At 38.6% G+C, this 72,089-nt stretch overlaps 2 protein-coding genes across 8 annotated transcripts; both read right to left on the minus strand.

Annotated features, from left to right (window-relative positions):
• Positions 1-7,850: 7,850 nt before the first annotated feature.
• Positions 7,851-13,387, minus strand: SNRPE (small nuclear ribonucleoprotein polypeptide E). Its single transcript, XM_072648136.1, has 5 exons — positions 12,638-13,387; positions 12,222-12,248; positions 10,788-10,850; positions 9,563-9,641; positions 7,851-8,717 (listed from the first exon to the last, which is right to left on the minus strand). Exons 1-5 carry the CDS (start codon positions 12,689-12,691, stop codon positions 8,662-8,664), a joined length of 279 nt encoding a protein of 92 aa, XP_072504237.1. The 5' UTR covers positions 12,692-13,387; the 3' UTR covers positions 7,851-8,661.
• A 6,867-nt stretch (positions 13,388-20,254) lies between these two features.
• Positions 20,255-57,788, minus strand: ZC3H11A (zinc finger CCCH-type containing 11A). 7 transcript variants are annotated; one of them, XM_072648134.1, is made up of 19 exons: positions 57,683-57,788; positions 53,464-53,517; positions 52,149-52,206; positions 48,749-48,946; positions 47,219-47,338; positions 44,694-44,817; positions 38,661-38,864; positions 38,410-38,526; positions 37,963-38,043; positions 36,593-36,703; positions 29,377-29,436; positions 27,761-27,859; positions 27,153-27,221; positions 26,111-26,614; positions 25,900-25,979; positions 25,133-25,472; positions 23,145-23,311; positions 22,731-22,798; positions 20,255-22,344 (listed from the first exon to the last, which is right to left on the minus strand). In XM_072648134.1, exons 4-19 carry the CDS (start codon positions 48,800-48,802, stop codon positions 22,086-22,088), a joined length of 2,457 nt encoding a protein of 818 aa, XP_072504235.1. In that variant the 5' UTR covers positions 48,803-48,946; positions 52,149-52,206; positions 53,464-53,517; positions 57,683-57,788; the 3' UTR covers positions 20,255-22,085. The 7 variants fall into 7 exon arrangements, with proteins under 7 accessions (XP_072504235.1, XP_072504232.1, XP_072504231.1 ...); XM_072648131.1 differs by having other exon boundaries at positions 26,111-26,617; XM_072648130.1 differs by having other exon boundaries at positions 26,111-26,617; positions 53,453-53,517.
• Between the last annotated feature and the right edge of the window lie 14,301 nt (positions 57,789-72,089).

Below are 72,089 nucleotides of genomic sequence, written 5' to 3' on the forward strand. Positions count from 1 at the left end.
TAACATCCCCAGTTGATAAATGGTCAAAGGATACGAACAGGCAATTTTCAGAGGAAGAAATTAAAAGATAGATATAGTCATGAAAAAATGCTCTAAATCACTTTTGATTAGAGAGATGCAAATCAAAACAACTCTGAGATACCACATAACACCTATCAGATTGGCAAACATGACATAACAGGAAGATGATAAATGTTGGACAGGATGTGGGAGAGTTGGAACACTAATAACACTGTTGGTGGAGCTGTGAGCTGATCCAACCATTCTGGACAGCAATGTGGAACTATGTCCAAAGGGCTACAAAAATGTGCATACCCTTTGACCAGCAATATTGCTTCTAGGACTGTATCCCCAAGAAATCATAAAAATGGGAAAGGGTCCCACATGTACAAAAATATTTATAGCAGCATTCTTTGTGGTGGCCAAAAACTGGAAATCAAGAGGATGCCTATCAATTGGGGAATGACTGAATAAATTATGGTATATGAATGTAATGGAATACTATTGTGCTATAAGAAATGATGAACAGGAAGACTTCAGAGAGGCCTGGCAAGACTTATATGATCTGTTGCTGAGTGAAAGGAGCAGAACCAGAACTTTGTGCACAGCAACGACCACACTGTGTGAGAATTTTTTCTGGTAGACTTGGAACTTCGTTGCAATGCAAGGATTTAAAAAAAAATTCCCAGTGGTCTTCTAAGGCAAAATGCCTTCCACATCCAGAGAAAGAACTATGGAATTCAATTGCAGAATGTAGGAGATCATTTGTGTGTGTGTGTGTGTGTGTGTGTGTGTGTGTGTGTGTGTGTGTGTGTGTGTGTGAGAGAGAGAGAGAAAGAGAGAGACAGAGAGACAGAGACAGAGAGACAGAGACAGAGACAGAGAAAGTAAGTTATGAAGAACTTTGAATGCCAACCAGAGGACTTTATATTTGGTCCTGGAAGTAATAGGGAGTCAGTGGAGTTTTTTTTTTTAGGGGGGGGGGGGGGCGGGGATAACATAGTTAGACCTGTACTTTAAGAATATCATAGGCAGTTGAGTGGAAGATAGACTTTAGTGGAGAGGGTTCTTGGGCAGACCAACCAAAAGTCTATTCAGATAGCACAGAAGTAAAGAGCTGAGCATCTGTACCACGGTGGTGAGTTATTGAGAGATCTTAGCAAAAAATCTCCCCAATGGAAACGCTATACAATAAGTAGAGTCCAGGTATGCTGGCTAACTACTGATAAATAATGAATAAGGCAAAATGCTACGAGAAAACATTTGGGTTGGCATCATGTGCTACCTTGCTTTCTTTCAGAAATACAATTATCCCCCTTGCAGTGCTGGAGTTTTCCTGCTCACTGTCAAGCATTTCTATTCCTTTGTGTTGGCCATCTACTTAGGCTACTGCTTCTGAGACAGGGTCAGGTGGGAGCTAGACTCTCTCCATGTGTTTGGATGCTTGTAATTATTAACAGGGACATGTTTCTGACTTCTGCAGTCTTGCAAGCACACAGTGGTCTGGCCTTCATCAACCTCTTTATCTACATGGCTTTTAGCCTCTTCATTGCTCTTATAACTGGCTCCTATAAAACCATCAAACAATCCAAATGTGAAGTGGGGCCCTGGGGAGCCAGGACTACACAAGTTTAGTATTAGCATAGACTTATCACAGGGACCACCTGAAGGAACACACATTTTAGTCAACTTAAATACGTGCAATTTTGTTTACTAAAAAAATTTTTTAAAGAGCAAAACCATGAATGAATGAATGAAAATGGCATGTGACACACAAAATCTGAAGCCATATTTAAAAGTGTGCATTTGTGCTTTTCAGAGGACCTTAGAGATCATCTAGCTTAACCCCTTTATTTAAAAATAAAGGAAACACTGAGGACCAGACAGATGAAGAGTCGATTCCAACAGAAGACCTCCAGATAGTCAAGAGTGATCTGAGATTGGGACTCTTGCTATCCTGGGTTCCTCCTATCACTGGTTCATTAGGAATCAAAAGTCAGTCCTATCATTTGTTCACATGCATTTCCCTTCTCTCTAAAGGGCTGTCTCTGAACATAGACTTAAGAGTTATTCAGAAAAAATATGATCTGTTTACATAATGCTCATATTCTAAAGTGGCAGTAAACCTTAGTGCCTTGGAGAACACTTACTTCTACACACTTCAGTGGATTTCTGATCTCATTCATGACTAAACCCTTCAAAAAAGACAACCTATCCCTATCTGACTCCTTATTATCTTTGTTCATATTCTCCTATAAATGTTCCACAGGGCATCTGCTCAGTGTTTTGGGAATCTACCTTGAGCTCTCATCAATGGAGAACATGGGATGCTCATGAATTATCCATCATCACCGCATGACAGGTCCACCTTAATCATCTGACATGCTTGCTCCCACTTAATTCTTAGTTGACAGTGTTACAACCTATATACAGCAATACTAAAAGACACTGTAGCTAAAAAGATAGGCTGCTCCTCCAAGAACAAACTTAAAATTCTCTTAATTTTTAATAACATCTTTCACTTTTTATTTTAAAAAGCAAAACAAAACTCCTAGTCCTCCACCTCTTCTGAACTTTTCTGTACAGCTGCAGACCACCATCCTGCCAGCAACCCAAGATTTGTCATCTCAGTGTCATCCTTGACTCTTTTCTCATCATATCCAGTCAGTTGTTAGATCTTGCAATTTCTTCTCCCACCTCTTTTGTGAACATCCTCTTCTCTTCAAGCACACAACCACCACCCTGGCGGAGGCCCTCATCACCTCTTGCCTTGTAATTGGTCTCCCTACTTTTAGTCTTTTTCAACTCTCATCCACCTTCTGTGGAGCTTCCAAAGTGATTTTCCTGAAGTGTTAAGTGCACCAATTTCAATGATATCCCCTAGCTCCCTTCTCATTAAACTCCAGTGTCCAAGATCAGATATTGTCATGCTTGGTATTTAGAGCTCTTCTTACCTTTGCAGTCTTTCTACATTCCATTCCTCCTCACGCTTTACAAGCCAATTGCTATTCCTTGCACATAAAACTCCATTTCCCTTATTTCCATACCTTGCACTGGCTTCCCACACCTGAAATGTTCTCTCAATACTTACAACCATTGGTTTCCTTCCTCAGCTCAAGCGGCTCCTACTCTAGAAGGCCTTTACTGACCCCTCCACCCTCATCCCTGTCGCCAATCCTCTGCGCTTGTAATTTCTCTTATGTGCTATGACTTAAATGTCTCCCCCATTAGAATGCAGGCTTCTGGAAGACAGGTTGTTTTTGCTTTTTTTCTGTATCCTTAGAGTTTGGCACAGTGCCTGGCAAATGCGTGTTTTCTAATAGTACTTAATAAATGCTTGCAGCCACTAAAGGCATAGCACAATTTCTCCAAAGCAGGCCATCTTACTCTCTATGTACATTCCGTTTAAGATAAACCTACTAATGGGCCAACTCTATGGTATGCCCAATCTGGAAAATGCATTTTTCAACCATTTGACTTTTTCAGTTTGGATAATTAGAGCAAATGCTCAATTGATTTACAGATCTCATTCAAGAGATTCCACAGTGTTCTAGTACTTATCATCAGTGTATGGAGCAAAGAAAGGATCTTACTATAAAATGCCTCGTTTTGAATCTGCAGCAAATCTCTCTATAGGAATAGCAAAAACCTGTGGCAAGCATGTCCATTTTATGCCTTGACATGAGAGATATCAATGTATCTCTCAAATAATCAATGTATAATCAATAACTATTAGAGATAATCAATTAAAAATTTTTTATTACATAATTTCAGGGAATCTTCATTCTCACATATACATAGATCTTGTTGGAGAAGGGTCTCTAAGGTGGCTTTCCTCTACTTAATCAAAGATTGCTTTTTAAAAAATAATCCAACACAATCAATAGGAACTTTTACTTACTAGAGCTTTTAGTCAATTAAATGGCTATAAAGGTGTACTCCGGATAATTTAAGTTTTTGAATGTCAGATCCTTCCCATGCCTCTATCTAGGAATTCTTCAATGCACGTGCTTAAAGACTGTTGCAATTATTACTGTTTTTCTTTCTTTTGTGGGGATGGGGGAAAGGGAAAGACAACAATCTTATCTACAATTTCTTCTAAGTCCTTGGTCTATCTCTCTTCCTTTCATACACCTTGAGAATCGATTCATTAATGCCCTTAATAATTGTGTCACCTCCCAGAGTCCTTTGGCATATACTTGTTCTGGTCTAGCTGCCCAAACATTTTTGTTTCATTCAGTACCACGTCTACTTCCTTGTGCCACGCAACCTCCTTGTACCTGAGGTAGACCCACTGTCATTATAGGATAAAGAATTTATCATAAAACTCTTACAGGCCCTTTACATTTGTTCTTCTTCTAGCTTCATCTTTAAATGCCCTTGAGATGATTAAATTTAGCAGTCTTGCGAAGCTTTCTATAAACTTACTTCCCCCCTCCACTTTTTTACTGTTTTATATGACGCTACTACTCCATTTTCCATAATCCTCCTCTGAGATCTCTAAAATGACTTTACATAAGCCAATGTTGACCTTGGTTACATTTTCCCTCTTGGCTGAGACAAAGTGTACATTGGCTGAGTAGTTTCTATGCTGTTTTGGTCTCATTGTGGCAACTGATTTATATCAGTTTAAACTTCCTTAGGAAGTAATGGCAGTCTATGACAGTATCTATTCTTTAATTCATTTCCCAATTTTCAGGACCAACAGCTTGTTTAAACTGATCAGGCTGGAGTTGTCTAAATCGCATGTTGCATCTTTTCCTTTTTGTTCCTTAGCTTAGTTTGAGGTTGATCTTCATCTCTAACAAGTTAGTGGTCATACTCTATAGGTAGCTGCCTCAGAAATGACTCCCACATGGGTAACAAGTCATCTTCTATTAATTACTTTCAGTTTTTGTGATGTTACATTGCTCACCATGTCCAAAGCTTCCCAACTCTCTCCTCAATGAAACGATCAGTGCTGTGTACTAGCAAATAGTTAAATGCATACACAATTTTAAGTGCAATCTGAACAAACATTTTCGCCATCATTTTCACAGGTCTAGAAAGTCATCAAAACAATAAATCATACCCTGATTTGGGGTGTTTAACAATTTTCAAAGTGTAAATGGTCACACTGAGCTGACACAAGCCAGGAAAGGATTTGAGATGTACAGATATGAGGCTTCTGGGTGGCCTACGAATCTCTGAACTCTCATTTCTCACTCCTAGTATCTTTGCCATCTTGTCCTATTCCCGACTTCATACTTGACTAAATGTTTCATGAAAGTTTTTTTTGATATCACAGGGCACAAAATAACACCAGCTCTGCCAGCCTTTTCATTTGCTTCTCCAAAGAGTTCCTGTGCACCATTCTTTCCTTTAGCTACAGCTTCCTTTTGTCTTGTTTCATGTGTTAAGAATTGTTAAGATTAGCATAATTCAGTTTCTAGTAACATACATACTTTCATGGGTCACTGAACAGGAATCTTGCATTTAAAGAACCAAAAGTAAATTACAGTTTATAGATCTAACTACTGTATGATCCTTAGTACCCTCAACCCTCTTTTCCATCATTGTCATCACTGTAGACACAGGAGACTGCACAAGACTGAGAGACACGTGGTATTTTTCTTTGTCCAAAAGAATTCATCAGTGAGTGGCCAGTCTCTTAATAACAAACTTTTCTTTATTTAGCTAAGCTTCTAGAAAAGCAGATAGTTCTTTTCCTAAATAGTATCTAAAGCCTTTCCAAGATAGCAAGACCTGTCAGAGCTTGTGTTTTATTGACAGTTTTTTTAAAACCCAGGATAATCTGTCATGGGGCAGCAGAGTGGATTTTGTGAAGGCTGCACCTAGTAATCATTCAGTAAATGTTTGGTCAATGGGCAACACCAAGCAAATAGTGACAACAAAAATAAACTTCCACATTGGCCCATGTCCAAAGGAGCCAGTTCAATTCAGTAGAGAGTCAGGCATTTGGTGTCTTGGTCCCAGTTCTCACTTTGATGTGCTGGGAGACTTTTCAGGTTTCAATTTCTCTATCCTACCTGAAAGGAGCATTCTGCAGATGCATGAGAACATAAGCATGCTGTCATACAGAGGTCCTGCTAGGGTGGTCATTTATTGTCAAGAATTTGTGACATTAAAAAGATGCTACTAAAGTAGCTTTCTACATATCTGAAAGCCATTTGTCTTCCAGAGTAAGCCAAATATTTACTTTGACACAGTTCTATTTAAATATATGCCTAGTAAACATCTTTCATATAGTAAAAAGAAAAATCTCAGTCTCAAATTATACTATCATGCCATAATACAAAGAACTTTAGTTAAAGGCATTTCAATAACACAACAATCTTATGAGGTAGGGGGCGCAGTAAGTACCTTCACGTAAGCGAGAAAAGTGAGGCACAAAGGTGACTTAGCTTGTCCAAAGCTGGCAAACTGGTGACAGAGCAATGGCTAGATTTCAAGAACACCTAATCACAGTTCAGGTTTCTTATGATCCTTAGTTTGTAGGATTTGAAAATTAATTGAAGAAGGAATACAACTGAGTTGTGCTGGGGTTAACATTAAGACGAAGCTAATTTTAATTCTGTTAGGAAGGATTCATGGAAAAGCTGCTATTCAGTTTTTGGGCCTTTCATTAAACCTGTTAGCCACAAAGTTGCCTATTATATCTGAGATTGCCCAAGACCTCCTTTGCCTCACAATGCCTGAAGCTAAGCTGTACAACAAGCTTCTCTCCCCAATCCTAAAATCTCCACAATAACAATGTAAAGCTAAGAACCGGTGCCTCCACCAATACAGAATCTCCAAAGCATTCAAAATCCACCTTCTTCCTTCTCTTCAACCACTATCAAAACAGACTACACCTGTGCTCACTTTTCCTTTAGGGCCTTTTTCTCTGGGAGCACTACAAGTAGAACAGGTGGGTGGTGAAGAGGAAAGCATTTAGAAAGCAAGTGCAAAATAACTCTCCTTGTACCAGGGGTTCCTGGTTGAAACCTGCTTTCCCAGCAGCAAATTTTAGCAACCTTAACACAGCCAAAGGCAACACCCCCTCTTACTGCATCTTCTGCTTGGGAGAAAAGAAAATCTACACATTTGTGGAAAAGTACAACTTAGAAAGCAAACACAACCAGCTCCAGTGGAGCAGAAAAGCAAGCAAGGCACTTTCCAAATACAGAGCCCAATTGAAAGCATTCACTGTACCTTATTCCTCACCATCGTCATTTGTGCTGTCAAAAATAGAACCTTCTGTTCCTTGATCTATTCAGAATAAGCCACAGCAGGCACAGCTCTGCTTGCAGAGGGCAGCTGGGTCAGTGAGGACGTAGGGGGAAGTAGAGAGTGCAGCCAGCAGGTTTTCTTAGGGATTATATTGCTTTAGCTTGTTATCATTCTTCCCAGCTATTTTTGGTGCCAAAAAAGCAGCAGGGAGGTCTGGGCTCTCATCAGAAAGAAGTTCATTCAGTTCACTGCACAACTAGGGGCTGGAGCTTGGTCTAGGGCAGCAGTGCCCTCTGCTGGACAATGTCTTCTTCATATACCATTGGTTCAGTGAGTATCAAACTTGAATACAGAAGTTATAGGAATAAAGACAACCTTTAATTCTGACTAGATTAGAAGGGCAAGTGTGCTAGACGTACGAAGAGAGACAGAAGCCAACACAGTAAGTTGAGGGCTACACTCATCATCTGCCTCCATTAAGACACCAGTTGGAGCCACAGGGTGATTTCACAGGCTACACTTCATGTGTCTACAGCAAGGTATTGTTTTTACGCTCCAGACAGGTAGAGAATTAAGGATGGACTCATTTTTCCTCCATCCTGCCATAGACCAGAGTTATACTGAAGTACAGAAAAGTGTCCAGTTTTAAGTTTTAATTAGGACATGAACAGCAACTGAGGATGGAAACAAAAATCCCTAAGAATTAAGAGCTCTTACTCAGACACTGGATTTCTGTCTCATGTCTAGCGACCTATATGTAGCATTCTGGAGAAGTTCCCAACTTTTGCCTCCAACATAAAACACCCCCACACTTTGGGTCCCCTTTCCTTTCCCCCATTCACCCCAAAATTCCTCTCCGAACACTTTATACAGACACCTATGGATCAAGTCTAATGTAGCCTACATCTTTTCTTCAAAAAGCTTTTAGATTTAGGGAAATAATTTCCAAGCTAGTAACAATGCCATGGGAGTATTTGATTGTCAAGAGACTAGTTTCACTGTTTTGGCTTCAATGTTCCCATTGTATGTTTGCAATATACTATCTTATGTTAATTAAGGACACTACCTTCGCAACATATATGAATCACACCATTCTCACAAAATTTTTACCCTTTTGGTTTTTGCACCCCTCTAAGAGTAATACTTGGGGGTACTGCCTGTTTTCAGAAAGCTCTAAGGTCAGCACCAATAGCTGCAGCCTCCAGACCCTTAAAAGGGAGAATGGCAGCACTGTGTGAAAATTTCTTTCACAGAGAGAAAGAAACTCAATGTAGAATTTTTTAATAGAAACAAACCCCAGAGCAACCCATTTATTGTGATAATACCATAAAAGAAAGATCAAAATAACATGAAAAAATGTGTAGCTGGCTTTTGAAGCCCAGAGAATGTAACTAAGAAAAAAAAAGTATTGCCTTCCAAATGTCTTCTAACTTCAGTGACAATATACTTCTAGTTAGAGACACTTTGTAGTAGAGTAATGTTGTCTCCTTTTAGCATGATCCGGCCTGCAACACAGATAAAAAACCATTAGAAGTCATGAACCTCTACCACAAAACTTCGTAATACTTAATCAGAATTTAAAATCTTAGCATGAGAGCCTGAAAAGTATTTTTTTAATAAAAATCTATTTTCCCTTCCTCTCACAAAAAAGATAAAGCTCTTGCAACAAACACGCATAGTCAAGCAAAACAAATTCCTACAACGGTAATGTGCAAAAACTATGCTTCATTCTGCAGCCTGAGACCATCACAACTCTTACTGGTTTCTCATTTATTTCTCATAACACACATGCATTTAGAAACATGGCAGAATTCACATGAGCCAAAATGCATTTTTAAAAAGTAATTTCAATTATGTGAGTAGATGTTCCTTTACAAAAACAAATGCACCATATGCTAACTGAATTGGATGGTCCACCCCTGCTTGTGAAATTTACACTTACAATATATAAAATTTAGTATTAACTTAGATAAAATCAACATTCCAAGAAAAAAATCTAAGTAGTAAGAAGCAGAGTTAAAATCATCCTACTGCTTCTCAAAAACAAGTCTTCACAACTGAAGTGTCTGGAGAGAAACTTTAAGAAAAGAAAAACTTAAAACATGAAATTCAAAGACTCATTTTTAGCAAAGATCCATAAGCTTCTGAGTGGAGGAGAAGGAAAGGGAGGGCTGGCTAATACGAAAGGAGGACAATAAATCCCTGACTTAACTACACTTTCTCATTGGCTGAAATAAGATTATGAATGCTTACAGTCATTATTAGGTTGGCTAAAGAATGGCTTTAAAAAATGGTAAATTCTGCAGTGGGCAAATTATCTGAAATTCAGTAAGGCTGTGTATGATCTTACCAAGCTGTTTCCTTGACTTTGTTTTAGAGTGAATCTCCTCTGCATCATCCAATACAAGATTCATATACTCATCGAAACCCTAGATAATAAATTGTCATTGAAGAATTTTAAGTTTTATTCAAACAAAACTCTAAAAAGTATCTTCTTTAGGCAGAATTATACTCAAATCATCCCTGACATATGAAATTGTGTCATTTTTAAGACACCCAGTTAAAACCAAAGACCAATACATTTCTTCAACTTAATACAGTAACCCACACCACCATTGGTTTTTAATATGAAATAGTGAAGACCTAGAAACTTCAGTGACTGCTTTTCAGAAGAAATCTATTCTAACCACTACTCTTCCATATAAACTAACTTACCTTCTTTTCTCTAACTCAAGGATTCTTAACCTTTTTTGTGTATAACAGACCCTTTTGGCAGTCTGGTGAAGATATGTGATGCTTCTCAGAATTAATTTTAAAATTTCTCAGAAGTTTTTAAATATTTAAAATACAGAGACTTGCAAAAGAAAACCAATTATATTAGAATAGTTATTAATTTATTTAAAAAGCTCATGGATCCTAGGTTAAAACACTATTGCTTCCCGATCTTCATGATCCACCAGGAACACCTAACTTAGCCATAATCCTCTACTTCTAAAAGAATCTATTGTGTATGCACATATACCAATTACCCTATAGCCTTTCTCTGCCCTCATCAAAGATTGGCAAAGGGTAGTGAGGTTTATTCAGGACACCAGAAAAACCCAAGGGTGTATTTGTGGCACACTAATTGTATACTAGCAGAAAAAAACATTATTCAAAACTATTATCACTTCTTTAAGTATGATTCATGGACCACATTCTTCAGGAGACTTTTCTTAACTAACTTTATAAGTTCTGATCACTTAGTATTATTTCCATATTCTGTACTTAAATTTTTGTTTTCTCCCTGTATCTCTTCTGTACTCTTATTCCTCCCTACTAATGCCATCTTTATCTGCTCAGGGATATCAAGGATAATGGTATTTTCTTTCGTGTCACTCTATTCCCCATCCCCCACCAAAAAAAAGCTAGTATAGTGCTATACAGACAGTTAGCTCTCAACAGACCCTAGCTCTTTTCTCAGCTCGTGAACTTAACCACCTGTCTCAGACACTTTCCTATAGTTTGACTTCTGATTCTTCTCGTATTTTCTCATTATATCCTGCTGAAAAAGAGCATAAATCTCAGATACTTACAATTATGCAGCCCTCTATTCGCATATTTACTTGTTCATATAGCCACACCTGAATTCGGGACCGCTGAAATAAAGAGGCAAATTTTTAAAAAACACAGAAAAAAAGACACCAGAACCCATCACTACCACCTACACGTGTCTAGACTGGTGATATATATATATGTGTATATACATGAATATACATTCACATGTAAATGTGATTCAGTGAAATGCAACTTCTGAAGAGATTCTGTAAAATAACAGAAAGTATTTTTAAAATTTAGGTGTTACCAAGATGTAATATTAAAATTATTTTCAAAGAAATTTTCCATTTGACAAACACAGTACTGGGATTATACATGCTAATGATTTCCTATGATCTTGGGTCTTTGAGTCATATCACTTTTCCTAATGCTTTGTCACCAGGCCTACTGAGCAGAGATCAGCAATCTGAAACAAACAAGTTTTCCCCAACACTTCTGATATCATACTAGTTTGCTGAAGCAATTGGAAATGAAACGATTTAGATTATTCTTTTTCTAAAAAGCAACGAAGGGCTCACAACTCCGACTGATGGATCTTGGTTCAGTTAGTTCAAAGGGCTATTAAAACTTTCCGAATCAATACAAAGCATTATTGTTTCCTGTATGACAAATGAGGAAACTGAAGTCTAATCAACGGTTCTTCTTCTGGGGTCTGTTTGAAGATTTTGATAAATGTGTTTCAATATGCCTGGTTTCTTCAGCAATCCTATTTTATGCATTTAACACTGGAAGCACCAGATGTATCATGACACAAAAGTATACAAATGATTCTTGTTTATTGCTATTCAGTGGTTTTAATTGTGTCTGATTCTTTGGGACTCCACTTTGGGGTTTTCTTGGCAGACACTACAGTGGTTTGCCATTTCCTTCTCCAACTCAGTTTACAGATGGGGAAACTGAGGTAAACAGGGCCAGGCGATGTGCCCGGGGCCCAGCTAGTAAGCGTGTGAGGCCAGACTAGAACTCCTGAGGAGGAGCCTTCCTGATCCCAAGTCCAGCGCTCTACTCACTGCACCACCTACTTTGAAATAAACGTTCTCAGCACTTTCTTCTTTGCTTAGCGATGAAAGGACAGCATTTTGTCCATTGACACAGCTTGTTCTTTCAAGGCATCTTAAAGTTCACTCCTTTTAGTGTTAAAATCCACCCATTAAATACAAAGACTGTAGGAGAGGACACAGAGTAAGACAGCAATAGGCTGTTGTGAACCTGTCCTGCCTATTAAGTGGGAAAGTTCTGTTCTAAATGTAGACTAGTTTTGCTAATGCTCAAAAGGTTCAATTCCTGACAGCAGCGTCGCTGGAGCGAGCCTTCTCCCCCACCGGCCCGGGATCGCCCACGCCGCGCGGGGCCCCCGGGGCTCGGACACAAGCGAATGCCCCCGCCCCAGTCTCGTCCCTTCTTTCACTTACATTTTGGAGATATCTGAAGATGAGGTTCTGTCCACAGTCGTTAAGGGAAAACGTGCGGCGCCAAGGTAGCTCGGCGAAGGCCCGGCGGGCTGAGGAGCCGGCAGGCACACGCGCCACTCCCCGCGGCTGTGCCCGGGACCTGTGGCAGGTGGGTTGGACGCGGAGCCGGAGCCCAGGGCCCGCCGCTCCCGCCGCTCCCGCCGCCCCCGAGCGCCCCCTCCCCCCGCCAGAGCTCCCGCCGGCCCGCGCCCCGGCCCCCGCCCCCCGGCGCGAGCAGGCGGCTCCTAGCACCGGGCCGAGGCGCCCCATTGGAGGAGCCCGGGCCGGGGGCCGGCTCCTCGCGCTCCCCGCCCTCGCGCCTGGCTCTCCGGCCAGAACCCTTCGGCCGCCCCGACCCCGACTCCCGTAGAGGATACGATGGGCTGCACCATCACCTTCTGCACCTTCTGGCCCTGGCCGCGGTACGCCATGGCGGGAGCGTACAATGAGAGCGCGGGGCACGGCGCGCCTCAGGGAAACCACGAGCGGAACCGGAAATGCTGCCGCGCTGCACGCCGGGAGGGCCCTCTCCGCACCAAGACTTCCGCCTCCGCTTCCGCCTCCTCCTGGCGGACCGGCTGCTCTAGGCTGTCGCTCCGCTTCTCTTCCACATTTCAGGAAGCGGAAAGGGGAGGGCTGGGGGAGGGAGAAGGAGCCAAAGTGCCTAAGCGGCCTCGCTGTGCTAACAGCGCTCCCTAGGGGTAAGGAGGAGAAAGCCAGGCCGGATCCCGTTTCTCCCTACCCCGCCTCTTCAGGCCTCGCCCTGCCCCCTTCTCTAGCCCAACCTCTCAGAGGCCTAGCCTGGCAGCCTGGTCTAGCTCGTGGCGAGGAGAGCAGCCCTCTTGACTCTTCCAGTGCCTGGTTCTGAAAAGTGGGGGAGTTGGCTCCTTTGCCTGGGGGTTACCCAAGTGCATCTCTATCGATTAGAAAATGCAAATTAAAACAACTCCTATCGGATTGGCTAAGCAGACAGAGAAGGAAAATGGCAAATGTGGGAAAGCAGGGCCCCTAAGGCGCTGCTGGGCGGGCCACCGTGGAGGACTCTTTGGAGGAACCAGGCCAAAGGGTCATAAAACCATGCAAACCTTGGGAGCCAGCATGCCGCGGCGAGGTCGGTATGCCAAAAGGATCCAAGGAAAAGGACCCGTATGTACAGAAATGTTCATGGCAGCTCTTGCTGTGGAAATCGAGGGGATGCCCATCCATTGGGGAATGGCGGAGCAAGTTGTGGTACCCGACTGCGCTGGCATCACGACTACTAATCTATGAGAAATGACAAGGGACGTGGTTTCAGAACAGCCCAGGAAGACCTGCATGAACTGACGCACGGTGAAGTGAGCGGAACGCAGTAACTGTAGCATTTCAGGACGACCCACGTGACAGACTTAGCAACTTTGTTGCCAAGGATCCAAGACAATTCCAAAGGGCTCATGGTGGAAAATGCTGTGCACCTCCAGAGAGAGAGCTGGTGAGCCCTGAGTCCAGCTGAAGCATGTTTTCCTTTTATTTCTCTTGCCTTTTTTTTTTTTTTTTGCAATATGGGTAATAGGGAAATCTCTTGCAAGATTTCAAATGAATAATTCATATCCTACTTGCCTTCTCAAAGCATGAGGGAGGGGCTGGGAGGAGGGAGAGAATTTGGAATTTTGAAAAGAATGTTAAAAATAATACAAAATTTAAGACTACATAGGTATATGGGGTAATAGCCAATTAATGTGGGCAGTTAAGGGAGTCTAATGGGGCAGTTTAAGGGAATTAATGACTAAATTGATTAACCATTGCCAGGATGACCTTGGATTGGTCTCTCAAGAATCAAAGTCTTCTGATATTAACCTATAAGAATCTATCAGTGATGTGGGGATAAACTTCCAATATACAATGAGCCTAATATGAGGGAAATGATGAATTATGGATATAGCTCAGTTATGATGATAGCTGTGTGTATTCAAGTTTACATATCTATATATGTATATATTGTGTGTACACACACATGTCCATATATAAGTATATTGTATATGTATATATGTGTATATACATAAACACAGCAAGCAATATAAATTGTTATGCATTACCCAGATAATGTGTGACCCTCTAAGAAGGAAACATTTTTATACATAAGGGTCATAGAAACCACACACAAGACGCTGAAATTAATTGCAACAATCATAGTTTAAGTGACTACAACAGTACATAAAGGTGTGCATTCATAAATGCGTTCTATTTGTTGTATTCTGCTCTGCTTAATAAAAATAAATAAAAAACAAAAAATAAGAAAAGTTGTGTAATCTGCATTTTTAGCTTAGTTTTAAATTTAATTATTTTTGTCCTGAAATTAATATGCATCATAAATTAACGCATCTATATACATGGTATAGAATTACATATGAAAAGGAATCTCTATTCCATACCTCTTGCTTTAAAGAAAAAAAAACTACTAAATTCAACATATTACCTTAAAAACTTGTTTGTGCTTCCTTCCAAACTTCCTTCAGTTCCTCATTAACTTTTGAAACTATGACAATGACTGTTTATTTTTCTCAGAACAGAACCCATCCTTAACCATCCCTTCCAATTGCTCAAATAAATTTATCTTTTTAGCTTTCTCTTGACTCTTGTGTTTGCATGTTTTGCATTTTCATTTGGAATGTTTGAAAGTCCTCTATTCCATTAAAGATCCATTTTCCCACAGTAGCATTATATTCACTTTTATAGAATAAGTTATTCTAGGTTGTAAGACTGTCTTTTGCCTTTTGGATTGTTGCCTTACAAGATCTTTTGTTTAAAGTACAAAGTTGCCATGTCTTTTATGATCTTGCTCTGGTTTCATTTCTTCCTGACTGCTTGAAATATTTTTTTTTAATGTGAAAGCACTGAATTTTGGTTATAACATTACTGGCACTTTCTCTTTTAGAATTTCTGGAAGTAATAAGTGGATTCTTTCTATTTTCACTTTGTCCTTTGGTTCTAATAGGTCTGGAAAGTTTTCATTTGTGATTTTAGAAAGTGTCCAGCTTTAAAAAAAAACAAAACAAAACATGACCTGAAGGAAGTCTGATGATTCTAAAATGATCTCTCTATTTTTTAGGTCAGTTTGTTTCTTTCGAAAGCAGATTCTTTAAATTTTCTTCTATTTTTTCAGCCTTTTAATTTTGTTCTACTATTTCTTACTGACATGTGAAGTCACTGGTTTCTGTGCAGTCTATTCTATTGTTTAAAGAGTTAAGGTTTAACCTTATCTGTTATAAGCTACTTCTTTTCCTTCAAATTCTTTCCTCCAGGAATGTGGGAAAAATGAGATTTTAATGCATTGTTGGTAGAGTTGTGAACTGATTAAACCATTCTGTAGAGCAATCTGAAACTATACCCAAAGGGTTATAAAAACTATGCATACCTTTTGATCTAGCAATACCACTACTGGGTCTGTATCCCAAAAGAGATAAAAAACAAAAAGAAAAAGGACCTATATGTCCTATAAAAACATTTATAGCAGCTCTTTTCTGGGGGCAAAGAATAGGGGATGCCCATCAATTGGGTAATGACTGAACAAGTTGTAGTATATGATTATGATGGAATACTATTTTACTATAAGAAATGATGTCAGAAAAACATGGCAAGACTTGCATGGGCTGATGCAAAGTGAATATACAATGTACATAGTATCTGTGTCTGTCTGTGTTGGTCCTTCGTTTATCAAAGAAGACCATGACATCAGAGGAATGATGACATAACTTGCACTGGACTTTGTTTTAAGTGATTGAGGGCTGTGCAAGGTCACCAGGCTCACTTTTTCCTCCTGAGCTATCTGGATATTCAACAGGATGACTGGAGACAGCCCAGGATGCAATGGGTGACTTTGGCCTATTCAGGTACTCATTTAGAGGGAGGTAAGGCCATTCAGTGAATAAGCCTCTCTAAGAAGTAATCAGGGAATGGCCCCTTTAATGAGCAAAAGAAAAAAAAATAAGCAGCAATAATTACTATTGATAATCACTCTGAAGCCAGAAGGGTCCCAAAAAAAGGCATTAAGTGGAGTTTGGGCAGGGACCTATTGGTGTACAATGTATGGACATCAGAGTGCACTGGGTTTAAGGTTTTGGGAAAGACGAGAAAGGAAGGCGGGGAGAGACAGAGAGAGAGGGAGGGAGGGAGAGAGAGAAAAGGGGAGAGGCGATGATCATGTAAACTTAGATGGAGTTTGTTTGAGTGAAGAGGTGTTAGATTCAAGATGTTGTAGAGGTAGAAACAGCAAAATTTGGAAAATGGTTGGATATGTAGGGTGAGAGAGGGGAAAGAGTTGAAAATAATGCTGAAATTATGAACCTGAGACCTTGGAAGGATTGTGATGCTTTTGACAGAAATATGAAAATTTGGAAGAGGCATGGAATTGAAGGGAAAGATAGTGAATTTTGTTTTGGACAATATTGAATTTGAGACCTCTCTAGGAAATTCAGTTTGAAATATCCAAAGGGCAGTTGGTGATTTGGGATTTTTGTTAAGGGGATAAACTAAGAGAAGTTTGAGTGGGGAGGAACAGGAAACATAATTTGTATCATGCTTCCCTGACATAGACATTAGATGATATTTGGCTTTGATTTTAGTTTATATGTGTGTTTGCAATTTGTGTGTGCGTGTATATATAAACGTGTGACCATTCATGTGTGTCTGTTTCACGGTCCGTCAACAAACATTAAGTAACTACTCATATACCAAGAACTGAGAATCTAAGAAAGAAAGGCAAGGACAGTTTATCCTTAAGGTACTTAAATTCTAATAGGGGAGAAAACATGGACATAGTACATATACATATATACCAAATAGAGATGAAAGGCAGTCTGAGAAAGGGAAGGCACTAATAATTGGGAGGGGGATGTCTAGTGTTCAATTAGCATTTATTAAGTGCCTACTGTATGCAAGGCATTTGGGTAGGCCCTGGGGACATGAAAACAGAAATTTTAAATTTTTTATAGATTTTTTTTATGGATTAATTTAAATGGATCTTGCATTCCATTACAACCTGTACACAGATGAATAATAAAGTTCACAGAAAACGGAGAGTTCACTAACATCTGAGGGAGATCAGGGAAGGCTTTACCCACACGATAGGAGCAATTTCCACTCTCCCTTTGTATCCTTGCAAAATTAAACAAACCTTGCCAAAAATATAGCCTCAAGGGCCTCTTCCTATTGCTTGTTAAATTTCTCTGACATAGAGTACCACAAATAGTAAGAATAGCTTCCATTTCTTTACAACAGGGATTCTTAACCTGGGTTCATGTGTGGATATTCAGGGGTTTGTGAACTCAGATGAGGAAAAAAACATGTCTTTCTTTTCACTGACCTCTAATTGAAATTTGTCATTTCTTTCAACCATGAATACAGACAACAGATCTTAATAATATTAGCAGTGCCTGGCACTTGGTCACTAATACAAACCACACTATATTTCATATCACATTATAGTGTTGCAGACATCTCTAAATGTGGCTTTAGACCTACGTCTAGCTCACATGTGATGGCATTCTTTTTGTCCGCAGATAGTTTTCCCATATAAATTGGTTTCCTATGTATTTTATTCTTATGCATTTAGTAATTATATCTAGCATTTAAATGGTGCCAATTATGTACCAGACAGAATGTTCAGCAATATTGTAAGACGATCACTTGTGTATGACTTACATTTTCTCAGTAATACAGTGATCCAAAACACCTCTGAAGCACTTATGATGTACCCATCCCCAGAGAAAGAACTGTTGGTATCTGAATACAGATTGAAGTATACTTTTTTTAAACTTTTTCTTGAGTTTTTTTCCTTGTCTGTTTTCTTTCATACGCCTATTATGGATGTTTTTCATGACTATACATATACAAATATATAACCTATATGGAATTGTTTGCCTTCTGAGTGGGGGTGGGGAGGGAGAAAGGGAATTTGGACCTTGGAGTTTTAAAAACAAATGTTAAAAAATATTTTTACATGTAACTGGGGGAAAATAAAATACTAAATAAAACTTAAAAGCTCTTTCCTCTAAAACTTTGATTTTTTAAAAAAGAAATCTCGCTTCATTTCTTCTAGGTATTCATGGAGTCCTTGTGGAAAATCCATTTTTTCTCTTCTTGTAGTTGTCATGGAGTTCCTCTTTAATGTTGAATTTTTGAGTATCTTATAGCGATGTCTTTTATTCACTCAGTCTCCAGCCCTAGTTCTTGAACTGGGGCATGCTCCATGGCAAAATCCACAGAAAATCATGTGATTATCTCAGTAGAGGTGTCTATTTCTTTAAAGCAAGTAACTGCTCCCCCATGTACTGTTCTATAAATCCTGATTTTGTTAACTATCTTTGAAGTATTATGTGTGCCATGTATGTATATATACACACAGGCATGTATGTCTATATGTATCATACATAGCATATCTATCATCAGGCTAAAGCATAAAGAGAGCTGAAATGTTTATATCAATTTATATCAAAAGTACTGCCTAAGTTCTCTTGCGGAGGATAAGCTTTTCTTTGCCTTGAATTTAAATTTATTGAACTCACTAAGCATCTACTACAGTACATTCATAACACAAGTATTAGGGTATTATGGAGATTTTTTAGTATTTAACACAGAACCTCTCCTTCTAAGGCTTATATTCTAATGAAGACATACATATGTAAAATAAATAAAATTAGATGTGATTATAAGCTCCAATTGTGCAAAAGGAGTTGAGAATCATGCATTTTGAAAAATATCAGTGTGGACTACATGCTACTTTTTCTCTTGACTGCTATCTGCAGACCTATCTTACGGTTCTGTCATTAGCTTGTGCTTTTTAGGGGTCCAGATCTGTGATTTCATTGGTGTGGGGAAATGCCCATAAAGACACCCCCTCTCTACTAACATAGACCAGCAATGTTCCACAACTAAGTCATAGCTGCCTAAGTATACTCGAGGATTTGACTTGCCCAGATTCACATAACCAGTATGTCAGGAGGGACGTGTTACCTCGCTAGCTTTTTGTTCTTGCAGAATTTTAAAGCTTGGTTGGATCTTGAAATTATTCATTCAACAAATATTGACAAAACACATAGGTGACAGAAGTCCTAGATACAAATCACTTCGTTAGGTGCTATAGTAGATACAAAGATGATTAACAATCTTTCCTCTCAAGCAGCTTGTACCAACTTTTTAAAATGAGGTGGTTAAATTAACTCTAAGGTTTCTGACAGCTCTCTAGAGAAGACATGTACAGATAATTATAATATAAAGCAGTAGGTAAGAAATGCCATAATTCATGGGAAAACAAAGTAACAAAGCAGCTGAAAGGTTACTAATTTAGGCTAAAGATATTGGGAAGACCTGAATCTGCACTAGATCTTTAAAATTGGCTAGGATTTTAATATATGGAGATGGGGAAGATTTTCGGAGAAGTTATAGGGTGTCAGCCAAATCATTGAAAAAATGATCATTCTTACTTGTGGAAGTCATTTAACTTGTCTCCCTCAGTTTCCTCACTGGTAAAATGGGGATAACAGCCACCATCTCTCAGTGTGGTTGGGACGATAAAGTGAGATATTTGTAAAGTGTTTTGCATACCTTAAAGAACTATATAAATGCCAGCTACTAACTATTAAGGAACCATACAGTTAACCATCTTGTACAATAAATAATCTCTTGTTATTTGTCTGCTTTTAAAGTTACGCTTTTTAAAAGTGTGGCACACCTACATTCATGTTAATGATCATTTCTAACATTATTATGGAAAAGGAGGTAATATGCATACTTTAATGATCCAGTCCCTCTAAGTAATGCTGCTAACTTATAGCCATATTTTGGATTACTAGTTATCTTATTACACGCAATCATTAAAGATTTTAGAGAACAAATCAGGAAGTGAAAAATCAATGAATTTATAGTTTTAAAAGGGGAACAATAATTAGACTGGGGCATCTGCCATATTGGATGCACTAATGTGATATTAACAGGCCATGTACAAGTCACACTGCCAAGAATTTCCTACACCAGTTTTATTTAAAACACAAATGTCTTTCTCCGTAATGACTAATGGTTCAAATGATGCTGAACATGAATGATTCAGACACAGATTAATAATACAAGTGCTTTAAATAGGATACAAACAAAATCATAAAAAATGAAAAGAATAAAATGGTTATTTACAAAAGGGATTAAAGATCTTTGTGCAGATCTCAAGAATGAAATGGGGAAGGGGGAGGATGCAATCGGTAATGGAGTCAGAACTTTCCATGCTTGGCCTTGGGGAGGGGTCCTCATACAACAAATACTTTCAATTGCAGAGGGAGGGATGGGGATTGTGTTTATTTTTTAAAACTTATAAATTTCACAAGTTACTTTTGTTTGTGCATAACCATTCAGACCTCAGCAAGGCCAAATGGGTAGTCCTGTGGCATTCTCCACCCTCCCATGAGATTATATGAAGTTCTCCTTTTGATGAGCCGCCTACAACAGCAGTTCCTTAGGAGCCAATGTGACAGGTGGGTCAATTTTCCCTGTGGGAACCAAGATACCACCTACAATGAATTATAAAAATGGACAAATTTTCTTTCCTTTCTTCAAAATACCGTATGAACACATATTTACAATGCAATATATCGCCTTCTGAGAACACAAGCCTGGAGTAGGCTTATTCTAGCATAAGTCTAAAACCCTTGAGGGGATGTGGAGAGGACGTCAACAACAACAACAACAAAAAAAGTCAATGCGGAAATAGTAGGAAAAATCATCTACAAAAATGGAAGGTACACAATACACCTCCAAACCATCTCAACATCCCTGTTACAGCGGGTTCAGTGTATTGCTATGGTTCACATGTGAAAATCAGCAGCTGATTCGGCTTCCTTTCTAGGTGGTTAAGAGTAGAGAAATGAGCAAGAGAATCTGCTACAACTGCAGCAGTACAGATTTAAAAAAACCAAACCAAACCAAACCAAACCAAACCAAACCATAACCCTTCACACAACTCCTGGTGATTCAATGCCAGTGGTGGTGGAAAGGCATTGGGGAGGGAAGAATACTTGGACAGGGGAAGAAATTTTCAGGTTGAGAAGAGGGTTCTTCTAATCATGTCACTTCTTTTGAAGAAACCAGGGGATCCCAGCAACACAGTAGTTATTGGGACCACCGAGGCACTTTCAAGCAAAAATGAAAAATTATTTTAAAATTACAGTAGTAATAAATAAGCTGTTGCTAGTTAGAAGCCTTCAGAGTAGCAGAAGCACCATGTTATTCTGGTTTGCTCCCTGTAGCTGCTTAGCCCTCTCTAAAGCTATGTTAACAGTTTAAATACATTGTAAAAAGACAGATAATGTAACAAAAGCTGAGTGTACTTTGCTCAGTGGCAGCATGAAATTTGGTCCTTGAGAGTAGTAGCAGCTGTCTTCATCTTTTCCAAACTCCAATAACCTTTCATGTATCCATTCATACACACAACAAAGAAGACCCAAAGAAAAAGCCAGAATTAACAAACCTTAAAGCTTTAAGCTCCGTATGGCCCCCCAACCCAATCTCATCTCTACTTTCTCTCTTCTTTTTTTTTAAGTGGGAGAAGGAGGCAATAGGGGGGTAGGGTGAGACAAGGAACTTTATCTCAAAGCTAAACAATAATAGACAGGATGGCTGCCCAAAGGCCTTCTCTTTAATTTTACCCACAGGAGGCCCAAATAAGTGTAGATACTTCTGAGGTATGCTTCTGATTGGGGCAAATCCTGACCTAGAGAAATAGTCACCTCAGGCAAATTTTATAATAGATGAAACAAAATTCAGTTTTTTTGTGAGTTTTTTTTTTAAGTGATCTTGTCACCACTTTCAGCTATCAATCATTTCTGACAGCTCAAGTAGAAGGTCGTCTTCATCCTTTCCAGGATCCAGGTCAATTTCTGCTTCCAATTTGCCTCCTGAGATCTCCCAGATCAGTTTCTCAAAGTCATCTTCCACAGAGAGGGGGGGCTTCCCTGAAGAGGCAGAGCTGAGCCGGCGGCTTTTTGTCGCCACTTGGGATGAAGAAGGACTAGATACTTCTGGTGGGGGGGGATCAGAAGAAGCTTGACTTGGAGGCAGATCAAGACTATGAGAAGGAAAGAGAATTCATTATTACAAAGCTGTCTTTCCCCACTGGTTGGCTGAATTCATTCAGTCCCTAGGATGCCATATTAATGTGGAAACTGTTTCTGAGTCTGATAACAGTTCATTAACATGGAGCCAAACATCTTATTTAGGACACTCAATCAGGTGCTATCTTCTGAATACCATGAGCAATGTGTGACACTGACCTTCAATCCATTTTCTTACAGTATTCTGGGGTTCACTGAGTAGTCTCATTCATAAATTATTGGCTTGAATTTGGATTACAAGAATCGTTTGGTGGCAAGGTTCTCCAGAGATAAGAAGTAATGGGAGCACAGGTATTTATAGTGACAAAGTTTGGCTAAAAGAAATAAAAAGAAGTTTTACCTGTTTGGGGTTTTCTCTGTCTCAGACACAGTGACTGGTTTGTCCTCAGAGAGAACTGGAACGGTGGCCTGTAAAAGTACATTGTATGTCAATGTCCACTTGCCTATTCCAGGAAGATAAGCAGTTCTCCTGGTCAGCCCTTACTCAGTGCATGGGTCTTAAGGACAGGGGATACAACCTTTCAACTCCAGGAAGATAACTAGTATTTGCTAACATAAACTTGTTCCTGCGATGAAACAAATGTTTGTTTTAAATGTTAATTCTTTTTACGAAGACAAAGAATTCATAATGTAGACAACTGAAGTATTAAGAAATAGCAGGACATACTGTAAAAAGTTAGAGACAGCAGAAGCAGACTTTCATTTTTTCTGACAGACAGAAAATTCCCACTATGGATCAAAATAATTTCCTTACCACAGCTGCTTTTTTGCTTGGGATTTCCTGAAAAATGCTGCTGGAACTGAGCGGCTTTACAGCTGCAATGACAGCAGGGTGGACTTCGGCAGCTTTGCGTTTGGCGGCCAATTTAGGGGCTGAAATGACTTTGACCACAGATGGCTTGACATTAACCTTGGGTTTGGCTACAGGGTGAAGATGACAGCTGGTTAGTATTCTGACTGCACAGACAGCAGTTAAATAGAGGACACTAGGCGTAATGGTGCTGAAAAATGGAGACGTAAACATGTCTAGTCACATAACTGACATGATGCATGCATATTTAACCTATCCTCTTAAATGACGTGCTTGCATAAAGTTGTTCTTGCTGTTACAGTTTTGGCGTACGGTTTTGATAAAGCAGTCACCACTTAACTTTACAGACAACCACCACGTGCTTCTCTCTAACGCAAAGTTTTTCCATTATTAAGGTTGTTGATCACTTCCCACTTCTAATGATTCAAGTGAAAAAGAATGGTTTAGTAGAAACAACACTGGAGCCAGAAGAGATCAGGTTTCAAGGACCAGCTCTGCTTTTACATTTGTATGAATCTCAGTTTCCTGGACTACAAAAGGGGAGTAACCAAGAATTTAAACCACTTCCCTTCATGGGTTGTGAAGATCAAGACTGTTACTGTACATAAAGTACTTTATAAATGTAAACTGCATATACTCAACATGAGATGAATGCGGTTAGGTGGCATGATGGATAGAATGCTGGACTTGAAGTCAGGAAAATGGGAGTTTGAATCCTGCCCTCAGACGTTTATTAGCTGGGCGACGACTGTCCTTAAGATCAGTGCCCTCAATTTTAAAATGGTGATAATAGTGTATGTGTATGGGTATGTTTACAAACCTTAAAATGATATATAAATCCTAACTACTATTATATTGAAGTTCTGTGTAGAAGACTAAAAAAATCTGATGGCAAAGAAGGGATTTTCATTTTTTTTTCTTATAGAGGTTAGGACTTTTGAAGGTTAAAAAAGGATATTGGAAGGGAATGGCCACCTGGACAGAGGAAGTTAAAGACTGCAATTTAGTTTTTGGCTGAAGATATTGAAATGACTGACTATTGGCTAGGAATGAAATGAATCATATTAGGACTTGGAAGATCATGTTCACCTGAGCACTAATAACTTAGAGGGTTTAATGATTTGTTCAAGAACACTAAACTGAAAATGAAGATGGATGAAAAAAACGTCTAAACTCTGAAGTCCAAACTGTATGAAAACTGTCACAACAAATTAAGAATAGTAGAAGTGGGGAGACAACAATATTCATGGCCTCAGTCTGAATCATAAGGAGCAAAGAGCACTAGTTCTGGATGTGGACTAGACCTAGCTTCAAATCTCTGTTCTGATACTTATTTTCCTGTATGTCTTTGGATAAGTCACATATCCTCCCTGGGTCGGTCTTCTCATTCATTTAAGAGGAAGTTGGACGATATGGCCTCTAAGGGTCCTTCCAATTTTAAGTCTTATCATCTTATAAATCTGAGATTTTAGTGCAAGGATCATCTCCACAGATATCACCACCGGAAAAAAATCCTGACCTTGGCCCCAGGGGACCTGAGGTGTCCCACTTTGCTATGAACTATTTGTATTACCTGATTTCTTTCCCTCCATTTTCTCATCTATAAAATGAGGGGTCTGCCTGTGGTATATGTTCTCTAAGGTGCTTTTCCACTTTAAATCCTATGACCTCTATAGGTTACTGGTACCCAGTGGACTTGTGGCTGACCCTAAAAGCATGGACTAATGAAGAGTTTAGGGATACCATGCTGTAACTCTGGAGAAGAAAAGTATTTTTCTTTTTCTTCTTGAATTTTCAAAACATTTTTTCCTTCTTTCCACCAAGTTCAGAGGACAAATGAAATGCAACCTGTTAACTATTATTCCAAGTGAGTCAGTGATTCACTATATAAAGAACCCCACTCTTCAGGACATACTATATAAAACACTCACCTTTACTCCTTTTTTCCAAGGGCTGTGCTGCACATTTCACATTCAGTATTGAATCCCCAATTCCTGAAGTTTCTACCTCTACTTGCTGGGCTTTTATTGGCATGCGTTTTGTCAGGTGGCAGGTGATTCCTAGCACGGTATTCAGTTCTGATTTCTCTACCACTTGGGTGTTACCAGGCGCTGCTTCTTCCTGAAGGGAAGTTAAAACATTTTTCTCCTGTAGTGTTTCCATCTCTTGCTGTTTCTGCATGCGCTTCTCTCTCATGATATCCTCAAATTTCTTGACTTGAACTTTGGAAATGCCATCTCCTGTGGTCTCATCTAAAGGCTGTGAAGAAACCTGCAAAAGATCCAACGGAATTGAAAACTCTAGCATTTTTAGACAAAAGACTATGGCCAAAAGAACTAATAGCAAGGTAACAAAAGATTGACAGTATTGCTTTCAAAAGGGTGGAGAACAAGGAGATTTCTGTAATGACCAGTGTGGAATACATAATGTTTATCTTTCCTGCACAGTCTAATTGATATGTACACTAAAAAACTAGTATATCTCCTAGAAAATTGATTAAAGGGGCTTAGAAACATCTTTCTAAATCCTAGGTTACCCAGAAGAAAACAGTGCCCTTTAAAAGGGAGAAGGAAGGAGAAAAATGTTTACTTCTATTCACCAACAAGCAAAATACCATAGGGAGTGGTTACGATATTAGGAAAAAAAGGCATTTATTTGGAAAGTAATTATTTGTAAACCATATTGATCATGTTCTCACCTCAACAGCCTCTGTTCTGGTCACACCAATTCGAGATGTGGTTTCACCTGCTTCACTAAGTTTCTTCTCTTCTTTTATACCTGTATTCAAATCAAACTCCAAATCATTAACCTTCAAATTCAGGCCAGTTTGTGTTGAATTAAATCTTTAGCTTAATGGATACCTTGGTTGTATAGCATAGATTAATTTGCAAACAAAATAATTTTGCTACCTGTTCTTTTGGTGATGCGGAGCAGTCGTCTTATGACTGGAGTAGTCTCAGGCTGTGGCTGGGCACTGGGGCTGTTCTCAGCAGTCTGTTGTACCCTTAGTGCCTTTTCCTGTTTGATCTCCTCCAGGGTTTTTATATGTACTTCCTGCATAGGCTTTGTTTTACTTGTAGGCTCTTCCAGCTGCCCTTTGCTGGCAGTGGTGGGAGGCAAGATTACTGGTTTCTTAGACTCACTTTCTATTCTGAGCTTAATAGAAGGGTTTTCCTTTTCTGCTTTCTGTCTCTCTTCCTCCTGCTGCCGGTGTTTCTTTTCAGCCAGGACTTCAGAAAAGGTTTTGATTCTGATAGCAGAAGAGCTCCTCATCCCTAAACTGGAATCTTCGGTCTTAAGGGGTCCTTCATTCTTGATTTTGCTTTGCAAGTCTCCTCGTTTTTGGCTGGCTCTCTCAAGACGTATTTCTTCTAGTGTCTTCACATGGATCTCTCCACCTTTAGCAGATCGTTCTGCTAATACCAAAAGCAAAAAAAGAATGACTTTTGACGTTATTATGCAGTTTTGTACTACCTGAAAGCTGTTTTCTAAATGGTAAACTAGTAAAAGACATTTGATATTATGAATCCAGTATTCAAAATAGTAGGTCTCTGCTATTAGTAGTAAATAGTTATCTACCACAAAATCTACAGATTAGCCATGCTTTCTGAAATAAAAATAAATTTCTGCTCATGCTAAACAACAGCTATTTTTGACAAAAATATAAAGACATCAGATGCTTATGTACTAGAAATGATATTCTCCTCTCTTAGAGAAAAGAGACAGTAAGTGAAAAATGTCTAACAAAGTGAAAATAAAGACTGGAAATGGGAGGGTGGAGGAATAGAGAAAATGGAAGGGAAAGGCAAATTGAATTATTTATTAGTGAATAAGGACAACTGTTGTTTCAAAATCTAACCTCTAATCTGGCTTGAAAGGCCAAATCAGAGAAAACATATATGTTGTTATGGGAAGTAGGAAATAAGGGAAATCTGTTTCAGGAGCCATTACCTGTTGTCTCCATACTGTTTAAATCAGCTGGCATTCCTAATCTCTCCTTCAGAGACTTAGAAACTTGAACTGAAAAATGAAAAGAATAAAATAATAAAAGACACGATAAAGACAAATTTGCTGGCAGTAGAACACAGAATTATTAAACTAAGAATTCTCTTTGGTATCTAATTGAATTTCATGTGCTCCTCTTTTCAATTTTCATAATGAAATTGACACTTTTCTCTTACTGCCAGTACTCTTTAATTTCCCTGGGGCTTCGCCTTTCCCATTTATACATCTACTTCTTTTCTCTCAAAATCTCCCCTTTCTAGTCCTTGACCCCACCAATCTGATTCCAACAAAATGATTTCTACATCAATCACATACCTCAAGTATTCTGGAAAATAAATTTGAAAAACTACTTCTGCACAACTGACAAAAAGCAAATAAACTGATGGACTTTGGGAAATTATTTTGTCATTTAAAAAATCAGGGAAAGGGAAGGATATGGCCCTAAAAATCCATCATCTAGTTTGCCTGAATAGTTTGGGAACTGAGAGCCCCGTCAAACAAAACTAGTGGCAAATGTAAAGATGTAGTAATTTTAAAAATTTATAAACAAGTACCTTTCTTTGGTGCTTTTTCAGTATTCATTTCTGGACACTCAATTTTCTTTCCAAGTCTTTGAGCAAGGCTTCGTTTCAGTGGAGGGTCACTGTCAACACCTTTTAGGCCAAAGGAAAATATGAATTTGGTTGAAACAGTTTTGTTTTTTTTAAAAGAAAAACCACAAGTAGGAAAATATAAACAAATCTATGGAGATTAGTGTCCTTTTTTCCGTTTATATGATAAATAGTAGTTTCCTTGGAACTTGACAACTCCACCTCAGAGAAAGTAATGAAATTTTCACAGAGTAAGATGGTGGGACAGGGGAGAAAACAAGATATGAATAACTTTCAATATGGGAATCACAACAAGCTAATAACTAAAGCCAAGACTAAGAATGTGCAAAAAATTCTAACTGGCTAACAGGTAAGTTCCAGTAACCAAAGTAACACCACAAACAACTAAGAAGCTTATAGAATTTCAGAACTGGAAGGAACCTTAGAGATCAGTGAATATAAATCCTATCCTTTTACAACCAAGGAAGATGAAGCTTGGAGAGATAATGTTTAAATAATTGGGAGGAGAAAGTCAGCACCAAAATGTAGGCCTTCTGATTCCTAGTCAGGAGCTCTTTGCGTGATATAAGTTGTTTAAATAGCAATTTCTAACGTTTAAATTGTTTTCCAGATTGTCAAAAACTAAACTTTCCTAAAGATACACTTGAAAGACTCTAAAGCTAGTAAAAAATAATGTGGATACTATGAGCCTCCAAGAGATTATTTTTACTAGCTCTAGGCAGTATTTAGGTTTCAAAAGCATTTTATACACAGCTTTGTATTTCTAATAGCAAGATCTGAAAAACTTCACTAAAATTATAATTATCTTTTCTTATCCTTTGGGGACTTGGCAAATAAAGATATAATTTAAAATGGTAAAGGAGTTTAAAAGATTTATGCATAAAAATACTACTACCCCACCCCACACAGGCACCATTGAACTGTCATGCCTACACTACTTACAATGGTGTGAAGGGAACCTCTGAAATCAAGAGTTTCCCCAAACTTAGGAAATGTCACCTTCACAGCAGGAGAGCTACAGAAAGCACCTCAATGGTCTTTCAAAAAAGACAGGAAACAAATGGGAGAAATTATTTTAGTTCTATTTTTTAAATGAAAAACATACTGCTAAGAAAGGGAAGTTACTGATTAATAAATGGGAAGTTTAAATACTTTTGAGCTAGCCAAAATCTTTACATAAAAAACATACTAAATCAAAATTTTATCCCTCTTCTAAAATACTTGCTTAAAATTTTCTTTTTACAAAGAAAAAGGAAGGGAGGAAGAGTACTCATGGTCTTTTTAGCTCAGGACCTTTTAAAGAACTATTAAGAATCAAATTAAAATTTGAACTTCAATGCACATAACTGTTGAAAAGGTGAAATAAATATGGGACAAAAAGAATTTGGAGAAGTAAACTTGGTGGTAATGTCCTTAAGAACCGTATAGAGGACCGGTGAGACAACAGCAACAGCTTATTTTTGTAAGGGAAGTTCTAGAGGAGGGATACTGCTTGAGATATTTCTGATACATCACAGCTTGTCACATATGCAAAAAATACTTGCACAAAATATCCTTACCTGAGAGCTTCCGTTTCCCTAGCCTTTCTGTAAGACTCAGTCGTACCAAGGGCTCTTCTCCTAAAATGGCAAACAATAAATAGCTTAATATTTATTATCCTTAGCTACCATTAGTGCTTGGTAAATACAGGGCACTTGACAATAAACCAGAAAATACTAATAGTTTAATACCCAAGATGATAACAAAAGCTGACATTTGTGTGGCACTTGAAGGTGTTTTTGAAGTGCTGAAATACAACTTCTCACTTAACCATCCAAAACTGAGTTAGATATTGCAATTATAATTAGTCTAATTTTCAGAGGAGAAAAACAAGCTCCAATTAGAAGGATCTGCACTTGAGTCTTTCCTGATTCCAAGTCTGGTATTCTTTCCACTATACTACTCTACAAGACAGATTTTTGGTTACATCTTTTGTTTTTATGTCACCTAGACTTCTCCCGTATCTCTCCTCACCTTCTTTCCCAGAGAGCTACCCTCCTATAACAAAAATCCAGAAACCCAACGAACACAATGAAAAAAATTTGACATTGTATGCAATATTCTTCCTCCTTAGATTCCCCATTTTTGCAAAGGGACGGTATTAGGAGTGCAAGATAAAAGAATTTTAGTGGTCTCAAGTAAATAAAAACATTTCAGCATATTAAATAATATGACAACATCCTAGAGGTCAACTGTTGGAGACGTGAAACAATACTGAAATCTACTCTATAAAATACAGCATTAAGAGTCAAGTAATACAACATCAGTTCATTCGTGTCCTCTACTTCATAGCCATAAACTTATGTCTTCAATTCAACAAATATTTGGGGGCAGAATTCTACACTAGGCACTGTAAGAGAGAGAAAATTTAGAAAAGGTATTGTCTCTCAAGCTTGGCTCTGAAGAAGAGATGAGAAAACACATTTCCCTAGCTTCTTTGCAGAAGTAAAAGACTATGGGCATGTAATACTACATGTACTACTAGACTTAGCTGATGTGTTGGGTTGGGTACAATTTCAACTAGAATTCTTGAAAGAGATGAAGCAAGAATTAAAAGAATAAAAAGAAAGAAAATATGTTTATAAGCCTGTTTACAGTAATATCAGGGGAACAGAAAGAGTGAAACAGATAAGTGATAACATAGATGTTGAATCAAAAGTTCCACACTGGTACCAATGAAATTCAACCTCCCCCCGCCTTAAGAAAAAAAAAAAGAAGCTAGAGGAGGGTCTTCAGTGCAGTAAGCAACTCCTCTTTAGATGATCTATGGATGAACATGGACATAAATCACACAGAATGAGGTGGTTACTCTCTGCATAAATGAAGGAAGTCATCATGAATTTACTGAAGCATCAAAACACTAGCCAGACTTGACAGTGGATTGAAGAGCAAAGGTGAAAGGGAGAAAAAGAATTAAGAAAGTACTATATTTTCAACCATAGAAGACTATACAAATTTTTATGTCAAGGACAGAAAAAAATGAAGTCAGAAGGAGCTACAGGTTTAGAGGTAAAGATTTAACTAAAACAATTTTTTTTTTTGGTTTTGGATATGCGTAGGGATAGCTCAGGGATCTGTGCTTGACCCTGTATTATTCACTATTTTTTATGAATGACTTGAATGAAGGCTTAAATGGCATGCTTATCAAATTTGCAAATGATAAAACTGGAAGAAATAACTAATAACCTGAAAGCAAGTCACAATCCAAAAAGAATTCAACAAATCAGGACCGTGAACTGAATTTAATAAGATGAAATCTGAAGGGATAAATACAAAGTTTTAAGCCTAGTTTCCAAAAACAATTTCACAATGGAAAAGGCATGAATAGACAGAATTTTATCTGAAAGAGATAATGGAGATTTTATTGGACTGTAAACTTTATATATGTGTGTGGTATGAAAACCAAAAAAACTAATGAGACCTCAGATTGCATTAAGTGAGTTAAAGTGCTTGGAATAGGGTGGGAAAAAGTAGATGGAGGGAGAAGAGGAGGTAAGGAGTGGAAAGAGGGAGGAGGTAGAGAGTGAGGAGGGAGTGAGAGGGGGAGAGAGAGGGTGGGGGATGGATACTTCTGTTGCACTCTGCTTTGTCAAGACCACATTGGAATATTGTGATCAATTCTGGGTACCACATTTTAGCAAGGACATCAATAAAATGGAGAGTTCAAAGGACAGCAAACCAAGATAGTGTGATGGCCTTGAATTCATGTCAAAGAAGAACTGGCTAAAAGAACTGAATATTTTAAGCATGGAAAAGAGCAGACTTGGAGAGGGGGGGAAGGGGGTGGGGAACTGTTTCCAAGGATTTGAAGGTCATACAGAAGACCTATTAAACTAGTTTCCACAGGGTATAGAGCTAGAAGCACTGGGTGGAAGCCGCAAAGAGGCAGATTTACACTTAACATAAGGAAAAACTTTCTAACACTTAGAGCTATCCAAGAGTAGAATACACTATGTAACCTTCCTCAGCTACTAGGCATCTCATTCTGAAACTGTTCTGTATTTATTTCTGTATATATCTGATATTTACTCGTGTGTATGTGTTGTTTTGTCATACAGGGATTGTTTCATTTCTATTTCTGAATTCTCAGTATCTAAGAGTGCCCTACACTGCACAAAGCAGACCCTTAATAATGCTTCTTCACTGACACGTTTCTCATATACATCCCTTCAACTCAAATGCCATCACCCTAGCTCAGACTTTTTATCACCTCTTGCCTGGACTAACTGGCCCATAACCTGTCTCCCTGTCATTAGACAGTCTTTGCTCTTATCCATCCTCCATACTATTGTCATCATTCCTCTGCTAAGACACCACTGCTTACTGAATAAAACAGAAACGTCTTAGCATGGAATTAAAGGCTTCCCTATAACCAGATGCTAATCTATAATTCATGGTAGTACTCTTCAAGTACTTTAAACTCCAGATAAACAATCTGTTCTTCAATTCTGTCTTGCCTTGTTGGCTCCACGTTTCTGGGCAAGTTCCATTTTACATAACTGCAATGGATTCCTCTTTGTTAGAAGCAGACTGTTTGATTCATGTACAGAGTAACTCGAGGGTGAGTATAACTCCTCTACAGCATGGGAAGATCTGACCACATTTGAGCTCAGCTTTGGTCCAGAGGTCCCACCTGAGTTTGGAGAGTGCAGAGTGGTGCGCACTGACTCACTCAGACATCCTGGTATTCACTACCACTTCCTCTGTTCACTTTCTGTTTTGGGGTTTTTTTTTGGCCTTTTACCCACCGTGCCCTGCTAAAGATGCTATTATAAGGTGTTGTCCAAAGTTCTGTCATGGGCCTTCTTTTCTTTTCCATCTAAATCATTAATTCTCATAGATTCAATTACCTCTGTGCAGGTAAATCCCAGACCTTTCTATTTAATCTTTCCTTTCAAAGTCTTTCTCCTGAGTTCCAGTCATCGATGCTCTTTGGACATCTCAAACTGTATGGCTCATTGACCCTTCAAAAGATCTAGAACAGAATTTGCTATCTTTTCTCCAAATCTTTCTCTTCTCAATTCCCGTGGAGGGCACTACCATCCTCCTAGTAACTCAAGCTTGGAATATTGAGATCATCAACTCTTTATTCTGATTCACCCCACCTAACTAGCCAAATCTTGTCATTTCTCTACCTTTATAACACCTCTCATACAGAATCCCTTCTTTCCATTTACATAGTTACTATCTACCCAGTACAAGCCCTCAACACCTCATGAATGGGCAATAGCTTTTTAATTAACATCCTTGCTCCTACTCTCACTCCGCTTTAATCAATCTTCCAATTAGCTGTCAAGTGATTTTCTTAAAGTACAAGGCTGACTATGCAACTCCCCTACTCAAACTCCAAGTGGCTCCCTATTAACTCCCAAATATAAACTCCCAACACTTAAATCTCTTCCCAGCCTGGCCCTTCCTCCCTTTCCAGTGTTCTTATGATTAACTTCCCTCAATTTACTTAACAATTCAGTTATACTGGTCTGCCAGTCATATTTCAGACATGGAGATCCATTTCCCATCTCTGTGCCCTTGCACTGGCTTGTCCTCTATGCCTGGAATGTACTATATCCTTAGTTGTAGTTTTCCTGGCTTTCTTAAAGATTCAGTTCAAATTTCACCACCTGCAGGAGGCTTTTTCCATCCTCCCGATCTACCAATGCCTTGTCCTGAGATTACCTTCCATCTACTCTGCCTATATATAATCTGTACCTAGTACTTTACATATCTCTCCTATTAAAATGTGAGCTCCTTGAGGAAGGCAGAGGTGGTTTTTTGCTTTTTTTTTGTGTATCTTCATCATTTAGCACAGTGTCTGGCACACAGTATGCTGCTTAATAAGTACTTGCTGATTGACTCCAGGGAATGGAAGGGAAAAGATTCTCATTAATCAAGAATTTATAAGAGCTGAAGAGAAGTTTGAGATGCCCACAGAGCCCCCAGAGCTTCGGCCACTGCTGAGAAGGGAATCAGGTCCTCAAACATATCATTAGGCAGCTAAAAGACAGGTAAAGACATGGCTTCCCCATGGATGCTGTCACTGTCCTGGCCCCAGAGTGTGCTTTATCCCCTCATGCACTGGTTATTGGAAATCTCTCTTCATCATGCAGCCTTTTAAGACACCATTATCCTTATGTGAAAATGGCACCAACTTTACCCTTTTGTTACCGTATCCAAGAAAATGAGGGTTCACTACCACTGTGGAAAAAAGAAGTGCCTGGATCTAATTATGTCCACTATACTTGTAAAAAAAAAAAAAAATACTAGTATCTATTTTTTCTTCCGTAGGTAAGCAAGTCAAATGTTTGCTAAGGTGCTTTCTGGAATTTTTTGGTCTCCTTGTTGTGGCAATTATTTTCCACTGGTTTAACTTGTGGATGAATTAAAGTATTTCAAGGTTAAATCTTTTTAAACTGTACACTATATATTCTTTTCTTATTATAAGTTCTGATCTTATCAGTTCTAACTTGATGATCCAACTATGCACACAGATGATTCAGGAATAATTCTCAAGTCAGTAAGTCTTTTCTTGTCTGTTAAAATACGATTAATTTCATTCTTTGTGATGTTATTTGGTAACTGTCTAACACTTATCAATGACTTTTTCTGAAGAAAGTATTAATGATATTGAGATAGAAGGCTTCTGTACAATCAAGTATTTGGCCTACCATTTCTTTCTCCTGAATGATATTTTCCTGCATATTTCTCCTCATCCTCACTTTCCCCATCATTGTACTGAATTACCAAATAAATATCAGAGTATACACTGATTTGATTTGGAGGGTCTTAAGTTCTTTGTTGAATTTCTCTACCACTTCATCTTCAACAACCAGTTTTGGTACAAAAGTTGAAATTATTTTCATGGTGCTCTTTTGACAAATATTTATCCTAAGTATTGGAACACATAATAGCCAAATATCCCACGAAATATGTGGCACACTATAAAACTTGCTCCAACTACTTTGTCTCTACAAGGAGTTTCTGTGATCTACCCATTTACTTGCAACTTCCTTCTTTCTTCTGGTTTTATGGGAATAATGTTAAGAGTGATATGATTCAATAATTTTTGCAACATATCCACTCAGTTGTTGGACAGGGTTGTCATATTTAAAGGACAAAAATCAAACTCAAGTCTGACAGTCTAAAAATCACGTGGTTCTTAGCAATCCCCTTTTCTGCTACTCTGTCACCATTATTATAGAAGCAAAAGAGGGTTATATGCAGGAATGAGGTTCATTTTTCATTGTTTCACAGGTTGCCATGAACAAATTTAACTACTAGGTAGCTTATGTACCAGTGATGTGCATCTGCGTTCCATCTTTCATATAACTTCAAAGTAATCTCCCTAGGAGAAAGGACTGGTCATTTTACTCCCTTGCTCAAAAACTTTGGTAGCTCCCTACTGCCTCTACAAATAATATAAACTCTGGCTCCAACCTGCCTCTTCAGCCTTATTTCACACTACTCTCTACATTCCAGTCACACTGTGCTATCTCCTACCTCTGTGCATTTGTATAAGTCATCTTTCATATCTGCAACATGCTCCCCTTTCATCTCTTTCAGAATCCTTCTATTTCTTTAAGGTTCAGCTCCTGGAACACCTCCTCCATGAAACTTTGCTTGATTCGTCTACCCTGCTCTTACCTGTTAATGCTCTATCCATACTCATATGTTCCCAGAGCAGCTTCTGGCCTCTCTGCTCTCCTCACTCTCCTAGCCTATGTTATATTTTTACCCTAACAGAATTTAAGCTCCTTGGGAAGAGGACTCTTTCATTTTTGTAGTTGCATTCCCAGTGCTATAAACATAAAAGTCAAGTTTGTCCTTTTGATGTCTTAATACACACTATCTATTGAACTGAATCTTTCTTCCTGAAGGCCTAGTTGAGGTGCTTCCTGCTTCAAGACACATGAGATCCCCCTCTAACCTTCCTTTCCCCCAGATAAAAGTTATTTCCCTTTCCTTGACTTTCTCAAGCTGTTCTAGTCAACATTTTCCAGGCACTTACCTATTTCCTAAGATATGTTTACACCTTTTAAAATGTTATTTCATAGCATTTGTGCATCTCTCATCCCTCCTATTAGACTAAGGTCCTTGAGGGAAGGCGCTGTGTTGTTTTTTAACCTTTGTATCTCCAGTACCTAGAAGCCATTTAACTATTTACAGAATTGATTTAAAAAACAGCTGTCTGAAACTCCATCCCGCCTATGTATTTATTTTGATTGGGAGATGTTACATCACCGAAATAAATATAACTCCTGACTTAAAGAGCCATCTCTTTGCCAACAATGACTCCCTTTCTCATCACTGTCTTCCCATCCTATAATGCCCAGATCAAACACTATTTTTCCACAAAATCTTCCCTAACCAGCCCAACAAAAATTAATTTATCTTTCTTATGAATTCTTACTGTACTTTGTACTAATCATTTGTTATTACCTCTTATTGTAGTAATTTGTGTGCAAATTTTATTTCCCCCATTAGGTTTTAAACTCTTTGTGGGCAGAGATGATTCTATATACTCCACAGTGCCCTGCATATGGTAGGCAATCAAGTATTTGAATGAGGGAATGAATGCATACAGCATGGAAAGCTCAAAAAAATTACCAACATATTCAAAATCATCAACATCTTTCTATCTGCAGATCCTTCAACACAGACAAAGTGGTAAAACATATCTTTGCTCTGCCAGCTGTGCAAGCAGGGCAGTGACAAATCTAAACCCAACTTACACCTCACCTTGTTTGTTGGAGAGGGTCACTGTCCTCACCACAGTTCTCACATTCTCTTTCTCAGGACCTGGAATGGGTTGAGGTTGAAGTAGGTGAGCAGATGCTCCTGAAGGACCTTCTGAATAAAGCAAAAAAACAAAAACAAAACCATTTGTGGAAAACAATGAAACTACTTTTAAGCCTGAAGACTTTAAGTATCTCATAGTAGATCTTCATCAGTAATTCGCTGCTGGGTCCACGAAGTGACTGGTTTTGTCTATAAAATAAGATGTCTACAGAACCAAGAAAGTTATTTAGCAACATGTAGTAAAGAGGAAACAGTGCTGGCTTTGGACTCAGAAGATCTGGACTTGAGTTCTGTCCTATCACTCATTAGCTGTGTCACCCTGAGCAATTCATTTAAACTTTCAGGACCTCAGTTTTCTTATCTGCAAAATGAGAGGGTTGAATTAGATAATATGTAAGGTCCCTTTCAGTGCTAAATCTATATTCCTATAAGCCTACTAAAAAGTATTATTTTTGCTAGCATAGGACAATTTTTAAGCTAAGTGTTTTTTTTCCTAATCTGTAACTCTAAATGTTGGCTGACAGGACATACTGTTTACACAAAAGAACCAACAATGGACTAAGATTTGGAAGTTATGGGTTGTATTCTACATCTGGCATCAACATACCTTATAACCATGGACAAATGCTCTTTCTGTACCATAAGATTCCTTACTCAGTCAAATGAAGATAATTATCCTAGCTTTCTTTTTCCCAGGGATGCTGTGAAAATAATTGAAAGAATATACCCTATACTAAAAAAGACACTAATAAAATTAAGTGTTACTGATGAACCTGGGCAAGTTACTTAACCTGCCTGCCTCAGTTTCTTAATCTGTAAATAGGGAAAATAAGAGCCCAGGGTTGTCATGAGAATCAAATAATATGTGTAAAGCACTTTGCAAACCTTAACGCTCTATATAATTACTAGCCATTATTATTGTTGTTATGATGGTTGATGACGATAATTATGGTTCAGGATATTAACCAAACAAATCAAGACAATAGAAGAAAACTCAACCTGAGGAATGACAACCTTAATACAAAGCCAGATTTACCAATTTTTATGGTTTTTCATTTGCCTTTCTTTGAAATCCTGTTGTTAAATGATGAAGAGGCTTTCCCTTTAAACTTAGTTCTTATTATATAGGGATCAATATAGAGCCAGATTAAATGTGTAAGGCAATCTTTAGCTTTAGAACAAAAATGACCCTTCCAGGAATAAAAAATAAGCCATGAAAAACAACTCATTCATTTTAGTTATGTTCAGAAAAATTATTATTTTCAAAATCAAGACAACTTTCTCTGTCAAAAAATTCTCACAAACTTTACCTCCTTGCTTTTTAGATTTTTCCTTCATTTTCTTTGACTTGATTTCTTCAAGCGTTTTTATTCCAAAATTCAAACTATCACCTACAAAGCCAAAAGAGGACTTATGAGGAAATGAAACAGTAAAGAGGCAGGGTCTACTGTCTAGGCCATTTTGGCCAGGATTTCTTCCTCCCTAAGCCACTAACATAAGCAAATAGGAACTTTATAAAAAAATGGGCAGGAATTAGTGAATATTTCTGTAAGACTTATGGCTAAGAACAAAAGTTCATAACCAGAGGTCCAAGAATCTGATTTTAAAATATTCTGATAACTCTATTTTAATTGTTTTCCTTAATAATACTACATATTTTATTTTATGCACTTTAAAACGTTATTTTGACAAGAGGTCTAAAACATAAAAGATTAAGAACCTCTGGTAAAGGGTCAGCATTTAAAACCTACTCTTACCTTGCTTTAAACCAACCCCGGGTTTCCGGACGCCAGTTATGCGTAATCCATTATGAACTTCAGGAGTTGGTTGCAGAACAGGTGTTTTGGTTTCATCTCCTTCCTCAGAAAACTGATCTAGAGAACAAAGTCAAACAAAATTTAAAATGATGAAGACTTACAGTTTCTTTCCTGATTCTACCTCTGACTCATTGAGTGATTTTTTTGTTGAGTTGCAGGTTCTACATCTCCAAAATAAAGTTGATACTTACCATCGTCATCTTCATCATCATCTGCAGCATTGATTACAACTGGAGGATGTGTGGGACTGGGAACATTTTCTGAACTTTCCACTTTCATTACACCCCGAAGCTGGGGAGAGGGGTTGGATGGGACAGACAGTTTATTCTGCTGCAATGAGAGCTGACTAGCTTTCACCTCTTCATCAGGTGACTCAGGCACAATAGGTAAAATAGCTAAAAGTGAAAAGGCAGCAGTAAGTCAACAAAAATTGAAAAACAGAACTCCAAATTACTTTGTCTACACATACTAGACCAGCAGTTTTCATAAAACTTTCTTATGTCCTTTTTAGTCTCTAGTTAGCATATATGCTCGAGGTGAATTAGCTGTCTTCTGTTTTGCAATTCTCCAAATTCCAGAAGAAGTTGCAAATATGCAACTGTATTCAACATATAAAAGTCTGAACAATTGTATTTGCTAATTCTTAATTTTATGAATTCTAAAAATCAGAACTTGTGTTAAACAAGGTAGTGGCAAGAAAAAATGTGGTAGACAACACCTCAAAATCTATATTACATTTAACTTCTAAGGAACAGATTCTCATTTACTTAGTTTTATTAAATAGACGATGTAAAATTCAAGTCAAATTAATTCAACAAATGTTTAATAAGCGCTTACTAATTAGTAGAACACAGTGCTAAATGCTGGGAGAAATACATAACTTGGACAAAACATCCTAGTTTTTAGGGAGCTTATAGTCTAATTGGGAAATAAATTACATAAATTATTATTTTAATAACACAACAATACACAGGAGGCAAACAAGTGAAAGTGTTATGTCAAACTGAGAGAAAGAAGAGAGAAATGTAACATACAGTGGGGAAAATCAGGGAAGCTTTCATGGATGACAGTATCTGATTGAATTTTTAAAGGTCAAATGGCTGAAAGGGAAGGGCATTGTAAGAACAGGGAACAACAAAAGCAAAGGCTTGAAGATAATAAAGCACAGGACCTATACAGAGATAGTGAATGGTCCAGTTCTAGTTAGAGTATCGTACACATAGAGAGGGCAGTACTACAAGATAAGGAGAAATATGTGGTTATACCAGACCATGGAAGGTCTTGAAAATCAAATTAAGGACTTTGACCTTTATTTGCCAGGCAACAAGGAGCAATTAAAGGGGTCTGAAGAGAGAAGTGACATGATGAGATAAATGTATGAAGAAGACAAATCTGACTGTGAGATTAAAAGGAGACAAGTGGAAATGAGGTCTATTAGGTGGCTTATATTAGAGAAGCAGCAGTACAAATAAAAAGAGGGGACAAATCCACCCTCAGACTTCTTAAACCTGATAACCACTTGTTGGTCAACTGATTCAGGTAATATCATTTGTCAAGAAGCACTTGTTAAACACCAACTATGTGCCAGGTACTGTGCTAGAAGAGACAATATGTACACATATAATTACATATGAAATGTATACAAAATAAATGCAAGATGATTTAGGGGAGGAGGCAGTGAGCAGCTGAGGAGATCAGAAAAGACCTTGTGTAGGAGGTAGCATTTGAGCTGACCTTTGAAGGAAGTTCTACTAGGGATTATGAAAGTTCAATACAGGAAGTATTTTAATCACAGCTGCAGAATAAAGATGGGGCTTCAGAAGAGAAAGGCAGATATTGGAATGAAAATGCTACTTAGTGATTAAGAAAACAATTTGGATTTGGGGTTAGAGCTTAAAATAAAGGAATGATAAATGCTCAGTCATAAGTAGAATACATTGTGTAAGGCCTGATAAAAATATTTTTGTTTGGAGTTTTCTAAATCTTACCAGAAAGATTTTAAATGGAAAAAAGAGAAGGGAGAAAATTGCTTACATATATCTACTGAATCACAAGGAGTAGGAGCTCCAATATAGGAAAAATTGCAGTAGAAACACCCAGAAAATCATGGGAGAAAAAATGCAAAATCCAGTAAGGTAGACAGCAAAGTAAACAATAAAACAAAAAAGTCTGAGGTCTCAGATCCTACACAAAATATGGGCAATAAAGTTGGTTGTTGTCTTTCATTCTCAAAGAGGACCAAAATGAAATCACCATTGTAAACTGAAATTTCAGTGTGTCTGACTGTGGCTGATCAGACCAATATGACCTCAAAAATGCTCTACCACAGGTTGGGCACAGGTAGTCCATGTGAATATTTGGGGTGGACAGCCCAAATTTGCGCATCCTGCGTTTACATTATGCTGTCTCAATTCTGCTTTGCTCAAAGAGCACAGCACCTTTCCTTATGTGGACAAGCCATGCTGAGCAGCTCTGTGCCAGTGTCTCCCATGTTGCACAGTCAAATCCAAAGTTCCTGAGAGAGACCTTGAAAGTGTCCTTGTATCATTTCTTCTGGCCACCATGTGATTGCCTGCCCCATGCAAGTTCTCCACAAAATAGTCTTTTTGGCAAGCATACATTTTGCATTCGAACAACGTGGCTAGCCCATCAGAGTTGCACTCTCTGAAGCATAGTTTGAATACTTGGCAGTTCAGCTCTAGCAAGAACTTCAGTGTCTGATACCTTATCATGCCAGGTGATCCTCAGAATCTTCCTAAGACAGTTCAAGTGGAAGCAATTCAGTTTCCTGGCATGGCACTGGTAGACTGTTCTTGTTTCACAAGCATATAACAATGAGGTCAGCAAAACAGCTCCACAGATCTTTAGCTTCGTAGTCAGTCTAATACCTCTTCTCTCCCAAACTTTTCTTTAGAGCCTCCCAAACACCTAGCTAGCTCTGGCAATGCATGCATTAACCTCAATGTCAATGTGTACATCCCTGGAAAGTACACTACACTAAGGTAAGCGAACTTATTCACAGCATTCAGAACTTCTCCATTTGCTATAACCGATGGTTCCACATATGGATGGTGTGGTGGTGGCTGATGGAGCACCTGTGTTTTCTTGGTGTTATTAGGCCAAAATCAGCATAGGCAGCAGATAATTTGATCCATACTTTGTTGCATCTCAGCTTCAGAGGCTGCATTGAGTGCACAATCATCGGCAAACAGAAAATCATGCACCAACACTACCTCCACTTAGAGAGCTTAGAGAGAATCAGGATTCCTGGCTCAGCAAGAAGGCAGATGAAATTCAGTTTTATGTTGATAGTAACAATCCAAAGCCCTTTTATGATTCTGTGAAAGCTATTTATGGACCAAAAACTTATGATGCATCATAACTACTCAGTGCCAATGAAGTCACATTGATTAGTGATAAGGACATGATCCTAGAGAGATGGGCTGAACACTTCCATAGTGTTCTCACAGAGCATCATCAATCAATGCAGAGGCCATTGACCATTTACCTCAGGTTGAAGTCAGTCTCTCCTTAGCTGAACTTCCAACTGAAGAAGAGGTTTTGAGGGCCATTAGGCTCCTTTCATGTAGCAAAGCACCTGGTGCTGATCCTATTCCAGCTGAGATTTACAAGGTAGGGGGACCATTGGCCATACAAAAGCTGACTGAAATTTTCCAGGTTATATGGCAAGAGGAGGTTATCCCCCAGGAGTTCCAGGATGCCTCCATTGTCCATCTCTATAAGAGTAAAGGGGATAGATTGTCCTGCAACAACCACAGGGGGAATCTTTCTCTTAGTCACTGCTGGCAAAATTCTTGCTAGAGTCCTCCTTAACAGGCTGATCCTTCACCTGGAAGATGGGCATATACCTGAGAGCCAGTGTGGCTTCAGAAAGGGCCAAGGAACAGTTGATATGGAGTTTGCTGCCCGACAACTCCAGGAGAAATGCCAGGAGCAGAACAGAGATCTATACACAACATCTGTGGATCCGACCAAGGCCTTTGACATTATTAGTTGTGAGGGCTTATGGAAAATTATGTCAAAATTTGGTTGCCTGGAGAAGTTCCTCAATATTGTACGTCAATTTCATGATGGCATGTTTGCCCAGGTCCCGGATGGACAAAGCTCTCGTGCCTTTCCAGTCATCAATGGAGTAAAACAGGGTTGTGTGCTTGCTCCCAAGCTTTTTAGCATGATGTTTTCAGCCATGTTGACACATGCTTTCAATGTGAATGGACACGGCATCAAGGTCAACTACTGTATTGACGGTAAGTTCTTCTATTTGAAAAGGTTACAAGCCAAAGGCAAAAGTAAACTAAAGCAGGGAAACCAAAAACCTCAAAGGTATCACCTTTGGTGGGACAAGATCCATGACTGCAAAGTAGAAACAAAATTGCATTTGTAGATTGAGAAGTTATAATTAACAAAAAAGAAATGCCCCCCCCAAACACCAAAGCACTTTTTAAAGCTATAAACTGCAAACAAAAACCAAACAGTGGCACACAAATGTAATGGCACATTACTGTGCCCTAAGAAATGAGGAACATGCAAGAACTGGAAATCAAGGGAATGCCCATAAACTGGGGAATGGCTAAATAAATTGTTGTATGTGAATGTAATGGAATGGTATTGCGCTATAAGAAATGACCAATAGTCGGACTTCAGAAAAACATGGAAAGATTTATATGAACTGTTGCTGAGTGAAGTGAGCAGAGCCAGGAGAATATTATACAAGTAACAGTTACAGGGTACGAGGACTGTTTCTGATAGACTTAGCCCTTCACAGCAATGCTAGGACCTAAAATATTCCCAAAGGACTCTTGATGCAAAATGTCATCCACGTTCAGAGAAAGAACTATGGAATTGGAATGCATAATGAAGCAGACTATTTTCTCTTGTGTTATGGTGTTTTCTCTCATGGTTTCTCTCATTTGTTTTAATTCTTCTATGCAACATGACTAATGTGAAAATGTGTTTAATAAGAACGTATGTGTAGAACCCATATAAGACTGCACGAAGTCTCGAGGAGGGATGGAGGAGTGAGGGGGAGAAAATTCAAAACTTATGGAAGTGACTGTCGAAAACTGAAAACAATTTAATTAAATAATGAAAAAATAAATATTTTTTCAATTAATTAAAAAAAAGAAAAGAAATAAGGAGCATGATAAATCTGCTGCAGACAAACCAGGAAAGATTTATGTGTACTGATGCAAAGTGAAATAAGCAGAGTCAGAAAAGCAAAAGCAATCTATACAATGATTATAACAACATAAATGGAAAGAACAATCACCAACCAATCACAACTGAATATTTCTAAATTATAAAAACTAAGCACAACCCCAAGGTATAAAAAGATGCTCCCCACCCCTCTTCTGCAGCAAGGAATAGCAAGGGGTGTGGCACATTGTACACAGTATCAGCTTTTTTCCCCAATATGAGAATTGGTTTTGTTGAATTTACTTTCTCTTTTAAAAGATTTCTTTTGATCTACAAGAGATGTCTTTGTGGACAGGAAGGGGAAAGGAAGAAGGATATAGGAGAAACTGTAGGTGATAACAAAACAAAAATCTATAAAATTCATTTCTTAAGAAAAGATATGTTCATCTGAGAAAATCCAGAAACTGGATAAGGAAGCATGAATGAAAGTAAGTGTGTGAAGATCAATGGACAGAGAAGCAGGAATGATATTGGCATTGGTGTACTTCAGATCTCCTGGAAAGAAAGACCAAAGAGATGGGGAGTTCAGGTATATGAGGAGAGACTTCAATTATCGTGGAATCTGTTAGAGTTCTCTCCACTCAAAGTAGCTGATAAATTTTGGTTTGCTTAATTATAGTATCATTTTTCAAAAGAGTGAAGGAAGAGAGGAGAAATAAGATTGGGGTATGCACGTGGTATAAAAACAAATGGTATTAATAAAATTTTATTTAAAAAAAGATTAAGGAAGCAACAGTTATTGCTGTTTCTTCTCCTATTCCCCTTCGTTAGAATGTAAGCTTTTCAAGGGAAGGGATTTCTTACTTTTGTCTTTGTTTCCCCAACTAATACAGTGACTTGCATATAGTTGGTGTTAAATAAGTGTTTATTGTCTTGGCTTGGATTTAAGTTGGAGCTGATAAATTCAAGCTTCTTTTGAAAATCTTTGTGGGTGTGATACTAAATCAAGAACAAAAAACACTAGACTAAAAATGTGTGAAAATATTAAAAATAAAAACAGGACTTACTTTTGCTTGGAGGTAGGAAAAGGCCTTCAACATAGCGTCCCCTGTTGTGATGAAATGCACAATTTAGTTTTTGACATCCCATTGGCTGGTTTTCCCAGTAGCATGGAATCTCACTCCGCTTTTTCTGTAGAGAAAAAAATAATCAAGAGATAAATCAAAATATGAAATGGGATTATCTTATCTTCAAAGGACAATCAAGAATTAAGAATAGCCTCAACCTGAAGACCTCCAAAGAAGGGGAATCACCTTTTAAGGAAGTTAATTTCACTCTCAGGAAGCTCTAACTGTTCATTTTTCCTGACATGCAGCCTAAAATGGTCTTTGCACAACTTCCACCAATCTCCTTTCCCCAGGGGCCGAACAAAACAAAGATAATTCCTCCTCCACACTTCTCTTCAAATACTCGAAGCCAGCAAACACATTTTCTCCTTTCCAGGCCAAACACCCCCACTTCCTTCAAATGATCCTCACACAACATGGACGTGTGGCCTTAACCATTTTAGTTACCATCCTTGAACTTTTTCCAGCTTAGCAATGTCTTTGTTAAACTGTGGTGCCTTGAACTGTACACAATAGCCCAGATGAATTCTGACAAAGAGAGTGTAAGGGGAACTCTTATCACCCTATTTTTGGAAATTACGCTTCTCCTGATGCAGCTCAATGTCACATTAACATTAGACTGCTGACTTTATCTGCCTTATAATCTACTAAAGCCACCAGACTTTTTCAGAATTGCTTTCTAATCATTCTCTTTCATCTTACTATTTGTAAAGTTGATTTTTTTGTATCCAAGTGTATAAATTCATTAGATTCAGTCCAACGCTCTAGCCTGACAAGATCTTTCTGGATCTTGACTATCATCCAGTGTGTTACCCCCTCCCAGCTTTGTGTCATCTGTAAGTGTGATGAAATTATCTATATCTTGATCCATTTATAAACAGCAAAGGCACAGGAAAAAGCAAACATTCCTAGAGTACTCTTCTGGAGACTTTCTGCCATGTTAACACCAAACCATTTACAACTACTCTGAGTTTAGCTATCTGATCAGTTCTGAATGCATCTGACTGGATTACTGTTTAATCCCTAACATGCCATCATCTCCCCAACTATATCCACAACATTCTCCATATCTACTCTTTCTACTTATGAGCCAGAGGAGCCAGTATAGCACATGTGAAAACAGCATTAGAATGGTTGCACAAGCTGTGGTATGGGAATGTGATGGAATACTACTGTGACATAAAAAGTGATGAAGGGGGATGATTTCAGAAGAACCTGGGAAGATATGCATGAACCAACACAAAGTGAAGAAAGCACGAGCAGGAAAACTTACAAAATAATAAAATTATTGTAAAGATAATCAACTTTGAAAGACTTAGGAAATCAGATCAACACAATGATCAACAGAGTACATACTGATCCTCCTCCCCCCTTCTCCTCCTCCCTCTCTCTTTCTCTCTGTTATATTGGACTATCCTCATCTGTAACAGTTTTATTTTTCTTGCTTCCTCACTGGGTAGAGGAGGGAGAAAAGGGAAGGGAGAATTTAGAACTTCAAGTTAATTTTAAAAAATAGTGCTGGATTTGAAATCAAAGGATTGGGAATTAAATTCCAGTTCTGCCACCTGCTAGCCATGTGACCCTGGGCAAGCCACCTTAACCTCTTAGTGTACTGGGCATCTCTCTAAAATTTTAAGTTGCAGAAGAATTGTTGTCCTACACTGATAAAGGAAGATTCTTCCCTGGGCTTCCCCACAGTGATACAATCACAGGTCTAGACAAAACAAATAAAAACAAACAGCCCAAGATCTAAGCTTTTAGGAAATTAAAGGGGTAGGAATCTTAAAAGATCATTATCAGTAATATGTAAAATATTAAAGGGGAAAAGAAAATAATGAAATATTGACTGTTAATTTTATAAAGAATCTCAGATGCATTAAGAAGAGTATAGAGCATAGAATATTTCAGTGTTGAATAAAACCCCCCTTTCCCACACACACACACAAAAATCACAAACACAAAAAGATCAGATATTTTTACTTGCAAAGACCTGTAAAGACAATGAGCAATTATTCTTTTGAAATTCCCAAATGAGTATTATAATCATTGTTATTTTATAGATGATGATAATAGCAATTATTTAATTGCCTCTTGCTTCAAAGCCCACAGAAATTCAATGTCCCAATTCAGGATCTGATGTTAATTTTCCTTGTTCTGAGGTTCTCTGATTTAAAAAGACTTTACTACCTCTCTCTCAAAAGCAACTTTCACAGCATAGGTTGACCTACTGTGGTGAATCCTGCTCTGTGTTCCACAATCATGTGACATTTAACCTGTTCAACCTTGTAGATCAGTACAAAAAAATTTGTCTGCTCATAAAAACGTATGCCAGCTTGTCCTACTCCCTTTCCTCATCATCAAACTACACAAAAAAAAGGAAATTAAAATTTTTAATTGTATCACCACCCAGTGTTTCTGGTCTCAGGCTACTGATTATCAAAAGTCTCTAAACTTTGACCACTTACATCTATTTCCATGTGTCGGAACCTGCAGACCTGTCGAAAACAGCGCCCTTCCTGCCACAATGTGCAAACGGTCTCATTTCCTAGGGCAGCTTCACAATGCCGGAATGGGCAGCTATCTCCCTGTAACGAATGTGAAAGAAAAAAAGAAAATAATTATGACCTAAAAGATTCACACACATCTATAAATGTAAAACTCTGCTGCTCCGTGATAAGTATTTAATAGGGAAAAGAGATAAGATAAAAAAAAGTTCAAAGAAAGTAGTACTAATCTAAGGGAAAAAGGTTCTACTCTGCAAAGATTTCTTACAGGTATTTCTTACAGTTATTTCTATTTATTTCATCTGAAGCCTAAAGATCTAAGTATAGATTCAGAGTCAACGAAAACACAAGTAGTAAGAGTGGTAAAACCTGAAAAATATTTAACCAGTAGTTTAATTTCAACCTTTCCTACAATAAAGCTAATTCTAGATATAAAATATCAAGATACTAGACCAGGAGATCGGCCCAGTCACATGTTCTATACCATAGGCAGTACAACACTGTTAATACTCTGAAATCAAGCACCATTTTGGTACAACAGGCTGGCTATATGTATTTAGAATCAACAAAATTGCCAGTGCTTTGCTCAAAACAGACCCATACACCTATTTGGGCATTCTAAGCATGATGTCACTAAAGGGACTCAGAGAAAAGTCTTTCATGTGAAGACATAGATGGGTAAATTACAAGAAAGAAACGAGTAGTACGTATCAAAATGAAGGAGGATGGAAAATCAGGGAGAGAGAGAGAGAGAGAGAGAGAGAGAGAGAGAGAGAGAGAGTGTGTGTGTGTGAGAGAGAGAGAGAGAGAGAGAGAGAGTGTGTGTGTGTGTGTGTGTGTGTGTGTGTGTGTGTGTGTATCTTCAGAGCTATCAGCAGTAAATTAGGAAAAGTAAAGAATACAAATCTTAATTTATACTCTTATGGAAATGTGGCAACTTCATATACATTACACAAAATCAAAGTCAACAGCCCACAGTCAGTGGTCTTAATCATTTTAGGAATGCAGAAAGGAAAACAAAAACAGGGTATAACCTATGCAGAATGACAACTTTGTCCCGTGCCTTGAACTTTTTTTGATTATAACCTTAGGCAACTTTGAAACAAAAGACAATGAACATTAACTATTTACACTCTAAATTTTCTTCCCAATAATTCATGTGCACATTTTTATATAATCGAAATCAGTGTATACATACTATTTTTTAAACTTGATGTTACTTTACATCATGTGCCTTTTCAAAGATCACTTTTAAACGTAAAAACGCAAAAAACGTAAAAAATACAATTACAACTACAAAACTACCAGGAAAAGAAAAAGAACATAAAGAATGAACAAATTCCCCTATAGCACACTATTCTTTCCTAAAGGGAGAACACAAAAGATCAAAAAAGATAAGCAGTGAAACAAAAACATTAAAAAATGGTGAGTATTAAGAAAATTTCGTCCAATGTAGGAAATCAATTATAAGAGAGAACTTTTATGTTTTACCTTGGTACATGTAGAATAGAAAAAAAAGTAGCAGTCTTCTCCTTGATTAGACATGCTGGCCAGATTCTCAGATTAAGTGTTGGGGCTTGAAAACAAGCCACTACTTCTCTAGAAGAGAACCAAGTTCCAACTCTTTCTCAAATGGTCTCAATCTTCCACAGGCAAATTCAACCACTGAAATCTTCTTTAAAATGTTACCTTAGATAGAAGGGAATATAAATTTAAGTATATAAGGTATATCTCCTATTCCACAACTTCTAACACTAAATGATTTTGATCATTTATGAGATAGCAATGCAGTATCTGTGTGGGTATCTTATCCCTCTTAAGACAATGATCTGAAGACAAGGAATGGCCACCATACTTTGCATCTCCCCTAGTGCCTAGCACAATGCTTTGGGCATATCGGAGTTTCCATAAATGTTTGTTAAATTATTTCTCTATTTGTATTGAACCAATGATTACAGGGAACTCCCTTCACTGATGCATATTGGCATATTCAAGGCAAACTACAGTTTTATGAGTCTCCTGAGCCACTGTGAAATTAAAATGATTCGCCCATTCACAAAGTCAATATTTTCTACGTTTAGGACTTGAACCCAGGTTTTCTTGATTCTGAGGTTTGCTCTCTATTCAGTAAACTAAACCACACTGTTTCTCTATCCTAGCTGTATCCTAATATCCAAAGATGTTAATCCATGTATGTTGTTTTGTAAACATACTTTCATATAATTTCTGTGTGGATCCTGTATACAACATACAAGTACATTCAATACTTGTAATACTTCCATTAGACAAAAAATCCTTGCAGATAATAACCATACCTTCATTTTTCTCTTTTGTATTTTCTATGGGATCTAATACATTCCTCAGAAGAGTGTGAAATGCTCAATAAATACTGCTAACTGAGAAGATGACCCAGATAATTTTTCTAATACTTAGATGATTTCTGTGCAATTTACATGCTAGACTTGGCTACAGAAGAAATAACCTAGATTTTTTTTTTTTACTTGAAAACTGCTACATTAGGATTCATAGGATCACAGATCTAGAAGAGGCCTTAGAGATCACCTGTGCATTCCAAACCTTCATTTCATAGCTGAGGAAATTTGAGGTTCAGAAAGGTTGTGACTTTGAGGACAAAGCTAGTAAGTGGAAGAGCTGAGATTCAAACTCAGATAACCTAACTCCACACTTACCCTTTACACTGTATCACACTACCTTTAATATTACAAAAGCATCTGATTCTTACTTCAAAAGCAAATGCACCTGACTTAGAAAGTACAAATTATTTTACTGAAATAAAGTTACAATCATATGCCTCTGAACTTCTTTATACCTGGACATATATTCACATAATAATAAATGGCTGCATTTACATCCAAATTCATTAGTGGGGGCAGGAGGAGAGCATATTATAATCAAATATATTTTAAACTAAAAGTTATCTGTTTCCTTCCTTCCCCACAGACTGACGACAGACACACACACTCCCAGGCTAACAGCGAAGGCTGCTCTGCACAGCCAAGACGCGCCGATTCTTGAAAGGGAAGACGAAGACAGCTGATATTTATTTGCATAGCGCTTTAAGGCTGGCAAAATGCTTTACATACATTCTTATTTATCTCCTGCTATATCACACTTTAATTATCATAAGCTACTTTACTGTATAGATTTGCATTTATTCACTTATCCATATGCTACATGTTTTATGTGCATTTGTCTCTACCGTTGGAATGTAAGCTTCTTGCAAGTAAAGATTTCTTTTTCTGTACTTGTATCCCTAGCAGCTGGCATAGCCCTGGACGCAGAGTATGCACTTAATCAATACTTGTGATTGATTACTGGATCTTTCCAATAGTCCTGGGAGGCAACTATTACAACTTTTATTACCCCTACATTATAGATAAGGAAGTTGAAGTTTAAGAATCTCTTGTGCTCTACACATTTCTCTCCATCACCTTTCTATTTGAAACATAGACAGCACAGCTGTGTACAACATGCATTGCTGCACGCACATGCACGTGCGCATGCGCGTGCACACACATACACACAGGAAGCATGATTTGGGGCATGTACGTAGCTTGTGGTGAACTACACAGCAGAGTATTTTGTGTCATTAAAAAAAAATTTCTAAAAGTATTAGAACTTTTGCCTTTCAGCACATAAACACTTTTTGGACTCTAATGAAAAGCAAAGACATGTGCTGATACTAAGACTCAGGAGCGTATCTGCTTAGTTTTTCATTCCAAAACCAGGTCCAAAAATTCAGTTATTTACATTTCATATATAACATAAAAACCACAGTGAATAAATCAAAGACTTCTTCCCAGTAGCTATGGAAATGCTTTCTGTAAGGCTCACAAGCCCTTGGGATATCCCTCTTCTACATCACCATGCTGAGTTCCGACTTGTTTCACTTTGCAGTAGACAGCATACATTCCAACCACTCAAGCCCACCAAGAGGCAATTTATGGATTATGATGCATAGAACTTTCATTTCATGCATTCCTGGGCTTCAATATTTAGTTAAGTGAAAGATAAAAACTTTTAAGAAGTTTCATGTTAACTAAAAGTTAAATGTTCATAAAAATTCTCAAACTGGCCCTTTGACCTATTCCATTTTTGTGTGGTTCCTCCTTTCTTTTTACACCTTAGCATCATTAGCATTCCTCAAGCCTCACTTTAGGTGCCACATTAAGCCTCTCCTAATTCACGGGTTCTTATAGTACTTAGCACACAGTAGGGGCTGAATTGTTGAATTGATTGAGAAGGATGGAGACCTCTGAAAGGTGCTATCAGCTAATAGTTCAACTTTTCGCTCACTTGTGAGAGGTATCTACTTAAATATTTCCACAGGGAAGCTTTACTTGAAGGAGCACAATTATTACTACTAAAAAAAAAAATCACTTCTTAGGCCTTTATTTAAGCCATTAGTTAAAAATAAAGTTATAGTTCAGTGATGTTGCTAAGTAACAGACAGTAGTGCCTTCAATATTTAGTAATGTAGCTGCTATACCAGAAAACTACTATTGTCTCACAATCTAAGCAGAAGAATCAAGACAATTCTGTGCAATTCTCTCAGTGAAAAACATCACTTTAAAAGAAAAACAGAATAATAAATAAAAAATAAACTGAGGTTCAAAACCCAATTACCAGTGAGCTGCTTTTTGAACAGTCTAATTTCAGGACTGGAATAACTATTTAAAAACCAAGTACAAAACCATCTCTTGCAGGCTATTTATTACAAAAGATCCTCATTTTTCTAAAAAGTACAAAATGCTTGTCTTGTGCATCTGAAAATTATGTAACCTTAACATTCTAAATAATTATAGTTGAAATTATAGAAATATCTACTCCTTAAAAGAAAAAAAGGCAAATGATACATCTCCATACTTACATTAGCTGGGTGACCTCAACAGGACCGTCTGTCTTCAATGAATTCCAATTTATTACTCCTGTAGGTCGAACCAACACTCAATCCATGAATTAATAATAAAGGGGCAGAAAGAATTTTCCTCCTCACATTGCCAAGGAAACACCTCTCAGCCACAATTCAAACACAGGCTGTGCTTTTTAAACATCTCCCAACTACTGGAAGAATAAGTCCATTCGAATAACCTCTCTCAGACTAGAGATAGCCAGGGTTAGTTATCTCTTCCAAAAAAAAAAAAAAGTTCATTTAAAGATGAACTTGAAATTCAAAGGGCTACAAAAAAGATCCATCTTCCACAGCCGGACAAATTTTTTTTTTTAAACAAAAACAAAAAACTGAATAATATCCAATTCTGGTCTTCAAGATTTCTTCACCTATTAAGAAAAAACAGAAACCTTCCCCCATCTTTATTATCTGTATACTGAAAACACATGTGTATGTAAAGGAATGTAAAAGTATGTGTGTATCTATGTATATAAGCATATACATATATACAAATTGGTTTATACACACAAACACATATACACAAATGTGCATAATCAAAGCATTTGAGTGATTTTTCATCTTTAAAATATATAATAAAAATCTTAAGGTTTGACTGCATTTTAAAAAATAATAATGAAAACTCAGATTCAAGGTATCTTTTTCAAAAAGGCTGAAATCTTGCACCAGCCCACAAATGGTTGATGAAATAATATCCTTACACATATGAATGTGTATAATATGGATGCATGTATAACATTAACATTTCCACACGATCTTTAAAATAGATGGAAATCAGAGCAGTGACAACTTAATGGTACAGCAAACTATAGAAGGCAGAGAAGCAGAGAAGCCATCCTGAACACAGTTACAGAAAACACAGTGAGCTTAACATTTGGTGAAAGACAAAATTTCTTTTAAATCAATACCAATTCTGCTAGCAAGGCACTAAATGTTAGTCATGCAAAGGTTTGCTTGAGCAGCTGTTTTAAATTTTTTAAGCTACTGCCTAGCAATAAGGAATTTGTAACTGCCTATCCAGGTTAGTGAGGTATTCAAACTCTCAGTTTTGCAATGCTGTTGACATAAACAAAAAAGTCTAAATAAAAAATACTGTTATGCTTAAGATTTATTCTGGGTTTTTAAGCCAGCCCCCACAACTTAAAGGAATTTTGATTCTTATAAAAGCTGCACAATCTCTAGACTACATCTTGTCAAATTCTACCCAAGACAAAACAAAAATTAAATATTACTTAGAATTTGAAAATAAAATAAAATGTGGACACCTTTTACTCACACTTAACACTAGTCAATTTTCCAGGACTTTTTTGAGCAGGGAATATTCCCAAACCTAAAATGAAAAAGAAAGACAAATCAGATCTTAGTTAGAAAGCTGCATAAAAGTGGGCTTTAAAAAGTTTTGCTAAGAGAAAATCCCAAACCTTTCTCTTTTTAATGATTATATACCCAGTTCTACTTCATACAACTAAATTACATCTTAATGTAATTTACTTTTACATGGTGAGCATCACCAAACACTCCACAAAGCAGGCTGTTCATACCTAGTCAAGATTAGGAATGTCCAAAACAATTTTTTGATAGTTTCAAGGGGCATCCACTTAACCTGAAGGTTTTGATTTTTTTTTTTAACAGACTAATGAAAGTCTGACAAAGCATTCTCTTTGGAAAATGAAAAACCATCTCAGCCAAAATTATTTCTATGTATTTTTCAGTCCTATTTCCTGTACAAATCTTTTAGTCACATATTTTCTAATTGTAAGAATATATATTACCACTTTTAGTGCAATTTACTCCCTTTATTTAAAGGCATCTATAGTAAACATTTTAATTTCACTGGTTGGTTAACTTGGGTTTCTCCTTGCTATACAAATTCCCAAGGCATCAATTCAAAGTAAAAAGTCTTCAATTATTCTAAATTGATCTTTTCACCAAGTAATTTAGATACTTATATGTCTTTAAATAAAAAAAAAATTGAGTTACTGAATTCACTCTAAATTACACCATCTGTATGTAATATTCTAGCTAGAAGTCAATAAGGAATAATCATAATTAAATTTTAAGTTCATTTTCAGGAAACTTCAGTTGTTCAATATTTCCAAAATTTTGGCCTATTCAGTTTGAGGCAAGATGGGTGTTTGTAAAGAGGCATTAAGATTGTAGACTACAGATGGGGCAGTTTAGGTACTGAACAGCCACTTGGGTTAAAGTTGGCCATGTCTCATATTCTGCAAACATATGAGGGGGTCACTGCTTACTATAATTTTGAACACTTTTTATTCCAGTATTCTTCAACTGCTGCTACTGCTACTGTGGCAGGGGTAATATAAGGCTTTTGCTTGTCATTGAAATTTAATCTGTTGCTGAGCTATCAATGGGGCCTAAATAGGAGTGCGCTCCCTTTCTGGACAGGCTATAAACATCTCAGTTCCTACTATAGGTGATAAGGCCAGAAGCTTCTGAAGTGACCACATGAAAGCTCTCTGCTGAAATGTCCACATACTTACAAGCTTCTCCCACAAGGATCTGCCTGTTTCTAAATCATTATCCTGAGGAAGTCATCTAAATCTTCTTTAAAACAAGAATCTAAGTGGCTAAGAGGCAAAACTTGAACTGCAATAAGGCATTCAGCAGGATGTTAATTTTAAGTGCTGTTTTATTTTGAAAAATACATTTTATGATATCTCTTATCCTTTACACCAGCAACGTTACCCCCACTCCCGTGACATTTTCCCTTGTGACGAGGAAAAACAATTAAACAAAAACACCCAATTTGTCTAAATTACTGCAACAGCCAGCTGTTTGGTGTTCCTGTCTCAAGTCTTCCCACTCCAGTCCTTCATTCATTCTGCTGACAAGCTGATTTCTCTAAAGTACAAGTTTGACTTATGTCATATACTTCAATGGCTCCCTATCATCTCAAGCATCAAATATAAAATCCTCTGCTTGAATTTTAAAGCCCTGGCCCCCTCCTACCTCTCCAGTCTTCTTACATTTACTCCTCCTCCAAATACTCTGGGATCCAGTGGCATTGGTCTTTCTTGCCCTTTCTTCAGTGAAGACTAGTTAATGTTAATAATGTTAAAGACATGATAGAAGCTACAGTTGAGCTATACAATCTTTAACAAATTCCTTAAACAATCAAAATTTAGCTGGAGAGGCATAACGCTATCTTTTAATCCTTAATTTTCTTTTTACAGCAAGACTTATGACTGACATAGTTTCCATCTATCAATATTAAAGTAAAAAGTGGAAGCATATTCAAAGCTCCCATTTCTGTTCAGACTATTAACATTTATTTTCCAGTGTAGTGGGAGTCAAGCTTACATGGAATCTTCCTCCCTAAAGGTACTTCCACTGGCCAGCACAACTTTATTAGAATCGCCTCAGGAGACTGAAAGCTTTGTCTAGCAATACTGTTCAACTGTGGAGGTACCCAGGTGAATATCTCTTCTTACACCTGTTGACACTTCTTTTAAAGCTGCTACAAACCATTCAACAGGTTTATCATGAGCTAATGTAGAAAAATCGCATCATGTTGGAGGTTTTGTACCAACCAGCAGGATTTGCTTGGCTATACAGCATTCAATTAAAGATGTTCTTCATCCTGCTTGGGGGCACTGGCACACAATATATATCAGTAATACTGGGGGCACTTGAGATCCTCCAGGTCTCAAATCTTTAATGATTTTTGGGAAACTGACCAATTCTTGAAGAGGTTTGGCTTTCCTTTCTTGTGTCACAGGGAAACTACTCTGTCTCAACATTCATCTCTTTTGCAAGTGGAAGAGTTCTTAACCTGGAATCAGTGGATTTTTTATTTTTAAATATTTTGATAACTGTCGTTCAATATAAATGGCTTCCTTTGTAATCTTACGCATTTTACTTTGTGCACTTAAAAATACTGAGAAGGGGTCCTCAAGGTTCAGGAGGTTGCCAACTCAGCTGGTGCATGACACACACAAAAAGCGAGGAATCCCTACTTTTTTCGCCTGTATTATATAAGGGTGCTTGAAAAATATTGCAGAATCCCAACATCAGTAACGGCACGCTGCCAGGAGAAACCGAAGATACCGGCACCGAAAGCATGGTCACCGAAGGTTACACAGGAGCCTTGTAATAAATTTACCGCTCTAGTCATGCACCTGCATTTTCTCTTTCACAATTCTACGTCAGAAAGGAAACCTCCGGACCGTCTCAAAAAGCGACAAGGGGGGCGGTCCTGGTTACCACAGCCCGGTCCCCTCGGGACCCGGAGGTCGGTCAGCAGGGGCAGTGGCCGCGACTCTGGGCCCAGCGCTCTTTCCACGCCGCCACACGCTTAGGCTCTGCAGGCGTTTAGATTTTTAACCCTTACAGACTACGCATCTCTTTCCGGAGTGTCCCATTTTCGGACTAATTCCCATTTAAACTAATAACACCAGTTACACTCGTCTCAGACCACAGCGGCCGTTCCAGCGTCCAGCTGCCGGCGAGACCCAAGGCGGAGGAGACTCGCAGCAAACGCGCCCCCCATTTTAAACTAAAACTCTATGGGGGGTGGGGGGCGCCTCGAACGACGCGGCGGAGAGCACACACTGCGCGCTTTCCGGAGCGCCCGGATCTCACCCGCTTCGGGTCCTTACCCTCCCTCGGGGGGCGGAGGTGACTCTAGGGTCTGCCCACAGTAACTCCGGGCGGCGTTTCCGGACAAGCTCACGACAAGCGCGGTTCGCTCCCTCTCGCTTCCCCGGTCAGGGCCGGCCTCCCCCGACGGCCCTCCGCGGCGCTGGCACTTAGGGGGCTCTTGACGAACGCCGCCTGACCGGGCCTACGCGGCCTCCCGGCGCTCACGGCGCGTCTCCGGGTCCGGCGGCGCTCCGGGGCCGCCGTCCGAGGGGCCGCTGCGCGTCCTCCGCCCGACGAGGACGAGGGATCCGGGCGCCCCGCGCGGCTGAAAGGGACCTTCCCACGTCACCGTCTGGTCCAGCCTCTTTTTCTTCTTTTTTTTTTTAAACAGAGGAGGGAAACTGGAGGCGCCATGAAGCCCAGAGCCCGGCCCGAGCCGGGATTCGAACGCGGGGGCCTCGGGCTCCGTCTCGTCCGCTCGCTCTCGCTCCACGAGCCGCGGGTACCCGGTCCCCGATTTCGGGGAGTTTCTCCGGCGGACCCAAGGGCTCGGCCTCCGAGGCATCGTCACCTGGCCACCGGCCCGAGGCAGGGGCCGGAGCCGGGCTGCGCGGGACGGCGGGCAGGCGGCCGGCCAGGGGGAGGAGTCCCGGCTCGGCTCGGCCGTGACGCGGGGGGCGGCCGGGGTGGGGGCGGGGAGGGGGCCCCCGCCGGGCGCTGACACGAGCGGGGCCGGCGGGGGGGAGGGGCGCCGGGGCGTCCGCCGGGCCGGGTCGTTACGGCGGGGCTGACGAGGGGCCCGCCCGGTGCTTCCTAGGCCGCCCTCCCCGAGGCTTCCCCACACCCCCGAACCTCGACCCGTTCCGGGGTCGGGAAGACGGTCTGGTTACCTGAAAGCGTAACTCGACCGGGCCGGAGTCGCTCTTCACCGCTTCCGCCGCGGCCTCGACTCTTTCCCTCACCCACAGCCAGGGTCTGTAGTCGCCGCTACCGCCACCGCTTTTCGTTCCTCCGGCAGCAGCCACCGACCTCCGGGCTGCCAGCCTCAAAGATGGCGCCTGGCCGACTGGCCCAGCTCCGAGGCCCGGCCAGCAACCAAGATGGCTCCTGCCCACGCCCCGTGCCAGCACCACGCTCGTGACACACGGAATTCTGGGAGTTGTAGTTTCCCTGGAGAGGCAAGATTCAAGATGGCTTCCTACAGGTCTTGATGGGGAGGGCACGGAGGGACTGGGGGGGGAAGTGAAACTGACTTCTCACTTAAGGACTCGTTGTAGTACGCGCCCCCCCTCCTTCTTTCTGCTGCTTTCCACAATTATCACCTACTATGACCCCCTTCTGAGCCTAGAAAAACAGTGTAGGTATTCGAATTCGTACTATTCGAAGTTATAATTATGTAAAATATGGTACCTAGTTTCAACCCAATGGAATTAAACTGCAGGTTCGAATAATTGGAGCACTTAAAGGGAACTTCTTACTAGCCCTTCCTGGGGCCCAGCTGTATACACAGTAACTTCAATAAGGTAAACAGAAAGACTGTCCCCAAAACAATCCGTAGTGGAGGTGGCAAGATGACAAAACCACCCAAAATACCAGAACTCTGGTGCCCTGCCCACCGTGGTCAGTTGTGCAGTTCACTTGTTTTAAGACGTTGTCCATATAGTCATCAGTTTTGCTGATTTTTTTCTTTGTTTTTACACCTTTTCAAATAAAAGATGTATGTATGGGAAGGCTTTCTGGGAAGAGGAGGGGAGATTTTTGGTGATGTAAAAAACGATACCAATAAAATTAATTTTCAAAAATGACGTGGAGTGAACATCTTCTGAGTGTTTTCATCTCAGATGGAGTTGTGGAGATACTTCTGAACTTGCAATCAGAAAATCCTGTGTTTAAATCCAGCCTGTGCACATACTAACTTTGAACTTCTTTGAAACTCGCTGCCTTCCTCCGAAAATAGGGAGAATAACTCTTGAAGCTCAAATCCTTTAATATATATATGGTGGGAGGGTATTTATTGGTCAGGAAAGCAATTGATTACTAACACTTAATACAATCACATAAGGTAAAGACATAACAGAGACAGTGATAACAGTTAACATTTATACTAAAGCTTTAAGATATGGTTTTAGACTTTTTAAAAAAAGATTTACACTTGTCAAGCCTTTTATAATGTATAAAGAAGCATTGCATCAAGCTTTAAGAGTTTAGAAGAACACTTACACCATTAACTGCCAAGAGAATTGGCTTGTTTTCGGGTTTTGAATCCAAGGAGTATGGCCCCTGGAAGCCTACAGGAGAATCCAGCTCTATGGAGGCAAAGGAACTTTGCCTTCAATTTGCACCTCTACCAGAGGGTGAAGGAGAGTGAATTTATTTCTCTTATTCTTCCCCCTAACCCACCAACCTCCATCAATACTGAATTGGAACAACCTGCCTAGTAAGTGGAGACAACTCTGAGGAGTTTATTTTTGCACTGTACTATTCCCTCCCTCCAAACCATCCTCAGATACTTTCTAGTCATGTTACTCCTCAGCTTGTAATTTCAGTGGTTTCCTGTTGCAACCAAATGCATTTCAAATTTGGCCAGATTCTCACAGCTCTCCTCAATGTTTTCTACCTTTTCAATTGACCAGCAAACCTTTATTCTGCCCCTAAAAGAATAAGCAATTAACAGGCGGAGAGTCAACTACACTAAGGAGGAAAAAGTGGTACAGTGAGAGAGGGGCTTTGATTGGAGTCTGCTGTCAGTGTAGGAATAAAAGCAACTAGTAAGTAATTCAAAAGTAGAAATTTGTGAATAAATACAAGTAAGAAAATTGTCATAATTCAGAAGCAATGGACCCCAAACCTGTTTGTGTGTGGGGAGGGAGAGAGAGAGAGAGAGAGAGAGAGAGAAGAGAAAGAGAGAAAAGTCAACATAGGTGAGGGTTGGAAAAATAACGTTTTAAATTGTGACAACTTGTTTCATGCAGAGAATTACCTTGCAGCAACTTTATTATTTGGCAACATTGAGTCAAACTGCTCTTCCTCTCCCAGCCTGATGTGCTGATCTGTGTGGACAAAAACTACCTGGAATGCTCTCTCCTTCCATTTCCACCTTTTAAAATCCTATCCATCCTCTTAAAACCCAACTGAAACACTGTGCCCTTCATACTTACGCCTGACATATACGTGATGATTTAGAGTTGGTGAAGCACTTTACCTAGCTTACCTCATTTGACCCCCTCAACAATCCTGTAAGGTAGGTTCTACAGGTATTCTCAGAACATTACTTATGAATTTTTAAATCTGGGGCAAATACCACAAACTACTTCTACTGCAAGCAGCAGGAAAGGCAAAACAGAGGTGAAGGGGGGTAGAGGAGGAGAGAAAGGAGGAAGGGAAGTATGAACACCACAGCACATAGCGTTGGGGCATATGCAGCACAGGGTGGCTTGAGAACAAAGATGCTGAGAATGGACTTTGCCCACCCAAGAGATGGTAGCAACTGGGACACCTTTGAGAGAGTTCCACCAAAAGTACATAGCTGTGGGTAACCCCAAACTGAAGAATTTCTAAAATTGAGGCCTTCTAGAGGTTTCTTCCATGATATACTTATTGGGGAAAAGAGAGGCTAAGGTGGGCCTTACCTCGGTAACTACAGTGCAGTGATAGAGATCTCAGCCTGGAGTCAGAAAAACTTGAATTCGAATTCAGCCTCAGACATTGTATAGCTGTCTATCCCAACTGTTAAAATAGGCAAATAACGGTATCTTCCAGGGCCATGGGGAGAATCAAATGAGAGAATATTTAGAAAGCACTTAGCACAGTGCCCAGCACTACTTAAGTAGGTGCTTAAGAAATGTTTGTTCCCTTTCCCTGCCCCACCTTCTCTCTCCTGAGTGTCCTAGAGATCTTGTGCATCACGTTTCTATGAAGGATGCAGGTACCCTCACTCTTGTGAAATCTTAAGAAAAGTCAGCTGAGGTGGAGAGGAGGGCAGTGAAGGAAGACTTTGTTAATTAATAAAACTTATGCCATTTGGTCATTTCCTCTTGTATTGCTACTGAAAAGCCAAAGTATCTCACCACCACTGAGACCTATGTTTTCTTACATTGTTTTAAATCATTTAAAACCACCTAAAAGATGGGTGCATGCAAGGAGTACAGCAAGGGAAAAAGGGAAAAAGAACCACATACCTTGGTAACTTCTGCATCAGACTAAGCTGGGTGGTAGGAAACCTAGGTGTAGAAAGGAATGGTGACATCGACCAAAACCCAGAGAAGAGCAGCAAAAAGCATCCTCAGGCTTACAGGTAAAAAAAATAAATAACTGTCAATGGAACCAGTTTATGGCCAAAGGAGAGGTATAATTTTAGCAGGAAACATCTCTTTCGTTTTGAACTAACTCTACATGGTTCTTGCTATTCCTGTTCAGTCTCAGATTTAGGTATAAACTGAAGACCTTACTTATTAAGATATTGAAATTAAAAAAGCAACTTTGAAAATAGAAAAAGAAACAAAGATTTTTCAAAAGCAGCCTCTGATTTATGGGTATCAGTCTCAGCTAAGCTGTTTCAAATCCTGACATTTCAAAAAAAAAAAGCTTTATTTTAAATTAATATCTTCTCCTCCTCCTTCTCCTCCTCCTCTTCCCCTTCCTCCTCCTATTCCTTCTCCTCCTTTTCTTCCTCCTCCTCCCCTTCCTCCGCCTCCTCCTCCTCCTTCTTCTCCTCCTCCTTCTCCTCCTTTTCTTCCTCCTCCTCCCCTTCCCCCTCCTCCTCCTCCTCCTCCTTCTTGTTTTAACCTCACCTTTCCTCACTTCACAACCTCTCCCAGCCACCCAGGAAGTCATCTCTTATAACAAGAATTAAAAAACAAAAGTTAAAAAGCAATTCCAAGAACAACCATATCTGACAGTACATATGGAATACTCCATACCCATAATCCCCCACCTCTGCAAAAGAGGGTGAGAATGTACAGTACATTTTTTTTCTCAACTTTTCTTCAGGACCCAGCTGGAGTTATTACACTTTATTACAATATCTTTATAATTAGTCTCCTTTCAGCCTTGTGGTTTATTTTTGTTTTTTGCTGTTACTGTTGCTTTTCCATTTACGTTGTGGCAGTCATTGTGGATATTGTTTTTCTGGTTCTACACCACTCTGCTCTAAGACAAATTTCTGTGACACATTATTAATACAGCCCTTTCAAAGTCCCAGATGCTCCCCAGAAATTTTTTTTCAAAATGCCTCTAGATCTTTACTGGTTTTAGTATTCGTTCTTACACTAAGTCATTTGAACAAATTCTAATTTTATTTTTAAATGAAAGATTATCCCCCTTCCCAGACCTTGAAGTTTGGTTGGTTGTGGGTTTTTTAATTTTTAATTTCTTGTTTGCTTGTTTTTACCCTACTTGTATGAAACTACTTAGGGCTTTCAGTTTATTTTAGAAGCTAGAGAAATCTTCAGCTCACACTCCTGTTGATGTGCTACTGGTGTCTTCTTTGGGTTGTAGGCTGAAAAGGGGTGAGATCTCTGGTCTAACTGTCTCCTCTTTTCCCCCCAGAAATTAAGGGTAAAAAGAAAGAAAAGAAATTATTCCACATTTTCCTGGGTTTCTTTCATTCTTATTTTAAAAGTAAGTTTTGTGGATACCTTTTGCTTTTTATATCAGTCATTTCACTATATCCTTCTCTCCTCCCAGAATTGTACCTTCACTGGTAACAAAGAAAGAGCCAAGCAAAAGCAACCGAAAAGAGTGACAACTGATATTTGCAAAATTCTTCCCCCATAGACTTGCACCGCTCATAAGTTCTTCTCACAAACACAAAAATTCTTATATACATAGAATTCTCATATTTTTCTAGTGACTTTCTATATCAGTTATTGAATTTGATCCTCATGCCATTTCTACAGTAAAACAAGAACTAACCTCACTTTATGGATGAGGAAACTAAGGCCTAGCTAGGTTAAACAGCTTGCCAAAGGAGACACAAAAATGAGGAATAAAGATGAGAGACAGGAGAAAGGGAGGGGAAAATGTAGATAGAGAGAGAATAATAGAAAAATAAAGAAAAGGGAAATATTTATGTTTCCTCTCTCCTTTTTTCTTTTCTTTTTCTCAGTCTTCTCTTAATTTGCAAACAGAAACACAGTTTTCTATTTTCTTTTCTTCAATTCAGCAAGTATTTATTAAAGATCTACTATGAGGCACAGTCAAGGTGGTGATATGGCAGCAAGAAGCTCTTTCTTTCTCCCCTGCAAAGAAAAATTCTTCTAAACACATCTAGAAAATGTGCCAGAATCAATACTGATTGGGAAAAAGAAGAAAAAATCACAGTGATTCATTCTTCCAGACCAGGTTGGCACAAGGAAATAATTAAAGGCAGGTAGGAGTCCAGCAATAGTCATGCCATGCAGAACACTCCAACTCAGGGACATGATGTGCACTAGGAGAAAGTGGTGTCTCAGGTCTAAGAGAGGGGCCTAAACTTGTGTCAGGTGCAGGAACAGGTGTCAAATGACATCTCTGGAACTTTCTCCTCTCTCCCAGGTCACAGATCCATAGAGGACTGAGAAAGAAACTTGAGTCTAGGTATGGCATTCCAGAGGGCAGAGACTTCATGGGTTCTAGGCCATGTATGGAGGCAAAAGCACATTCAGAAGCAAGCAAACCTGCACAGCTAAGACCCAAGCAACAATGTAGTCTCAGTGCCCAGTCTGAAGCCTGCATAGCAATACCCAAGGTAGAAGTTCTATACCAAAAAACAGCCTGCATTTCCTTCACTGTGAACCAACAGAACTTTCCAGCTGGTTGGTAGTGGCTAAGTCCAGCAGCAATCTATTGAAATTCTAAGTAGGCAAGCCAAAAGGCATATTGCTCAAAACCAAGTCAGAAAATTTCAGAGTCAAGATCGGTAGAACAGTAATCAGGCTTTTCTCTGGATCAGACAGTGTTGGGAGCACTGAAAACTCACAGGTGCTCAAACAGAGCTGTTCCTGGCACCAACACAGCACTCAGTACGCCCAAGAAAGCAACATTAGGGCCAACCCAAACATTTCCTGTAGAGTGTGGCCCTTGCATCAGAGCTGAAGTTAAGAAGTTGGGGGGAAGAAGGAGGAAAAAAAAAAAGAATCCCATTATAAAAAAAATCTGTTGTGACAGGGATATATACTCAAGACAGAATTACAGAAAAAGAGCATGACTCCAAAATATCTACAAATGAAACCCTAAAGGAAAATAGAACTTTAGCTCAAATTTAACTAGAATTCATGTGAAGGATGAAGAAAACATTTTTAAAATGGTTTAAAACGTTTTATGTAAATAAAATGAGAGCACTAGAGAAGAAAATTGGAAAATAATTGAGAGCTATGAAGTAAAGAATTGAAAAAGAAATGGACAGCTTGGCACAAAGTATAAAACCTTGACCAAGTATCAGACTCCTTGACAATTAGAATGGGCAAAATAGAAATGAATAATTCCAGGGAATAAGAAATATTTTTTTTAACTAAACAATAGAAGAAAACGTAAGATATCTCATAATAAATACAACTGACTTGGAAAACAGATTGAGGAGGGAAAAAAATAAGAACCATTAGACTACCTAAAAGTTACGCATCCCCCAAAGAGCCTAGACTTCATATTTCAAGAAATATTAAAAGAAAACTTCCCAGAGGGCAAAATGGAAATAAAATCCACTGATTACCACCTACAAAATACTCCCCAAATAGAAATCCGCAAGAATATTATAGTCAAAATACAGAGTTTCTATGACAAAGACAAATATTGTAAGCAGCCGGAAGAAAAAAATTCAAGTACCAAGACGCCAAAGACAGAATCACTCGAGATTGATCAGATATGACTAAAGAGAAGTGGAGTGTCTGGAATTCAATATTCCAGAAGGCAAAGGATGTAGGCTTTCAACCAAGAATAAATTTCCAGCAAAACTCAGTATAATTCTGGAGTGGGACGGGGGATTTCCTTTAATGAAATAGATGATTTCCAAGCATTCCTGATGAAAGAACTAGAGCCACATAGAAACTTTGACATGTAAACAGAAAGTTCAAGCAAAACATAAAAATTGTAAATTGAATAAACAAGGATAAACTACTTATATTCTAATGTGGGAAGATGATATGTGTCCTCTCTGAACCTTCTTAATTTTTTTTTTTCAATCAACAAAAATCCATCCCTCATACTTCTCTCTTTAATTGAAAAAAAAAACTCCTTCAGCACTATAATCTTATCTTCATGAGGGTCATAAAAAGAAGTCTAATTAAGCACAAGGCCTGAAAGTAATCCTATTATTTCTTGATAGTCTTAAAAAAAGAATGGAAAAGGAAAGGAAGAGGAATACACTAGGGGAGAAAGGGAGAGAAAAGTTAGGGAAAATTATTTTACATAATCAAGGTAAGTACAAGTCTATACAAACAAAGAGAATGGGATTGGAGAATGGCTGACACTTGACTCAGGAAGAATACAAGCGCACAGTAGCATTGGATATAAAAGTACATTTCACTCTCAACAGGGAAATAGGAGAAGGGAGAATTAGAGTGAGGGTACATTAAAAGAGGGGTTAATCCTAAGCAAAACAGAAATATGCATAGCTTTTTTTTTTTTGTGGTAGCAAGAACTGGAGAGCAGGGAGGTGCCCATCCATTGAGGAAAGGCTGAACAAGTTATAGTACAGGCATACCTTGAAAATATTGCAGGTTTAGTTCTAGATCACTGCAATTAAGTGACTATCACAATAAAGCAATTCACATGATTTTTTTTTTGTTTCCCAGTGTACATAAAAGTTATGTTTATACTATGTTGTGTGTTATGTTTTTTAAAATGTACACCTTAATTTTAAAAACATTTATTGCTAAAAAAAATGCTAACCATCATCTGAGCCTTCAGCGAATTGTGATCTTTTTGCTGATACTCAGTTTTACCTTACTACTGATAGCTGCTGTCTGAGCAGGGTGATGGATACTGAAGTTCAAGGTGGCTGAGGCAATTTCTTTTTATTTTTTCTTTTCCTTTCCTTTCCTTTCCTTTCCTTTCCTTTCCTTTCCTTTCCTTTCCTTTCCTTTCCTTTCCTTTCCTTTCCTTTCCTTTCCTTTCCTTTCCTTTCCTTTCCTTTCCTTTCCTTTCCTTTCCTTTCCTTTCCTTTCCTTTCCTTTCCTTTCCGCTCACTCACTTTATCACAGCTACAGAGCTAATTCAGACAAATAGGACATAGATTTCATTCATATAACTTGTGTCTGGGACATCGGCAAGAACACTTACTCTGATTACATGTGAATTTTTTTTAACTAATTCCTGAACAGTTCAATAACCCTGTTAATTTCATTCCAATCCAGTACCACAGACTGGAAATAAATAACAAAAAAATAAGACAACAATACAGTCTGCCATATCGATTGACTCTTCCTTTCACTTGAACACTTAGAGCCATTGTAGAGTTATTAATTGGCCTAATTTCAATGTTATGTCTCACAAAATAGGAAGGCCAGAAGAGAGGAAAAGAAATAGAGAATTCTGGTCAGTAAAGTAGTCAAAACACAGACAACATTTATCTATTAAGTTCCGTATCTTATGTGGGTGTAGTTTGTTGTGCCCCAAAACAATTACAATAGTAACCTGAAAGATCTCTGATCCCAGATCATCATAACATACAAAATAACAATGAAGTCTGAAATATTACAAGAATTACCGAAATGTGACACAGAGACACAAAGGAAGCACATGCTGTTGGGAAAATGATACAGATAAACTTGCTTGATACTGAGTTGTCACAAATCTTCAATTTATAAAAACAAACAAATAAACAAAAACCAACAACCCCTTCCTCATATCTGCAAAGTGTAACAAAAGGAAGCACTATTGTGCATATACATTTGAATGTGATAGAATACTGTTGTACTTTTCAATGTAATGATCAGTTGTGCTAATTTTTTCCTCTTTTTTTGTCTTTAAAAATGCCATTTGTTATATGAAATGGCCCCCCATGATGGGAGGGGAGGAAAACTGGGAGAAACTATGAGGATATAAAAAATGGATTACATTAATAAAAACTAAATAAAAAAGAGAATACTATCAGAAACTTGGGAAAGTTGTTGTGACGCACAGTAAAATGAGCAGAACCAGAAGGTTGATTTTTACAATTACAATAATAATGTAATTACAAAACAAATTTGAAAAACTTAGAAACTCTGATCAAAATAGTGATCAGTTGCAGTTCCAGAGGAGGTGAAACATTCAGAGTGCAAAATGAGGCATATAGATATATATTTTTTACATCGCTAATGTGGATGTTTGTTTTGCTTTATTCAGCATGTTTGTAACAGGGGTTTTCTCTTTTTTTTCAGTTGGAAGGGGGAAGTAGGAGGGAGAAAAGGTAGATTTTTTTCTGAAAAAATTAATAAAATTAAATTAATAATTAAAACTAATATTAATATTAATAATTATAATAAATAATTAATAAAATTAATGAAAAAATTTAACAAAAACCTATTTTGTTCCAGGCACTGGACTAGATTCTGGGGGTAGAATAGCAAAAATAAACTAGCTTCTGATCTCAAAGAGCAGGAGTCATCCTCTATCATTTATTTGCTCACTTTATGTCAAATCAGTTGCCAACTGTTGTCAATTCTCTCTCTTCAGCATTTCACTCATCCAGTCTCTTCACTCTACTTACACCTCAAACCACCCAACTTACACTCTCATCACCATTTTCTTGGACTATTGAAAGAGCCTCTTAATCGGTTTCGTTATTTCCATTCTCTTCTCTCTCCAATTCATCCTCTACGTAGTTGCCAAAATGATATTCCAAAAATACAGGTGGGACCATATCACTCCTATGTCCATAAAACACAGTCTCCCAAACTCCTATTTGGCTTTATTTAAACTATTTGCTAACCTGTCTCCAGCCCCTCTTTCCAAGATGATTACAAATAAATCCCCATTCACACACTCTGTGCCAAATGGCCTGCTGTTCCTCCCCATATACAATATTACTTTTCTTTCCTCCAGGCCTTTGTACAAATCTGTACCTGGGATGTTTTGCCTCCTCACCTTAGCCTTTTGGAACTCCTGGCTACCTTCAAGGTTCAGGCTACTTGCTACTTCTTGCAAGAGCTAATTTCTCAGCTCTAATTTCTCTGCCTCACCCTATCACTGCGTATTTCATTTGTATATAGTCTGTATTTACTTATTTCTGAACATATTGTAACTCTCTTATATTAGAATATAATCTTTTTGAGGGCAGAGATGATCTTATTCTTGTGTTTGTACCCCTCCAAGTCTAATGCAGTGCCTGGAATACAATAAGTGCATAATAATTGCTTGTTGATTGATTGAAGGAACATAGAGTCTACTAGAAGAAGCAACATGTATACACAGATAAATAGATACAAAACATAAAAATAAATAAAAATCAAATCAGACAGCATGGATAACACTTTACTGATCTTAAAGGGCTAAATAAATGTTAGCTATTAAATTAACAATAATCAATGCAGAATAATTTTGGGAACATTAACACTTGGGAGAATTGGAATAGGCTTCTAGCAGAGATGATGCTAGAGTTGAGTCTTTCATCTCCTTCCAAAGAAAGAGCCCTTTGTGTTGGCTAATCTCTCAACCTATGCCCTTTCTGCCATTTCTTGCTTCTTCCTCAAGTACTTCCAGATGTAAGTGACCTGTGTCTGGGGATTTGTGTTCATTTCCTCATGGACTACATTCCCCAGAAGTCTCTGGGGGGCAAAGAACACATAAGTCCTGAAAGTAATGGGTTTGGGGGCTAAGGGGAGGGGGATAGATTGGTGCTAGCCTATCACTGAACTCATGGACTTTTTGAGATGAGAATGAAAGATGGAGAAGAGGCAATGTCATAGGCCACTGGCCCAATTTTGTTCCCTAGATCCAAAAAAGAGAAGCAAGGATTCACTCTTATAGCTGTAATGCTGAGCACATGAGAGCCAGGCCCTGACTGAGCAATAGTGTACAGAGCAGCACTACAGTAAGTACATTTCTATCTAATATAGCTGAAGAAGGAATCATGTAGACAGACATTAGATATGGAGTTTCATATATATGGAGCCCCAATTATATAGCTAACCATACCATGATGCACGATGATGTTAACTATCATGGGTGACTGACACCACCCCTCTTTAAATTGAGTGGGAATATGCAGGTTTGCATTGAGCACGTGAACTTTTACTCTGCAAGAGAAGCCAGAAAGCATGAAGTTACACTCTGTAGGAACTGAGGGGGGAATTGGGAAGTGTTTGACTTTTGAGATACACATTTTTTTGCTTACATTTTATTACACGTTTATCTACCTAATTTACTTAAACTGGTCATTAAGGTTGTGACTTTTGCGTGGAGATTTTGATTGACAAATATGCTGGAATGAATGAAAAGAGAAATGACCAGTTATACAAGGGCATGACGACTTATTTGAATGAGTTCACTCCTATACAAGAAGGACCTGAAGCTGACATAGGAATGCGGGATAGGGTGTTTGGTTGGTTTATATCCATTCTGACCAGGGTTCTGGCTACTCTGGAGCCATATACAAATACACTGCTACATTTTCTGTAAAGCAATAATCTTCCCCTCTATTTTGGTATACTAATTCTTCCTCTTTCTAGACACTCTCTTCTTTAGTTGCAGACATACCACTCTCTGGTTCTTCCCTTACATCTTTGACCATTCATTCTCTCTCTTTTGATTGCTTCTCTTTCTGACTCTTCCTGGCCTTCTGTTCTATCTTTACCTTTTTTTCTCTGGGTAATTCCATTCATTCTAAGGCTTCTATTATCTTTATAGTAGAACTATGTCATATTCTATAGGTGAACTTCAATTACTTCTATTTGCATGATTTATCAGACATGACTGAACAACATATCTATATCACAAATCTTGAGTTCTTTTCTGAGCAAAAGACTCATATTTCCCATTGTCTATAAGACTTCTCTGCCTGGATGCTCTCATAGCATCTCAAATTAGAGCCATAACTAAGAATTCCAGCACCTAGGAAACATTCATATGTGCTGAGGTAAGGATGGGGAAATATCTGATGAATGACCGTTCCTGTGATTAATTGTAGTAAACTAGAGATTAAGATCACAGGAACTGGGAGAGGTTGAAGAACTAACAAGTCAGAGTAATCAAAAGGGTAGGAGTTAAGGTGGAGAAGAAGGCTGTGAGCCAGGTCCTGGACTTACTTGGGTGTAAGGAGAGTGTCATGGAAGTCCACAGATGATAATAGCAAGGATATAGACAGGATGAGTGAACTTAAAGGAGGACAAGGAGTTGTTGAATGATAACAGCAAAGGGAGGATCTGAAAGCCAGGAATACAGCCACCAACTCCTAGTCCTATGTGCCAAGGATTGTGACAGAAGGAATAGCAGGCCTGGGCGAGGGTGGTAGCTGGGAGATGTGGCAGCTTGAGGAGAAAGCAAGATTTTAGTTACCATATAAAAAAAAAGAGACAGAGAGAAGGAAGATATCTAATACAAAGGGAAATCTACCATTAGAGAAGGGTTCCAGAAGGAAGACTAGAAAAAATTGATAGAAGAGGATAGGTACTAGCTAGGGTTAGGGCTGAGTTTACTATTGTATCTTAAAAGAGACTTACAGGAGGTTTCAGAAAAAACCTAGCAAGCCAGCACATTTTAACAAACACATGGGGAAACGGTAAGGGGACGGTAACAAGAGCAGAGGTAGCAAGGGAAGGATAGAGTGAAGATGGCTCACTAATACCTTCAAACCAGGGTGAGGGAATAGATTTAACCAGAATGATTCAATGACACTGGCAAAGGTCATAGTTTTTTTTATAGGAAATGGGAGAAGGCAGATGCCTGGCACAGTTTATTGGCACACACTTGGCACTTGAGAAATACTTGTTAATTAATTGCTCAGGTGTGTCTGATTGTTTTCTCATCTCTGATTTCATAGGCCTAGGAGGAAGCAGGGCTTACGAGGTGAAGGCCCAGATACACAATGAGGAGGTATGAAAAATTTCAGAAAAAAATTGCACGTATTTGGGAAAGGTTACTAGTTAGAAAGAGGGCGCATGACTAGATCCTAGGCTAAGCCAGCCTTCCCCTCTCTCCAATCCTCTTTCTCCCCAAAAAGGTTTTTTGGGCTTCTACAGGTAGTGTACATAAAAATCTTGACTAATCTTCCTTTAGGCTAATCTATACCCACAGTCTTTGAGGATTTACATAATTTACATGGATTTATAATTTTCCCCTCCCAGACTCTTACAGATAATTATAAAATTCCCTTATGAATCTAAATCTCATATCTGATTTATATATTTTTATGATAGGGTCTGTGAGATTGGCACAAACGAGCCCTGATTTCGTTTGGCAAAACTCTAGCAGTCCTGAAACTGGTTTGTGTTTGCGAAGGTGATTAAGAGAATGATGCAAATAGATACTAACAAATTACTAGACAATTAGGCTGTATCAGTGATCCAGTGGATAGAGCACCAGACCTGGAGTCAGGAGAACCTGAGTTCAAATCTGGCTTCAGACACTTACTAGCTATGTGACCTTGGACAAGTCACTTAACTCTGCTTGCCTCAGTTTCCTCATCTATAAAATGAATTTGGTCTAGTAAAGAGGAACATTGGTTTGGAGTTATGAATAGATGTAAGTTGCAAAGCAAATTTAGGCTTGATGGAAAGAAAAATTTCCCAACAGTTAAAGCTATCTAAAAATGGAATATGCTAGCTGCCTATGGAGTAAGTGTATTTTCTCTCATTAGGAGATTGATTTATAGCATACAAAATAGAGAGGAAATAAAAGAGAGAGACTTGGAGTCAGAGAAACCACTAGAGACACTATTGTAATAGATCAGGCAATAAACCTAAAATGGAGAGACAGGGACAAATTCTAGATACATTTTGAAGGAAGACTAATGAAGCTTGATGATTGATTAGATAAGAAGGGACAAGGAATCAAGGAATCCAAGATTTGAGTCCGAACGAGAGGGAGCATGGTGTTAATATTCACACCCATCAAAAACTCTAGAAGGATAGCTGATTTGGTGGAAAAGATAATAAAATCTTTATCATCTAAAAGAACAGAAGACAAAAGGTCATGAAGGAGAAAAGAGGTGGCTTGGAACTCCCCATCCTTCAAATTCATTTGTCAACAAAATTTTGAAACTGAAAGGAAACTTCCATAGTAAATGTCCTATACATTTTACAGATGAGGAAACTGAGGTCGGGAGAATGTAAGGAACTTGCTCTATGTTACATAAGCTAATGAGCTGCATAGCATGGACTCAGGCATAGGATTCCTGATTCC

Source organism: Notamacropus eugenii, chromosome 2 (genome assembly GCF_028372415.1).
Source record: "Notamacropus eugenii isolate mMacEug1 chromosome 2, mMacEug1.pri_v2, whole genome shotgun sequence".
Taxonomy (NCBI): Eukaryota; Metazoa; Chordata; class Mammalia; order Diprotodontia; family Macropodidae; genus Notamacropus; species Notamacropus eugenii.

Excerpts from the sequence above, each read along its gene's own strand:
- SNRPE (XM_072648136.1), bottom strand. The coding sequence starts at position 12,691 with ATGGCGTACCGCGGCCAGGGCCAGAAGGTGCAGAAGGTGATGGTGCAG. Across the intron at positions 12,249-12,637 it reads AGGTGATGGTGCAGCCCATC|AACCTCATCTTCAGATATCT; the intron begins GTATCCTCTACG and ends GACTGTGGACAG. Across the intron at positions 10,851-12,221 it reads TCTTCAGATATCTCCAAAAT|CGGTCCCGAATTCAGGTGTG; the intron begins GTAAGTGAAAGA and ends TCTTTATTTCAG.
- ZC3H11A (XM_072648131.1), bottom strand. The coding sequence starts at position 48,802 with ATGTCTAATCAAGGAGAAGACTGCTACTTTTTTTTCTATTCTACATGT. Across the intron at positions 38,865-44,693 it reads TTTCCTACCTCCAAGCAAAA|CTATTTTACCTATTGTGCCT; the intron begins GTAAGTCCTGTT and ends TTTCACTTTTAG. Across the intron at positions 38,044-38,409 it reads CGGGGTTGGTTTAAAGCAAG|GTGATAGTTTGAATTTTGGA; the intron begins GTAAGAGTAGGT and ends TTGGCTTTGTAG.